Below are 72,089 nucleotides of genomic sequence, written 5' to 3' on the forward strand. Positions count from 1 at the left end.
GATTAAGTCTGCTTAATCCTTAAGCAAACGCGTTTTGTTTCTTAATTGGATATATCCGGAAGTTTCTGGATATGCTTTTGGATTGGGTCGGATCGTAACAAAATTTTTTGTTACGCGTAGCGCTTACGGATAATGATTAAATTAATTAATTAATTAATTTAACATTTTCAAGTGACAAAAAAATATATATTATTTTTTTTTTTAAGCGTTCACCCGTTCACAAAATTGGGTACCCCAAGGGCACACCCTTGGAGGTCACTTTTCCCATATATAAACACTTACTAGTTGGGGTGACCCTTCAATGTGGGACATTTTTAAGTCACACCCACACACTAGTTTTTTCATAGTGTTTTTCTTTCCAATTTTCTTCACTAGAATTAACTAGTGTTCCAACATGACCTATGGTCATCTGAGCGCTCTTATATGTGACAGATTGTAAAATGGGAATGTAATGGTGAATATTCAGCTCAAATGCAAAATTTAACGACCTACGTTTATTTAAAAGCGTTTAACTTTGTTGGAACACTAGTCATTCTAGTGAAGAAAATTGGAAAGAAAAACACTATGAAAGAACTAGTGTGTGGGTGTGACTTAAAAATGTCCCACATTGGAGGGTCACCCCAACTAGTAAGTGTTTATATATGGGCAAAGTGACCTCCAAGGGTGTGCCCTTGGGGTACCCAATTTTGTGAACGGGTGAACGCTTACAAAATATATATATCACACGCGCGACGACGACGCCGCCGTCCGTCCGACCGACCGGGTCGGGTAACGCGTATCCAGAAACTTCCGGATATATCCAATTAAGAAACAAAATGCGTTTGCTTAAGGATTAAGCAGACTTAATCCCCAAGTCACTCGTTTTTTGTTACAAACTCTCCCTATAAAAGGAGAGCTCGCCCCATTCATTCTGTACACCAAAATCTCACAGTTGATGCTTCCTGTGCGGTTTTCTCTCTTCTCCCTTTCGATTTTAACAAATCGTTCTTCTGCTTCTACTCCTTTCTGTCCCGTCGGTTTTGAATAGAGCGGTTACGTACCGTATCGAGTGGCTTCGATCGAACGATTGAACCATACGGTTTCGAATAGAGCGGTCACGTACCGTATCGAGTGGCTTCGATCAAACGATTGAACCATATTTTGAGGTGTAATTCTCGAGCGACTATATACTGTGCAGTATATACTCGTAACAGTGATCTGGGCTGTTTTATCCTGGAGACGGCGTGGTTGTTAGTCTACCTTGCACAAACTAGGGTAGTGCCGCGAAACGTCTTAAAGAAAGCGACCTGGTCGTGACTCACCCAGTAATTTCGTTCGGTATATTTTTAAAACGAAAAACAACAATTTTAAGACGTTTCTGAAAACATGAGTACCAACAACGAAATTACTGTATCTGGAACAGCTATCGATTTCAACAAACCGTTTAAGTTTCACGGTAGTAACTTCAAGCGTTGGCAAACAAAGATGATGTTTTTTCTAAATACTAAAAAGGTTGCCCACGTCTTGAAGAATAACGTACCTGTGATACCATCGATGTCGGTTCCTATGGAAACGACTAGTAACGGTAAGACAGCAGTGGCTACAGATGCTTCTGTATCTGCGACAAATGCTGAGTTGGAAAGGCTTACGGCCGAACATGCTGAAAAGGTGAAACAGACTGAAAATGATATACTCCTCTGGCAAGATGATGATTGCATGTGCAAGAATTATATTTTGAACTGTCTTGCGGATCATCTATATGATCTGCATCTTATTCATAAGACAGCTAAGGATGTTTGGGATTCTCTTCAGAATAAGTATAACACTGAAGAGGCTGGATCAAAGAAATTTGCTGTGAGCCGGTACCTAAACTATAAGATGAACGACGAGAAATCTGTCGAAATACAATCTCAGGAGCTTCAGAATATAGCTCATGAGATTTTTGTTGAAGGGATTCAATTACCTGAGCAGTTTCAGATTGCTGTGATAATTGATAAACTGCCCCCTGCTTGGAAGGACTTCAAGAATGCCCTTAGGCATAAGACTAAGGAGTTGTCTCTTGAAAGTCTGTTTACTCGACTTCGTATTGAAGAAAAGGCAAGAAAACAAAAACTGAATGAAGAGGTGTTTGCTGTCTCGAACAACAACACTAAAAAGAAATCTGTGGGTGCTGTTCTGAAGCCTACTGGCAAACAATTTAAGAATCAGAACCGCCCTGCAAATAAGAATTCCAATCGGAATAAGAATGGGAACCCACCAAAGGTCCCAAGAGCTCAACCATCAAAGAATGACCCTGCTCAACCGGTTAATTGCTACAATTGCGGACAACCAGGTCATATGGCACGAAAGTGTAGAAACCCATCCACTAGACCGGCTCAAGCTCAGACTCACTTTACAACAAATGAGGAGCAGCCGTATACTGCAATGACAACTGAAGTCAACATGGTGGGTGGATCTGATGATTGGTGGATCAACATGGTGTGTGAATCTGATGGTTGGTTCTTATTTGGCATGCACGACTCTGTCACGTTAATAAACGAATCATTTCTAATATGAGCAATATCGGTTTAATTCCTAAGTTATCTTTGAATGAATGTTAGTTTTTCTTTGAATGAATTTGAAAAATGTCAGTTTTGTAGTCAAGCAAAAATAACAAAAGGATTTCATAAATTTGTAATAAGAGAAACCGAACCATTTGAATTAGTACATTCTAATATATGTGAACTTGATGGTAATCTGACTAAAAACGGGCAAAGATACTTTATAACTTTTATTTATGATTGCTCTGATTACACTTTTGTGTATTTAATGAAAAACAAAAGTGATGCGCTTGATATGTTTAAATTTTTTGTAAAAGAAATTGAAAATCAATTCAATAATAGAATCAAGCGCTATCGTAGTGACAGAGGCACCAAATATTTATCACACACATCCAATGAGTATTATAAAGAGCACGGAATCATTCATGAAACAACTGCACCTTACTCTCCTGAGATGAACGGTAAAGCGGAAAAGGAAAAAATAGAACCTTTACCGAATTAGTAGTTGCTATCATGCTTAATTCTGGTGCAGCGCCTCATTGGTGGGAAGAAATTTTACTGACTGTTAGCTGCGTGCTAAATAGAGTACCTAAAACTAAGAACAAAATTTCTCCTTATGAAATTTTGTAGAAAAGACAACCAAATTTGTCTTACATTCGAACATGGGGCTGTCTAGCCTATGTAAGGATTCCTAATCCCAAGAGAGTAAAACTAGCCAGTAGAGCCTATGAATGTGTATTCATTGGGTATGCCTTAAACAGTAAAGCATATAGGTTTTATGACCTAAAGGCTAAAGTGATCATAGAATCAAATGACGCCGATTTCTATGAAACGAAATTTCCCTTTCTATCAAGAGATAGTGGGGGCAATAGTGGGGGCATAAATATGAACTCTACACCTGATCACAATCCAGTGATTAGGGATAGTGATAAGAGCATCATAACTGATGTAACAGAACTTCGAAGAAGTAAGAGAGCAAGAACTGCTAAAGAGTATGGACCCAAATATGTGGTCAATACATTAGAAGAGGATCCATCAAATCTCAAAGAAGCTTTGTCTTCCTTGGATGCAGACTTATGGCAAGAAGCCATAAATGATGAAATGGATTCTCTACTGTCTAATGAAACATGGCACTTGGCTGAACTGCCTCCAGGCTGCAAACCAATAGGTTGTAAATGGATTTTGAAAAAGAAACTGAAACCTGATGGAACTGTTGAAAAATACAAGGCACGCCTTGTAGCCAAAGGTTTCAGACAAAGAGAAAATATAGATTCTTTCGATTCCTACTCACCAGTTACTCGAATCACATCCATAAGGGTACTAATTTCCTTGGCTGTTGTTTATAAATTGATAGTACACCAAATGGATGTGAAAACTGCTTTTTTGAATGGTGAGTTGGAAGAAGAAATCTATATGGAACAACCTGAAGGTTTTGTAGTTCATGAACAGGAAAGCAAAGTCTGTAAGTTAGACAAATCTCTGTATGGTCTAAAACAAGCCCCTAAGCAATGGCATGAAAAGTTTGACGACTTAATGATTACGAATGAGTTCAAAATGAATGAAAGTGACAAATGTATCTACTACAAGTATGATAAAAACATTTGCACCATCATATGTCTATATGTAGACGACCTACTCATATTTGGGTCAAACATTCCTGCCATAAATTCTGTGAAATCACTGTTGAGTAACAACTTTGATATGAAGGACCTAGGAGAAGCTGATGTAATTCTTGGCATCAAGATTACTAGATCAGATAAAGGAATTTCCTTGGATCAGTCTCATTATGTTGAGAAGATATTAAGGAAATACAACTACATTGATTGTAAACCTGCAAGCACACCCTATGACCCAAGTGTAAAACTTTTTAAGAACACTGGAGATGGTGTTAGACAAACTGAATATGCGAGCATCATTGGCAGTCTCAGATATGCCACTGATTGTACTAGACTCGACATTGCCTATGTCGTGGGACTCTTATGCAGATTTACAAGTAGGCCAAGCAAGGAGCATTGGCATGCTATTGAGAGAGTCATGAGATACCTGAAAGGGACTATGACATTAGGACTGCATTATCAAAAATATCCTGCTGTACTTGAAGGGTACAGTGATGCAGATTGGAACACCTCGTCGGATGATTCCAAAGCAACCAGCGGCTATATATTTAGCATAGCTGGAGGAGCTGTTTTCTTGGAAGTCTAAGAAAGCAGACCATTCTGGCTCAGTCCACAATGGAATCTGAGATGATAGCACTAGCTACTGCTAGTGAAGAAGCAAGTTGGCTAAGATCCTTGCTAGCTGAAATCCCTTTATGGGATAAACCGTTGCCAGCTGTGTTAGTTCATTGCGATAGTACCGCGGCTATTGCAAAGATTAAGAATCGTTATTACAATGGTAAGAGACGACAGATAAGGCGAAAACACAGCACGATTAGAGAGTGTATCTCTAAATGGAGCGGTTAGAGTTGATTTTGTACGTACGAATGAAAACTTAGCTGATCCTTTGACGAAAGGACTTAATAGAGAGAAAGTCCAAGAAACATCCAGTAGGATGGGACTAATGCCTATAGCCCACGAATGATGGTAACCCGACATATATGACTGGAGATCCCAAGATTTAGGTTCAATGGGTAAAAACAAGTCATGAAGTGGTATAACATGCTATGAGAGAAAGAATATAGAAAGCATGATCCTGCAGCGAAAGAAGGATGAGGTAATAGTAACTCTTAATGAGATCTATACTCTATGTTGAGTGGGGTACACAGCTACAGGAGTACCCTTGATAGACTCACCTATACGAATGTGGAACTTAGGCCGGTCCTATGGAATTTTGAGGCAGAATTCCTAGAGCATTCGTTAAAACCGGGATACACGTGCAGGGCCTTAAAACGCACGGGCTTTTAGAATACACCTATGAAAAGGTTTGTGTGTGGATTCTATGTCTGAGATAGAGTTCAATGCTGTAAGCAACTCTTGTTAAATCAGAATACCTTCCACTATGCAAAGGTTCAAGTTGTTGGCGACACCTTTGTATATTAGCAGATCTTATGGAAACGTTTTACGTTATTTCTCGAAACCATTTTGAAGTCAAGTGGGGGATTGTTGGAACACTAGTCATTCTAGTGAAGAAAATTGGAAAGAAAAACACTATGAAAGAACTAGTGTGTGGGTGTGACTTAAAAATGTCCCACATTGGAGGGTCACCCCAACTAGTAAGTGTTTATATATGGGCAAAGTGACCTCCAAGGGTGTGCCCTTGGGGTACCCAATTTTGTGAACGGGTGAACGCTTACAAAATATATATATCACACGCGCGACGACGACGCCGCCGTCCGTCCGACCGGCCGGGTCGGGTCGGGCCGGACTTGGGTTTGGGTCGCGGGTTAAAAAATAATATATATATTTTTTGTTACTTGAAAATGTTAAATTAATTAATTAATTAATTTAATCATTATCCGTAAGCGCTACGCGTAACAAATAAATTTGTTACGATCCGACCCGATCCAAAACGCGTATCCAGAAACTTCCGGATATATCCAATTAAGAAACAAAATGCGTTTGCTTAAGGATTAAGCAGACTTAATCCCCAAGTCACTCGTTTTTTGTTACAAACTCTCCCTATAAAAGGAGAGCTCGCCCCATTCATTCTGTACACCAAAATCTCACAGTTGATGCTTCCTGTGCGGTTTTCTCTCTTCTCCCTTTCGATTTTAACAAATCGTTCTTCTGCTTCTACTCCTTTCTGTCCCGTCGGTTTTGAATAGAGCGGTTACGTACCGTATCGAGTGGCTTCGATCGAACGATTGAACCATACGGTTTCGAATAGAGCGGTCACGTACCGTATCGAGTGGCTTCGATCAAACGATTGAACCATATTTTGAGGTGTAATTCTCGAGCGACTATATACTGTGCAGTATATACTCGTAACAGTGATCTGGGCTGTTTTATCCTGGAGACGGCGTGGTTGTTAGTCTACCTTGCACAAACTAGGGTAGTGCCGCGAAACGTCTTAAAGAAAGCGACCTGGTCGTGACTCACCCAGTAATTTCGTTCGGTATATTTTTAAAACAAAAAACAACAATTTTAAGACGTTTCTGAAAACATGAGTACCAACAACGAAATTACTGTATCTGGAACAGCTATCGATTTCAACAAACCGTTTAAGTTTCACGGTAGTAACTTCAAGCGTTGGCAAACAAAGATGATGTTTTTTCTAAATACTAAAAAGGTTGCCCACGTCTTGAAGAATAACGTACCTGTGATACCATCGATGTCGGTTCCTATGGAAACGACTAGTAACGGTAAGACAGCAGTGGCTACAGATGCTTCTGTATCTGCGACAAATGCTGAGTTGGAAAGGCTTACGGCCGAACATGCTGAAAAGGTGAAACAGACTGAAAATGATATACTCCTCTGGCAAGATGATGATTGCATGTGCAAGAATTATATTTTGAACTGTCTTGCGGATCATCTATATGATCTGCATCTTATTCATAAGACAGCTAAGGATGTTTGGGATTCTCTTCAGAATAAGTATAACACTGAAGAGGCTGGATCAAAGAAATTTGCTGTGAGCCGGTACCTAAACTATAAGATGAACGACGAGAAATCTGTCGAAATACAATCTCAGGAGCTTCAGAATATAGCTCATGAGATTTTTGTTGAAGGGATTCAATTACCTGAGCAGTTTCAGATTGCTGTGATAATTGATAAACTGCCCCCTGCTTGGAAGGACTTCAAGAATGCCCTTAGGCATAAGACTAAGGAGTTGTCTCTTGAAAGTCTGTTTACTCGACTTCGTATTGAAGAAAAGGCAAGAAAACAAAAACTGAATGAAGAGGTGTTTGCTGTCTCGAACAACAACACTAAAAAGAAATCTGTGGGTGCTGTTCTGAAGCCTACTGGCAAACAATTTAAGAATCAGAACCGCCCTGCAAATAAGAATTCCAATCGGAATAAGAATGGGAACCCACCAAAGGTCCCAAGAGCTCAACCATCAAAGAATGACCCTGCTCAACCGGTTAATTGCTACAATTGCGGACAACCAGGTCATATGGCACGAAAGTGTAGAAACCCATCCACTAGACCGGCTCAAGCTCAGACTCACTTTACAACAAATGAGGAGCAGCCGTATACTGCAATGACAACTGAAGTCAACATGGTGGGTGGATCTGATGATTGGTGGATCAACATGGTGTGTGAATCTGATGGTTGGTTCTTATTTGGCATGCAAGACTCTGTCACGTTAATAAACGAATCATTTCTAATATGAGCAATATCGGTTTAATTCCTAAGTTATCTTTGAATGAATGTTAGTTTTTCTTTGAATGAATTTGAAAAATGTCAGTTTTGTAGTCAAGCAAAAATAACAAAAGGATTTCATAAATTTGTAATAAGAGAAACCGAACCATTTGAATTAGTACATTCTAATATATGTGAACTTGATGGTAATCTGACTAAAAACGGGCAAAGATACTTTATAACTTTTATTTATGATTGCTCTGATTACACTTTTGTGTATTTAATGAAAAACAAAAGTGATGCGCTTGATATGTTTAAATTTTTTGTAAAAGAAATTGAAAATCAATTCAATAATAGAATCAAGCGCTATCGTAGTGACAGAGGCACCAAATATTTATCACACACATCCAATGAGTATTATAAAGAGCACGGAATCATTCATGAAACAACTGCACCTTACTCTCCTGAGATGAACGGTAAAGCGGAAAAGGAAAAAATAGAACCTTTACCGAATTAGTAGTTGCTATCATGCTTAATTCTGGTGCAGCGCCTCATTGGTGGGAAGAAATTTTACTGACTGTTAGCTGCGTGCTAAATAGAGTACCTAAAACTAAGAACAAAATTTCTCCTTATGAAATTTTGTAGAAAAGACAACCAAATTTGTCTTACATTCGAACATGGGGCTGTCTAGCCTATGTAAGGATTCCTAATCCCAAGAGAGTAAAACTAGCCAGTAGAGCCTATGAATGTGTATTCATTGGGTATGCCTTAAACAGTAAAGCATATAGGTTTTATGACCTAAAGGCTAAAGTGATCATAGAATCAAATGACGCCGATTTCTATGAAACGAAATTTCCCTTTCTATCAAGAGATAGTGGGGGCAATAGTGGGGGCATAAATATGAACTCTACACCTGATCACAATCCAGTGATTAGGGATAGTGATAAGAGCATCATAACTGATGTAACAGAACTTCGAAGAAGTAAGAGAGCAAGAACTGCTAAAGAGTATGGACCCAAATATGTGGTCAATACATTAGAAGAGGATCCATCAAATCTCAAAGAAGCTTTGTCTTCCTTGGATGCAGACTTATGGCAAGAAGCCATAAATGATGAAATGGATTCTCTACTGTCTAATGAAACATGGCACTTGGCTGAACTGCCTCCAGGCTGCAAACCAATAGGTTGTAAATGGATTTTGAAAAAGAAACTGAAACCTGATGGAACTGTTGAAAAATACAAGGCACGCCTTGTAGCCAAAGGTTTCAGACAAAGAGAAAATATAGATTCTTTCGATTCCTACTCACCAGTTACTCGAATCACATCCATAAGGGTACTAATTTCCTTGGCTGTTGTTTATAAATTGATAGTACACCAAATGGATGTGAAAACTGCTTTTTTGAATGGTGAGTTGGAAGAAGAAATCTATATGGAACAACCTGAAGGTTTTGTAGTTCATGAACAGGAAAGCAAAGTCTGTAAGTTAGACAAATCTCTGTATGGTCTAAAACAAGCCCCTAAGCAATGGCATGAAAAGTTTGACGACTTAATGATTACGAATGAGTTCAAAATGAATGAAAGTGACAAATGTATCTACTACAAGTATGATAAAAACATTTGCACCATCATATGTCTATATGTAGACGACCTACTCATATTTGGGTCAAACATTCCTGCCATAAATTCTGTGAAATCACTGTTGAGTAACAACTTTGATATGAAGGACCTAGGAGAAGCTGATGTAATTCTTGGCATCAAGATTACTAGATCAGATAAAGGAATTTCCTTGGATCAGTCTCATTATGTTGAGAAGATATTAAGGAAATACAACTACATTGATTGTAAACCTGCAAGCACACCCTATGACCCAAGTGTAAAACTTTTTAAGAACACTGGAGATGGTGTTAGACAAACTGAATATGCGAGCATCATTGGCAGTCTCAGATATGCCACTGATTGTACTAGACTCGACATTGCCTATGTCGTGGGACTCTTATGCAGATTTACAAGTAGGCCAAGCAAGGAGCATTGGCATGCTATTGAGAGAGTCATGAGATACCTGAAAGGGACTATGACATTAGGACTGCATTATCAAAAATATCCTGCTGTACTTGAAGGGTACAGTGATGCAGATTGGAACACCTCGTCGGATGATTCCAAAGCAACCAGCGGCTATATATTTAGCATAGCTGGAGGAGCTGTTTTCTTGGAAGTCTAAGAAAGCAGACCATTCTGGCTCAGTCCACAATGGAATCTGAGATGATAGCACTAGCTACTGCTAGTGAAGAAGCAAGTTGGCTAAGATCCTTGCTAGCTGAAATCCCTTTATGGGATAAACCGTTGCCAGCTGTGTTAGTTCATTGCGATAGTACCGCGGCTATTGCAAAGATTAAGAATCGTTATTACAATGGTAAGAGACGACAGATAAGGCGAAAACACAGCACGATTAGAGAGTGTATCTCTAAATGGAGCGGTTAGAGTTGATTTTGTACGTACGAATGAAAACTTAGCTGATCCTTTGACGAAAGGACTTAATAGAGAGAAAGTCCAAGAAACATCCAGTAGGATGGGACTAATGCCTATAGCCCACGAATGATGGTAACCCGACCTATATGACTGGAGATCCCAAGATTTAGGTTCAATGGGTAAAAACAAGTCATGAAGTGGTAGAACATGCTATGAGAGAAAGAATATAGAAAGCATGATCCTGCAGCGAAAGAAGGATGAGGTAATAGTAACTCTTAATGAGATCTATACTCTATGTTGAGTGGGGTACACAGCTACAGGAGTACCCTTGATAGACTCACCTATACGAATGTGGAACTTAGGCCGGTCCTATGGAATTTTGAGGCAGAATTCCTAGAGCATTCGTTAAAACCGGGATACACGTGCAGGGCCTTAAAACGCACGGGCTTTTAGAATACACCTATGAAAAGGTTTGTGTGTGGATTCTATGTCTGAGATAGAGTTCAATGCTGTAAGCAACTCTTGTTAAATCAGAATACCTTCCACTATGCAAAGGTTCAAGTTGTTGGCGACACCTTTGTATATTAGCAGATCTTATGGAAACGTTTTACGTTATTTCTCGAAACCATTTTGAAGTCAAGTGGGGGATTGTTGGAACACTAGTCATTCTAGTGAAGAAAATTGGAAAGAAAAACACTATGAAAGAACTAGTGTGTGGGTGTGACTTAAAAATGTCCCACATTGGAGGGTCACCCCAACTAGTAAGTGTTTATATATGGGCAAAGTGACCTCCAAGGGTGTGCCCTTGGGGTACCCAATTTTGTGAACGGGTGAACGCTTACAAAATATATATATCACACGCGCGACGACGACGCCGCCGTCCGTCCGACCGGCCGGGTCGGGTCGGGCCGGACTTGGGTTTGGGTCGCGGGTTAAAAAATAATATATATATTTTTTGTTACTTGAAAATGTTAAATTAATTAATTAATTAATTAATTAATTTAATCATTATCCGTAAGCGCTACGCGTAACAAATAAATTTGTTACGATCCGACCCGATCCAAAACGCGTATCCAGAAACTTCCGGATATATCCAATTAAGAAACAAAATGCGTTTGCTTAAGGATTAAGCAGACTTAATCCCCAAGTCACTCGTTTTTTGTTACAAACTCTCCCTATAAAAGGAGAGCTCGCCCCATTCATTCTGTACACCAAAATCTCACAGTTGATGCTTCCTGTGCGGTTTTCTCTCTTCTCCCTTTCGATTTTAACAAATCGTTCTTCTGCTTCTACTCCTTTCTGTCCCGTCGGTTTTGAATAGAGCGGTTTTGTACCGTATCGAGTGGCTTCGATCGAACGATTGAACCATACGGTTTCGAATAGAGCGGTCACGTACCGTATCGAGTGGCTTCGATCAAACGATTGAACCATATTTTGAGGTGTAATTCTCGAGCGACTATATACTGTGCAGTATATACTCGTAACAGTGATCTGGGCTGTTTTATCCTGGAGACGGCGTGGTTGTTAGTCTACCTTGCACAAACTAGGGTAGTGCCGCGAAACGTCTTAAAGAAAGCGACCTGGTCGTGACTCACCCAGTAATTTCGTTCGGTATATTTTTAAAACGAAAAACAACAATTTTAAGACGTTTCTGAAAACATGAGTACCAACAACGAAATTACTGTATCTGGAACAGCTATCGATTTCAACAAACCGTTTAAGTTTCACGGTAGTAACTTCAAGCGTTGGCAAACAAAGATGATGTTTTTTCTAAATACTAAAAAGGTTGCCCACGTCTTGAAGAATAACGTACCTGTGATACCATCGATGTCGGTTCCTATGGAAACGACTAGTAACGGTAAGACAGCAGTGGCTACAGATGCTTCTGTATCTGCGACAAATGCTGAGTTGGAAAGGCTTACGGCCGAACATGCTGAAAAGGTGAAACAGACTGAAAATGATATACTCCTCTGGCAAGATGATGATTGCATGTGCAAGAATTATATTTTGAACTGTCTTGCGGATCATCTATATGATCTGCATCTTATTCATAAGACAGCTAAGGATGTTTGGGATTCTCTTCAGAATAAGTATAACACTGAAGAGGCTGGATCAAAGAAATTTGCTGTGAGCCGGTACCTAAACTATAAGATGAACGACGAGAAATCTGTCGAAATACAATCTCAGGAGCTTCAGAATATAGCTCATGAGATTTTTGTTGAAGGGATTCAATTACCTGAGCAGTTTCAGATTGCTGTGATAATTGATAAACTGCCCCCTGCTTGGAAGGACTTCAAGAATGCCCTTAGGCATAAGACTAAGGAGTTGTCTCTTGAAAGCCTGTTTACTCGACTTCGTATTGAAGAAAAGGCAAGAAAACAAAAACTGAATGAAGAGGTGTTTGCTGTCTCGAACAACAACACTAAAAAGAAATCTGTGGGTGCTGTTCTGAAGCCTACTGGCAAACAATTTAAGAATCAGAACCGCCCTGCAAATAAGAATTCCAATCGGAATAAGAATGGGAACCCACCAAAGGTCCCAAGAGCTCAACCATCAAAGAATGACCCTGCTCAACCGGTTAATTGCTACAATTGCGGACAACCAGGTCATATGGCACGAAAGTGTAGAAACCCATCCACTAGACCGGCTCAAGCTCAGACTCACTTTACAACAAATGAGGAGCAGCCGTATACTGCAATGACAACTGAAGTCAACATGGTGGGTGGATCTGATGATTGGTGGATCAACATGGTGTGTGAATCTGATGGTTGGTTCTTATTTGGCATGCACGACTCTGTCACGTTAATAAACGAATCATTTCTAATATGAGCAATATCGGTTTAATTCCTAAGTTATCTTTGAATGAATGTTAGTTTTTCTTTGAATGAATTTGAAAAATGTCAGTTTTGTAGTCAAGCAAAAATAACAAAAGGATTTCATAAATTTGTAATAAGAGAAACCGAACCATTTGAATTAGTACATTCTAATATATGTGAACTTGATGGTAATCTGACTAAAAACGGGCAAAGATACTTTATAACTTTTATTTATGATTGCTCTGATTACACTTTTGTGTATTTAATGAAAAACAAAAGTGATGCGCTTGATATGTTTAAATTTTTTGTAAAAGAAATTGAAAATCAATTCAATAATAGAATCAAGCGCTATCGTAGTGACAGAGGCACCAAATATTTATCACACACATCCAATGAGTATTATAAAGAGCACGGAATCATTCATGAAACAACTGCACCTTACTCTCCTGAGATGAACGGTAAAGCGGAAAAGGAAAAAATAGAACCTTTACCGAATTAGTAGTTGCTATCATGCTTAATTCTGGTGCAGCGCCTCATTGGTGGGAAGAAATTTTACTGACTGTTAGCTGCGTGCTAAATAGAGTACCTAAAACTAAGAACAAAATTTCTCCTTATGAAATTTTGTAGAAAAGACAACCAAATTTGTCTTACATTCGAACATGGGGCTGTCTAGCCTATGTAAGGATTCCTAATCCCAAGAGAGTAAAACTAGCCAGTAGAGCCTATGAATGTGTATTCATTGGGTATGCCTTAAACAGTAAAGCATATAGGTTTTATGACCTAAAGGCTAAAGTGATCATAGAATCAAATGACGCCGATTTCTATGAAACGAAATTTCCCTTTCTATCAAGAGATAGTGGGGGCAATAGTGGGGGCATAAATATGAACTCTACACCTGATCACAATCCAGTGATTAGGGATAGTGATAAGAGCATCATAACTGATGTAACAGAACTTCGAAGAAGTAAGAGAGCAAGAACTGCTAAAGAGTATGGACCCAAATATGTGGTCAATACATTAGAAGAGGATCCATCAAATCTCAAAGAAGCTTTGTCTTCCTTGGATGCAGACTTATGGCAAGAAGCCATAAATGATGAAATGGATTCTCTACTGTCTAATGAAACATGGCACTTGGCTGAACTGCCTCCAGGCTGCAAACCAATAGGTTGTAAATGGATTTTGAAAAAGAAACTGAAACCTGATGGAACTGTTGAAAAATACAAGGCACGCCTTGTAGCCAAAGGTTTCAGACAAAGAGAAAATATAGATTCTTTCGATTCCTACTCACCAGTTACTCGAATCACATCCATAAGGGTACTAATTTCCTTGGCTGTTGTTTATAAATTGATAGTACACCAAATGGATGTGAAAACTGCTTTTTTGAATGGTGAGTTGGAAGAAGAAATCTATATGGAACAACCTGAAGGTTTTGTAGTTCATGAACAGGAAAGCAAAGTCTGTAAGTTAGACAAATCTCTGTATGGTCTAAAACAAGCCCCTAAGCAATGGCATGAAAAGTTTGACGACTTAATGATTACGAATGAGTTCAAAATGAATGAAAGTGACAAATGTATCTACTACAAGTATGATAAAAACATTTGCACCATCATATGTCTATATGTAGACGACCTACTCATATTTGGGTCAAACATTCCTGCCATAAATTCTGTGAAATCACTGTTGAGTAACAACTTTGATATGAAGGACCTAGGAGAAGCTGATGTAATTCTTGGCATCAAGATTACTAGATCAGATAAAGGAATTTCCTTGGATCAGTCTCATTATGTTGAGAAGATATTAAGGAAATACAACTACATTGATTGTAAACCTGCAAGCACACCCTATGACCCAAGTGTAAAACTTTTTAAGAACACTGGAGATGGTGTTAGACAAACTGAATATGCGAGCATCATTGGCAGTCTCAGATATGCCACTGATTGTACTAGACTCGACATTGCCTATGTCGTGGGACTCTTATGCAGATTTACAAGTAGGCCAAGCAAGGAGCATTGGCATGCTATTGAGAGAGTCATGAGATACCTGAAAGGGACTATGACATTAGGACTGCATTATCAAAAATATCCTGCTGTACTTGAAGGGTACAGTGATGCAGATTGGAACACCTCGTCGGATGATTCCAAAGCAACCAGCGGCTATATATTTAGCATAGCTGGAGGAGCTGTTTTCTTGGAAGTCTAAGAAAGCAGACCATTCTGGCTCAGTCCACAATGGAATCTGAGATGATAGCACTAGCTACTGCTAGTGAAGAAGCAAGTTGGCTAAGATCCTTGCTAGCTGAAATCCCTTTATGGGATAAACCGTTGCCAGCTGTGTTAGTTCATTGCGATAGTACCGCGGCTATTGCAAAGATTAAGAATCGTTATTACAATGGTAAGAGACGACAGATAAGGCGAAAACACAGCACGATTAGAGAGTGTATCTCTAAATGGAGCGGTTAGAGTTGATTTTGTACGTACGAATGAAAACTTAGCTGATCCTTTGACGAAAGGACTTAATAGAGAGAAAGTCCAAGAAACATCCAGTAGGATGGGACTAATGCCTATAGCCCACGAATGATGGTAACCCGACATATATGACTGGAGATCCCAAGATTTAGGTTCAATGGGTAAAAACAAGTCATGAAGTGGTATAACATGCTATGAGAGAAAGAATATAGAAAGCATGATCCTGCAGCGAAAGAAGGATGAGGTAATAGTAACTCTTAATGAGATCTATACTCTATGTTGAGTGGGGTACACAGCTACAGGAGTACCCTTGATAGACTCACCTATACGAATGTGGAACTTAGGCCGGTCCTATGGAATTTTGAGGCAGAATTCCTAGAGCATTCGTTAAAACCGGGATACACGTGCAGGGCCTTAAAACGCACGGGCTTTTAGAATACACCTATGAAAAGGTTTGTGTGTGGATTCTATGTCTGAGATAGAGTTCAATGCTGTAAGCAACTCTTGTTAAATCAGAATACCTTCCACTATGCAAAGGTTCAAGTTGTTGGCGACACCTTTGTATATTAGCAGATCTTATGGAAACGTTTTACGTTATTTCTCGAAACCATTTTGAAGTCAAGTGGGGGATTGTTGGAACACTAGTCATTCTAGTGAAGAAAATTGGAAAGAAAAACACTATGAAAGAACTAGTGTGTGGGTGTGACTTAAAAATGTCCCACATTGGAGGGTCACCCCAACTAGTAAGTGTTTATATATGGGCAAAGTGACCTCCAAGGGTGTGCCCTTGGGGTACCCAATTTTGTGAACGGGTGAACGCTTACAAAATATATATATCACACGCGCGACGACGACGCCGCCGTCCGTCCGACCGGCCGGGTCGGGTCGGGCCGGACTTGGGTTTGGGTCGCGGGTTAAAAAATAATATATATATTTTTTGTTACTTGAAAATGTTAAATTAATTAATTAATTAATTTAATCATTATCCGTAAGCGCTACGCGTAACAAATAAATTTGTTACGATCCGACCCGATCCAAAACGCGTATCCAGAAACTTCCGGATATATCCAATTAAGAAACAAAATGCGTTTGCTTAAGGATTAAGCAGACTTAATCCCCAAGTCACTCGTTTTTTGTTACAAACTCTCCCTATAAAAGGAGAGCTCGCCCCATTCATTCTGTACACCAAAATCTCACAGTTGATGCTTCCTGTGCGGTTTTCTCTCTTCTCCCTTTCGATTTTAACAAATCGTTCTTCTGCTTCTACTCCTTTCTGTCCCGTCGGTTTTGAATAGAGCGGTTACGTACCGTATCGAGTGGCTTCGATCGAACGATTGAACCATACGGTTTCGAATAGAGCGGTCACGTACCGTATCGAGTGGCTTCGATCAAACGATTGAACCATATTTTGAGGTGTAATTCTCGAGCGACTATATACTGTGCAGTATATACTCGTAACAGTGATCTGGGCTGTTTTATCCTGGAGACGGCGTGGTTGTTAGTCTACCTTGCACAAACTAGGGTAGTGCCGCGAAACGTCTTAAAGAAAGCGACCTGGTCGTGACTCACCCAGTAATTTCGTTCGGTATATTTTTAAAACAAAAAACAACAATTTTAAGACGTTTCTGAAAACATGAGTACCAACAACGAAATTACTGTATCTGGAACAGCTATCGATTTCAACAAACCGTTTAAGTTTCACGGTAGTAACTTCAAGCGTTGGCAAACAAAGATGATGTTTTTTCTAAATACTAAAAAGGTTGCCCACGTCTTGAAGAATAACGTACCTGTGATACCATCGATGTCGGTTCCTATGGAAACGACTAGTAACGGTAAGACAGCAGTGGCTACAGATGCTTCTGTATCTGCGACAAATGCTGAGTTGGAAAGGCTTACGGCCGAACATGCTGAAAAGGTGAAACAGACTGAAAATGATATACTCCTCTGGCAAGATGATGATTGCATGTGCAAGAATTATATTTTGAACTGTCTTGCGGATCATCTATATGATCTGCATCTTATTCATAAGACAGCTAAGGATGTTTGGGATTCTCTTCAGAATAAGTATAACACTGAAGAGGCTGGATCAAAGAAATTTGCTGTGAGCCGGTACCTAAACTATAAGATGAACGACGAGAAATCTGTCGAAATACAATCTCAGGAGCTTCAGAATATAGCTCATGAGATTTTTGTTGAAGGGATTCAATTACCTGAGCAGTTTCAGATTGCTGTGATAATTGATAAACTGCCCCCTGCTTGGAAGGACTTCAAGAATGCCCTTAGGCATAAGACTAAGGAGTTGTCTCTTGAAAGTCTGTTTACTCGACTTCGTATTGAAGAAAAGGCAAGAAAACAAAAACTGAATGAAGAGGTGTTTGCTGTCTCGAACAACAACACTAAAAAGAAATCTGTGGGTGCTGTTCTGAAGCCTACTGGCAAACAATTTAAGAATCAGAACCGCCCTGCAAATAAGAATTCCAATCGGAATAAGAATGGGAACCCACCAAAGGTCCCAAGAGCTCAACCATCAAAGAATGACCCTGCTCAACCGGTTAATTGCTACAATTGCGGACAACCAGGTCATATGGCACGAAAGTGTAGAAACCCATCCACTAGACCGGCTCAAGCTCAGACTCACTTTACAACAAATGAGGAGCAGCCGTATACTGCAATGACAACTGAAGTCAACATGGTGGGTGGATCTGATGATTGGTGGATCAACATGGTGTGTGAATCTGATGGTTGGTTCTTATTTGGCATGCAAGACTCTGTCACGTTAATAAACGAATCATTTCTAATATGAGCAATATCGGTTTAATTCCTAAGTTATCTTTGAATGAATGTTAGTTTTTCTTTGAATGAATTTGAAAAATGTCAGTTTTGTAGTCAAGCAAAAATAACAAAAGGATTTCATAAATTTGTAATAAGAGAAACCGAACCATTTGAATTAGTACATTCTAATATATGTGAACTTGATGGTAATCTGACTAAAAACGGGCAAAGATACTTTATAACTTTTATTTATGATTGCTCTGATTACACTTTTGTGTATTTAATGAAAAACAAAAGTGATGCGCTTGATATGTTTAAATTTTTTGTAAAAGAAATTGAAAATCAATTCAATAATAGAATCAAGCGCTATCGTAGTGACAGAGGCACCAAATATTTATCACACACATCCAATGAGTATTATAAAGAGCACGGAATCATTCATGAAACAACTGCACCTTACTCTCCTGAGATGAACGGTAAAGCGGAAAAGGAAAAAATAGAACCTTTACCGAATTAGTAGTTGCTATCATGCTTAATTCTGGTGCAGCGCCTCATTGGTGGGAAGAAATTTTACTGACTGTTAGCTGCGTGCTAAATAGAGTACCTAAAACTAAGAACAAAATTTCTCCTTATGAAATTTTGTAGAAAAGACAACCAAATTTGTCTTACATTCGAACATGGGGCTGTCTAGCCTATGTAAGGATTCCTAATCCCAAGAGAGTAAAACTAGCCAGTAGAGCCTATGAATGTGTATTCATTGGGTATGCCTTAAACAGTAAAGCATATAGGTTTTATGACCTAAAGGCTAAAGTGATCATAGAATCAAATGACGCCGATTTCTATGAAACGAAATTTCCCTTTCTATCAAGAGATAGTGGGGGCAATAGTGGGGGCATAAATATGAACTCTACACCTGATCACAATCCAGTGATTAGGGATAGTGATAAGAGCATCATAACTGATGTAACAGAACTTCGAAGAAGTAAGAGAGCAAGAACTGCTAAAGAGTATGGACCCAAATATGTGGTCAATACATTAGAAGAGGATCCATCAAATCTCAAAGAAGCTTTGTCTTCCTTGGATGCAGACTTATGGCAAGAAGCCATAAATGATGAAATGGATTCTCTACTGTCTAATGAAACATGGCACTTGGCTGAACTGCCTCCAGGCTGCAAACCAATAGGTTGTAAATGGATTTTGAAAAAGAAACTGAAACCTGATGGAACTGTTGAAAAATACAAGGCACGCCTTGTAGCCAAAGGTTTCAGACAAAGAGAAAATATAGATTCTTTCGATTCCTACTCACCAGTTACTCGAATCACATCCATAAGGGTACTAATTTCCTTGGCTGTTGTTTATAAATTGATAGTACACCAAATGGATGTGAAAACTGCTTTTTTGAATGGTGAGTTGGAAGAAGAAATCTATATGGAACAACCTGAAGGTTTTGTAGTTCATGAACAGGAAAGCAAAGTCTGTAAGTTAGACAAATCTCTGTATGGTCTAAAACAAGCCCCTAAGCAATGGCATGAAAAGTTTGACGACTTAATGATTACGAATGAGTTCAAAATGAATGAAAGTGACAAATGTATCTACTACAAGTATGATAAAAACATTTGCACCATCATATGTCTATATGTAGACGACCTACTCATATTTGGGTCAAACATTCCTGCCATAAATTCTGTGAAATCACTGTTGAGTAACAACTTTGATATGAAGGACCTAGAAGAAGCTGATGTAATTCTTGGCATCAAGATTACTAGATCAGATAAAGGAATTTCCTTGGATCAGTCTCATTATGTTGAGAAGATATTAAGGAAATACAACTACATTGATTGTAAACCTGCAAGCACACCCTATGACCCAAGTGTAAAACTTTTTAAGAACACTGGAGATGGTGTTAGACAAACTGAATATGCGAGCATCATTGGCAGTCTCAGATATGCCACTGATTGTACTAGACTCGACATTGCCTATGTCGTGGGACTCTTATGCAGATTTACAAGTAGGCCAAGCAAGGAGCATTGGCATGCTATTGAGAGAGTCATGAGATACCTGAAAGGGACTATGACATTAGGACTGCATTATCAAAAATATCCTGCTGTACTTGAAGGGTACAGTGATGCAGATTGGAACACCTCGTCGGATGATTCCAAAGCAACCAGCGGCTATATATTTAGCATAGCTGGAGGAGCTGTTTTCTTGGAAGTCTAAGAAAGCAGACCATTCTGGCTCAGTCCACAATGGAATCTGAGATGATAGCACTAGCTACTGCTAGTGAAGAAGCAAGTTGGCTAAGATCCTTGCTAGCTGAAATCCCTTTATGGGATAAACCGTTGCCAGCTGTGTTAGTTCATTGCGATAGTACCGCGGCTATTGCAAAGATTAAGAATCGTTATTACAATGGTAAGAGACGACAGATAAGGCGAAAACACAGCACGATTAGAGAGTGTATCTCTAAATGGAGCGGTTAGAGTTGATTTTGTACGTACGAATGAAAACTTAGCTGATCCTTTGACGAAAGGACTTAATAGAGAGAAAGTCCAAGAAACATCCAGTAGGATGGGACTAATGCCTATAGCCCACGAATGATGGTAACCCGACCTATATGACTGGAGATCCCAAGATTTAGGTTCAATGGGTAAAAACAAGTCATGAAGTGGTAGAACATGCTATGAGAGAAAGAATATAGAAAGCATGATCCTGCAGCGAAAGAAGGATGAGGTAATAGTAACTCTTAATGAGATCTATACTCTATGTTGAGTGGGGTACACAGCTACAGGAGTACCCTTGATAGACTCACCTATACGAATGTGGAACTTAGGCCGGTCCTATGGAATTTTGAGGCAGAATTCCTAGAGCATTCGTTAAAACCGGGATACACGTGCAGGGCCTTAAAACGCACGGGCTTTTAGAATACACCTATGAAAAGGTTTGTGTGTGGATTCTATGTCTGAGATAGAGTTCAATGCTGTAAGCAACTCTTGTTAAATCAGAATACCTTCCACTATGCAAAGGTTCAAGTTGTTGGCGACACCTTTGTATATTAGCAGATCTTATGGAAACGTTTTACGTTATTTCTCGAAACCATTTTGAAGTCAAGTGGGGGATTGTTGGAACACTAGTCATTCTAGTGAGGAAAATTGGAAAGAAAAACACTATGAAAGAACTAGTGTGTGGGTGTGACTTAAAAATGTCCCACATTGGAGGGTCACCCCAACTAGTAAGTGTTTATATATGGGCAAAGTGACCTCCAAGGGTGTGCCCTTGGGGTACCCAATTTTGTGAACGGGTGAACGCTTACAAAATATATATATCACACGCGCGACGACGACGCCGCCGTCCGTCCGACCGGCCGGGTCGGGTCGGGCCGGACTTGGGTTTGGGTCGCGGGTTAAAAAATAATATATATATTTTTTGTTACTTGAAAATGTTAAATTAATTAATTAATTAATTAATTAATTTAATCATTATCCGTAAGCGCTACGCGTAACAAATAAATTTGTTACGATCCGACCCGATCCAAAACGCGTATCCAGAAACTTCCGGATATATCCAATTAAGAAACAAAATGCGTTTGCTTAAGGATTAAGCAGACTTAATCCCCAAGTCACTCGTTTTTTGTTACAAACTCTCCCTATAAAAGGAGAGCTCGCCCCATTCATTCTGTACACCAAAATCTCACAGTTGATGCTTCCTGTGCGGTTTTCTCTCTTCTCCCTTTCGATTTTAACAAATCGTTCTTCTGCTTCTACTCCTTTCTGTCCCGTCGGTTTTGAATAGAGCGGTTTTGTACCGTATCGAGTGGCTTCGATCGAACGATTGAACCATACGGTTTCGAATAGAGCGGTCACGTACCGTATCGAGTGGCTTCGATCAAACGATTGAACCATATTTTGAGGTGTAATTCTCGAGCGACTATATACTGTGCAGTATATACTCGTAACAGTGATCTGGGCTGTTTTATCCTGGAGACGGCGTGGTTGTTAGTCTACCTTGCACAAACTAGGGTAGTGCCGCGAAACGTCTTAAAGAAAGCGACCTGGTCGTGACTCACCCAGTAATTTCGTTCGGTATATTTTTAAAACGAAAAACAACAATTTTAAGACGTTTCTGAAAACATGAGTACCAACAACGAAATTACTGTATCTGGAACAGCTATCGATTTCAACAAACCGTTTAAGTTTCACGGTAGTAACTTCAAGCGTTGGCAAACAAAGATGATGTTTTTTCTAAATACTAAAAAGGTTGCCCACGTCTTGAAGAATAACGTACCTGTGATACCATCGATGTCGGTTCCTATGGAAACGACTAGTAACGGTAAGACAGCAGTGGCTACAGATGCTTCTGTATCTGCGACAAATGCTGAGTTGGAAAGGCTTACGGCCGAACATGCTGAAAAGGTGAAACAGACTGAAAATGATATACTCCTCTGGCAAGATGATGATTGCATGTGCAAGAATTATATTTTGAACTGTCTTGCGGATCATCTATATGATCTGCATCTTATTCATAAGACAGCTAAGGATGTTTGGGATTCTCTTCAGAATAAGTATAACACTGAAGAGGCTGGATCAAAGAAATTTGCTGTGAGCCGGTACCTAAACTATAAGATGAACGACGAGAAATCTGTCGAAATACAATCTCAGGAGCTTCAGAATATAGCTCATGAGATTTTTGTTGAAGGGATTCAATTACCTGAGCAGTTTCAGATTGCTGTGATAATTGATAAACTGCCCCCTGCTTGGAAGGACTTCAAGAATGCCCTTAGGCATAAGACTAAGGAGTTGTCTCTTGAAAGTCTGTTTACTCGACTTCGTATTGAAGAAAAGGCAAGAAAACAAAAACTGAATGAAGAGGTGTTTGCTGTCTCGAACAACAACACTAAAAAGAAATCTGTGGGTGCTGTTCTGAAGCCTACTGGCAAACAATTTAAGAATCAGAACCGCCCTGCAAATAAGAATTCCAATCGGAATAAGAATGGGAACCCACCAAAGGTCCCAAGAGCTCAACCATCAAAGAATGACCCTGCTCAACCGGTTAATTGCTACAATTGCGGACAACCAGGTCATATGGCACGAAAGTGTAGAAACCCATCCACTAGACCGGCTCAAGCTCAGACTCACTTTACAACAAATGAGGAGCAGCCGTATACTGCAATGACAACTGAAGTCAACATGGTGGGTGGATCTGATGATTGGTGGATCAACATGGTGTGTGAATCTGATGGTTGGTTCTTATTTGGCATGCACGACTCTGTCACGTTAATAAACGAATCATTTCTAATATGAGCAATATCGGTTTAATTCCTAAGTTATCTTTGAATGAATGTTAGTTTTTCTTTGAATGAATTTGAAAAATGTCAGTTTTGTAGTCAAGCAAAAATAACAAAAGGATTTCATAAATTTGTAATAAGAGAAACCGAACCATTTGAATTAGTACATTCTAATATATGTGAACTTGATGGTAATCTGACTAAAAACGGGCAAAGATACTTTATAACTTTTATTTATGATTGCTCTGATTACACTTTTGTGTATTTAATGAAAAACAAAAGTGATGCGCTTGATATGTTTAAATTTTTTGTAAAAGAAATTGAAAATCAATTCAATAATAGAATCAAGCGCTATCGTAGTGACAGAGGCACCAAATATTTATCACACACATCCAATGAGTATTATAAAGAGCACGGAATCATTCATGAAACAACTGCACCTTACTCTCCTGAGATGAACGGTAAAGCGGAAAAGGAAAAAATAGAACCTTTACCGAATTAGTAGTTGCTATCATGCTTAATTCTGGTGCAGCGCCTCATTGGTGGGAAGAAATTTTACTGACTGTTAGCTGCGTGCTAAATAGAGTACCTAAAACTAAGAACAAAATTTCTCCTTATGAAATTTTGTAGAAAAGACAACCAAATTTGTCTTACATTCGAACATGGGGCTGTCTAGCCTATGTAAGGATTCCTAATCCCAAGAGAGTAAAACTAGCCAGTAGAGCCTATGAATGTGTATTCATTGGGTATGCCTTAAACAGTAAAGCATATAGGTTTTATGACCTAAAGGCTAAAGTGATCATAGAATCAAATGACGCCGATTTCTATGAAACGAAATTTCCCTTTCTATCAAGAGATAGTGGGGGCAATAGTGGGGGCATAAATATGAACTCTACACCTGATCACAATCCAGTGATTAGGGATAGTGATAAGAGCATCATAACTGATGTAACAGAACTTCGAAGAAGTAAGAGAGCAAGAACTGCTAAAGAGTATGGACCCAAATATGTGGTCAATACATTAGAAGAGGATCCATCAAATCTCAAAGAAGCTTTGTCTTCCTTGGATGCAGACTTATGGCAAGAAGCCATAAATGATGAAATGGATTCTCTACTGTCTAATGAAACATGGCACTTGGCTGAACTGCCTCCAGGCTGCAAACCAATAGGTTGTAAATGGATTTTGAAAAAGAAACTGAAACCTGATGGAACTGTTGAAAAATACAAGGCACGCCTTGTAGCCAAAGGTTTCAGACAAAGAGAAAATATAGATTCTTTCGATTCCTACTCACCAGTTACTCGAATCACATCCATAAGGGTACTAATTTCCTTGGCTGTTGTTTATAAATTGATAGTACACCAAATGGATGTGAAAACTGCTTTTTTGAATGGTGAGTTGGAAGAAGAAATCTATATGGAACAACCTGAAGGTTTTGTAGTTCATGAACAGGAAAGCAAAGTCTGTAAGTTAGACAAATCTCTGTATGGTCTAAAACAAGCCCCTAAGCAATGGCATGAAAAGTTTGACGACTTAATGATTACGAATGAGTTCAAAATGAATGAAAGTGACAAATGTATCTACTACAAGTATGATAAAAACATTTGCACCATCATATGTCTATATGTAGACGACCTACTCATATTTGGGTCAAACATTCCTGCCATAAATTCTGTGAAATCACTGTTGAGTAACAACTTTGATATGAAGGACCTAGGAGAAGCTGATGTAATTCTTGGCATCAAGATTACTAGATCAGATAAAGGAATTTCCTTGGATCAGTCTCATTATGTTGAGAAGATATTAAGGAAATACAACTACATTGATTGTAAACCTGCAAGCACACCCTATGACCCAAGTGTAAAACTTTTTAAGAACACTGGAGATGGTGTTAGACAAACTGAATATGCGAGCATCATTGGCAGTCTCAGATATGCCACTGATTGTACTAGACTCGACATTGCCTATGTCGTGGGACTCTTATGCAGATTTACAAGTAGGCCAAGCAAGGAGCATTGGCATGCTATTGAGAGAGTCATGAGATACCTGAAAGGGACTATGACATTAGGACTGCATTATCAAAAATATCCTGCTGTACTTGAAGGGTACAGTGATGCAGATTGGAACACCTCGTCGGATGATTCCAAAGCAACCAGCGGCTATATATTTAGCATAGCTGGAGGAGCTGTTTTCTTGGAAGTCTAAGAAAGCAGACCATTCTGGCTCAGTCCACAATGGAATCTGAGATGATAGCACTAGCTACTGCTAGTGAAGAAGCAAGTTGGCTAAGATCCTTGCTAGCTGAAATCCCTTTATGGGATAAACCGTTGCCAGCTGTGTTAGTTCATTGCGATAGTACCGCGGCTATTGCAAAGATTAAGAATCGTTATTACAATGGTAAGAGACGACAGATAAGGCGAAAACACAGCACGATTAGAGAGTGTATCTCTAAATGGAGCGGTTAGAGTTGATTTTGTACGTACGAATAAAAACTTAGCTGATCCTTTGACGAAAGGACTTAATAGAGAGAAAGTCCAAGAAACATCCAGTAGGATGGGACTAATGCCTATAGCCCACGAATGATGGTAACCCGACCTATATGACTGGAGATCCCAAGATTTAGGTTCAATGGGTAAAAACAAGTCATGAAGTGGTAGAACATGCTATGAGAGAAAGAATATAGAAAGCATGATCCTGCAGCGAAAGAAGGATGAGGTAATAGTAACTCTTAATGAGATCTATACTCTATGTTGAGTGGGGTACACAGCTACAGGAGTACCCTTGATAGACTCACCTATACGAATGTGGAACTTAGGCCGGTCCTATGGAATTTTGAGGCAGAATTCCTAGAGCATTCGTTAAAACCGGGATACACGTGCAGGGCCTTAAAACGCACGGGCTTTTAGAATACACCTATGAAAAGGTTTGTGTGTGGATTCTATGTCTGAGATAGAGTTCAATGCTGTAAGCAACTCTTGTTAAATCAGAATACCTTCCACTATGCAAAGGTTCAAGTTGTTGGCGACACCTTTGTATATTAGCAGATCTTATGGAAACGTTTTACGTTATTTCTCGAAACCATTTTGAAGTCAAGTGGGGGATTGTTGGAACACTAGTCATTCTAGTGAAGAAAATTGGAAAGAAAAACACTATGAAAGAACTAGTGTGTGGGTGTGACTTAAAAATGTCCCACATTGGAGGGTCACCCCAACTAGTAAGTGTTTATATATGGGCAAAGTGACCTCCAAGGGTGTGCCCTTGGGGTACCCAATTTTGTGAACGGGTGAACGCTTACAAAATATATATATCACACGCGCGACGACGACGCCGCCGTCCGTCCGACCGGCCGGGTCGGGTCGGGCCGGACTTGGGTTTGGGTCGCGGGTTAAAAAATAATATATATATTTTTTGTTACTTGAAAATGTTAAATTAATTAATTAATTAATTAATTAATTTAATCATTATCCGTAAGCGCTACGCGTAACAAATAAATTTGTTACGATCCGACCCGATCCAAAACGCGTATCCAGAAACTTCCGGATATATCCAATTAAGAAACAAAATGCGTTTGCTTAAGGATTAAGCAGACTTAATCCCCAAGTCACTCGTTTTTTGTTACAAACTCTCCCTATAAAAGGAGAGCTCGCCCCATTCATTCTGTACACCAAAATCTCACAGTTGATGCTTCCTGTGCGGTTTTCTCTCTTCTCCCTTTCGATTTTAACAAATCGTTCTTCTGCTTCTACTCCTTTCTGTCCCGTCGGTTTTGAATAGAGCGGTTACGTACCGTATCGAGTGGCTTCGATCGAACGATTGAACCATACGGTTTCGAATAGAGCGGTCACGTACCGTATCGAGTGGCTTCGATCAAACGATTGAACCATATTTTGAGGTGTAATTCTCGAGCGACTATATACTGTGCAGTATATACTCGTAACAGTGATCTGGGCTGTTTTATCCTGGAGACGGCGTGGTTGTTAGTCTACCTTGCACAAACTAGGGTAGTGCCGCGAAACGTCTTAAAGAAAGCGACCTGGTCGTGACTCACCCAGTAATTTCGTTCGGTATATTTTTAAAACGAAAAACAACAAACTTCATATATGTCTCATTATTTGATAACTTGGTGTTGTCTTCAAGTTAAAATAAACATAGATACCACAAGTCTCATTACTACTAAAGAAATAAATATGTTCACACATTGACATGCAAATCGTTCAACAAATACAAATCATACCAAGTCTTGTGCATGACTTACGAGTAGCAATGTATAGAAATTAGATATCTAACTATCATCAAAGAGATATAACAATCAATAAATTTGTGTGAATATATCAAGTATTTGTGGTCTTCATTACCGTCGGCGTCGACGAAGCGTGTTCTATGTTCCGTTGGTGTTGGCGGTGGTCAGTGAGTGAATGGACGAGGATGGTTGATATCTACCAACCTCCAACTTGTGGGGGATATTACACCATGAAGATTAACAAGCTAGTTAGTTAGTTCTATAACGATATCTTGTGTGGCAAGTTATCTAGTTAGTATAGAATACAAAGTTTGTACAATAACTATCATACACCTATATGAACTATATATAAGGTGTATTGTACTCTGATCAAATAATGAGAATTCATTTCTTAGTTTATATTAACATTGTCACAACACCTTATTATTACTCTCTCATGCACGCTACCAGCAGCTCATTTCATCATCCTAGAGTTTATGCTCTTCCAAACAATGTACAAAGGCAAACTTGAAGACTTGATGCTAAAGAAGACACAAACTCTCTCCAAACCATCTTGCTAAGAATCCCCGCAAAATGCTTGATTAATAATGTTTGCTCTCTAAGATTATTCAAAAAATGGAAGAAATGTGATCATCTCCATCCATTATCACAAACTCAAAGCACAACCTCTTTTGCAACATAAGAAAATGTTCTTTTTTCAGGGGCAAGAAACATTGTTCTTGGAATATTAGAATTATTGTGTAGGATATTAGAATCACTGTTGGAATAATAACGATCACTGAAAAAGTAAAAGGGCACTTGAATGCCAATAATCCAATCAAATTTGTCCCTTGTGTGATGAGGTATTAGAAAGTTCCTCACATTTGTCCTTTAATTTTAAGAGATGCAAGGAGTGCTGGTAGCAAAACGACACGTTAGGAGCTATAGAAATTGGAATGGCTATACCAAAAAAAGCTGTGAACATGTTCTTGAATGTGGTCGCTAGAAACTTCTTTTGATTGTGTGCGAGTTCATCAATTTTTCATGACTCTAGAGTCATTGGCTTAATTCAAAAGTCCGAAATGCAAGAATTTGGGTGATGGAGGAACATATTTAATCCAAAACACAAACGATGAAATGCAAAAACGCGTAAATAAGAAACAAAGTGCCAATTAAATGTAGAAACACAATTGCATAAACCAGTGCGTGACTGTGATGGAGGAACTGAACAGAACTTGTTGAATCTGAATTTGGTGAATGATTGTTCGTCAAGACTATATTTGAAGAATGAAGATGGTGGTTTAAGAAAGTTTAGGAATTGCAGATGTTTTTGGGCCGCAGTGCATGGGGAATTTGATTCAGAGGACGATTCTGAAATCGATATGTGTAAGTAAGGATTCAAAGTTCCTTAGGATATATAATTCTGAAATTGGTTTGTGCTTCCATGAAAAAGATTCTGAAATTGAATCGTACCATTTATGGTTGTTCAAAATAAGGGAATTTCGATTTTGGGTAATGAGATTTGAATCTAATCTTGAGATGAGAGTTAGTAGTATGTCCATTTCATTCTTGTTTAGGTTTTGGTTTTGGAAAAAAGACTGAACTCTTAAAAATGTGCGTGGTTGGTTAGGTTTGGTTATTCTCGTTTTGATTATGGTTAGAGAATTTTGCTTCAAATATAGGTTTAGTTCCCGAAGTTATACATAGGTTCACTTAGTTTCAGTTCCATATATGATTCAATGGTTCAGTAAGGTTCATAGTTATTTTTGGACACTCCAAATCGCATAGCATGCATATAATGGCAACAACGCTAGAATTTGTCTATATATCATGTTTTTTGACGAGAATAAAGAGACTGATATGATCCCAATTGATGATCTTTTGAGAGTTTCTTTGTTACAGGAGTGCGACAACTGATAAACTCAAAATCTACGGTGAATATCTATTTGGTTAATGAGAAAACTCCGCATACGAATCAGGAAGATATTCCATCAGATTTTGGTCCTGGATGTTGGTCAAAAGACATAATAGACAAAAGCAATTGAGTTGTGCATCTCAAACCAGAATTTCAGGTGCAAGAAAATCATGAAGGTACAAAAAGAAAACTCATATGTGATGAATGCAAGTAAATTTATTAGTATTGATGAGGTCATTATTGATAAAGATTCTATGAGTGGTTGTTCACGCGTTGCATAAAAATTCCATCAAAGCATTGTGGGTTTAAAAGAAATGATAGTTTACAAGTTTTTGAAGTGGATCTTAACTCTCAAACTAGGGTACGTAATAAATTAGGAGGTAGAAATGCCAAATTTAAGCATGTAAAAAAGATGATAGGTTAGGAAGAAAGAAAAATTTCAATATAAGGATGATAGGCATGTAGATATGAAGCAATGGACAATTTGTTCAACGCTCAAGTATGCTTAACGATGGAAAGCCCAATTTGTTAAGGATTCAGGACGATGTCACGTTAAAAGATCTGAAAGATCAACTGAATGAAATCAACCAACGACTCAACCATGGAGACACAAGGAGGGTCGAATACGTTTGGTATGAACGTTCATCGTTCGACTCAGAGGAGAGATTGACGTTTATTTTTTAAATAATTTTTTAATTAAAAAAATAAAAAAATATTTTTTTATATATTTTTTTAATTAAAAAGTAAAAAAATTATATATATTTTTATTTTTTAATAATTAAAAAAATAAATAAATACATATGTGGCGTCCACGTTAGCTTTGACTTGGTCAAAATTGGCATGGGGCCAAAACTGCAAAAAAGTCAATACTTAGGGGGCGGTTTTGTAGTTTATTTAGTTAGGGGGCCAAAATCGCAACTTCATGAAATATAGGGATCCAAAACTGCAATTAAGCCTTTTTAAAAATTTGAAGGTTAGAAAAGCAATTTTCAACCCAAGAACCCACAAGAAGGAAAAAAAAAAAAAACCCTAAAAGAGGCTAAGAATAGAACGTATTCAATATTTGCTCTATCTCGACAAAGCTCCCTCTCGGTCAACTAGAATTGAATTGATATGTATGATAATGTATGTATTTGTCTCTGAATTGATATGTATATACTGTTTATCTGTTATACTTTCGATTTGAGCTATGTAAAGAAAAGAAATAATAATTCATGTTCATGTTGTTCTTGTGCTTTGTAGACGCCACAACAAGTGTTTAAGGAAATCTTGAAGAGGAAAAATCCTTGGTTACGAGAATGTATAAAAGAGGAATTCAATCCAGAAAATTACAGTAAGACCTTTCTTCTTTTAAACTATTCTCAAGTACCTAATCTATATTACAAACAAATAATACATTATTGCATGCAGAGCCGGATCCGGATTTTATACTTCACATAAAAAACTTATCTAAGCGACCAAAGTTCAATTCTAAAGATGATAATGTCTTTCTCGATATACAGACAAAGAAAGCTGCTCTTAAGGTTTCTTCCTCTGTTGTTGCTCTTTTATCTTATACTACTGGTATTGTATTCTATTCAACTCTCCAATTCCCTTTCTCTCTTTCTTTTAATCATCTTGCTACATTAGAATTTAGAATAATCATTACTTTTTTTTTTATTACAGGGGACGAAGAGTTGAATCAATGTTCCGGTGTGATCATTGAAAATGATGCCAATAATGCTCATATTGTTTTGACATCAGCCAATCTCATTCGGTGTCCTCGTGCAAAAGATCTCATTCAGCGTCCTCGTAAAAAAGATGTCATGGACGATACTTTGGCGGATAGTCTTAAGGTTGGTTCATGTTTATTTATAACTTGATGATTATGCAAGCATCACATCTGCATTATAATCAAGATGACAATGATGTTTTATTCTTCTTTGTAGGTTATCGTATACCTGTATGATGGTGGATCATATGTGGGAGAAGTATGTGCCTACGATTTCCACTTTAATATTGCTTGGATACGGTTTCAGTCCGATATATCCCTTCCTACTGCCATACTAAGACAAGTGGATGATTACATCAATGTTAATCCAGTTCATGACAACTCATTTCCTCTTCGTCCACATTCTAGCCATTTTAACCTTGTTCCTGGTCATCCAATAGTTGCCGTGGGCCGTTATTTTGCCAAACCATTTGATCTCATGGCTGCTCCCGGTCAATTCATGTAAATAAGATTAGATTAGATACATCTGTTCTAATTTGTACATATTAGTATATTTTGGCAGCTATGTTCCCTTTGTTCCTAACTCTTGTTTCTTCCTTTCCAGTCTTGACCGCTGCGATCTTGACTGTAAGGAGCTCTTCATGGGGTCTTGCAAGACCACAAGTGTAATTTCTCTCCCCTATTATCTGCTTAGTTTCATGTTGAGTTTGAACAAAGAATGATTGCTTAACTTTCTGCATTTTATTGATTGAACTATTTCATTTAACTGTACGGTTAAGAGTTTCTGGAGTTCTACAAAGAGTGAGCTACAAGCAAATGTTTAACCTACTTATTGTCGTGTTGTAATTGGTACATGGATGTAATTGGTCGACAAATATGAATTGTGCTATCTTTGGGTTCTGTCATACATTTAAAAAAAGTGAGTCCTATGCTCCTTGTGTTGGAACCGTGGGTTTTGTCCTCATTTTACCTTTTTTAGCTCATCTTTCGTCAAAAGATGATTCGAGCTTTTTTTCCCCTTCTTCTGAGATTTTTATTTTGATATGTTGCGTTGGATAAATGGTAAGACTAGACGGGATAGGATTAGGAATGACACCATTAGAAAGAGTGTGGGGGTAGCACCTATAGCAGAAAAGTTGGTAGAAAATAGGCTTAGGTGGTTTCGACATGTAGAGAGAAGACTTGTAGATGCTATCATGAGAAGAGTAGACCATATGGGGAGAGTCATGTCAAAAGAGGTAGATGAAGACCTTGGAAAACTAAGAGAAACTTTAGGAAAGATTTAATGGTTAATGAGTCGTATCCAAAATATGATTTATGATAGAACACTATGGCGAAATTTGATTCATGTAGCCGACCCCACTTAGTGGAATAAGGCTTGTTTGTTGTTGTATTTCATTTTCAGTTTTGTTCCGTTTTCTCGGAAGAAATTTTTTGCATTTTGAATTGTTGCGTGGCTCTTTTTGACATTGATAGCTCATCCCCTGCTGCTTTATTAACAGTTGCTTTTGTTGTAGTGTGGTGAGGGTGGCGCACTTGTAAATCTTTCAGGAGAAGTAATAGGTATTACATTTTATTACGATTACGGTTTTACTACCCCGTTTATGCCAATAAACATAGCTCGCAAATGCTGGGAGCATCACAAAAGATATGGGTATGTTAATGTTGTGTTTATCAATCTAATTCTATTCTTTATATTTATTAACAGTTCATTGTTTAGTTGTTCGCTGGTGTCTATTAGCACTCGGTAACAAGATAATGTCCTATATAGTAGGATGTTTTTGTTTATCGTGTACTTGGTTACTTGCATGTGTCGATGTTGGAGTTGGGATATTTTTAGTAAGAACTTCATAACTGTAATAAATGATAACTGTTTCCTTTTGATGATGATTACCTTATACCAGCTCTTATTTTGGTATTTCAATATGTTACTGGATTATGATCATGACATTGATGGAGTGTTTATGAGTCCTTATTTCACGTATCAGTTCTTTAATCCGTGCAATTTTATTTTCCAGTAACATTTATCTTGTCGTATAAGCTTTGAATCATGAATTTTTTGTTATAACAATGTAAAATGTTGGTGCTTATTTTGACAATTAAGGCTTGCACTTGATTATGGTGTACATGAAGTGCCATAATTCATTTTCTCCCTCCACCTTTGCTTTTTATTACTCCTTGCTCTATTTTAGTTAGGTTTGACCTTTTCGGACAAGTCCACCATAGACAGTGAGTCTTATTTGAAAAGAAGAAAGTAAACTTATTTAATTTAGTTTCTCGAATGTTGAAATTTTCGCTGCGATTAAATTTCAATCTTCATTATGTTCACTTTTTTATTTGAATCTTGCCCCTCTTTAGTTATTTGAATCTTTGTAAATGAATCAAGTCTTCACAACTTGTTACATATTGGTCAAATTCTGCCGGCATTCTGAAAAACCAAGTTATTCTCATCTCATAACTCATAAATTGCTTAAGGTATAACCAATCATCCGTGGTCTCAAGAATTGCTCTTCACTACAGGGGACTCCGGCGACCTTCCCTGGGAGTTGTGGCTACAAACTTTTACACGGCAGATGTATCTCTCATAGAGAAGGTTATTCAAAAGGTTCCAAGTATTTGCAATGGGGTTCTTGTTGAGAAGGTATACTATACTACCAACATCTCATGTTTCTTGCTTTTAATGCATATGTATTGTCAAAGATTTGAAATCCTACTACAAGGGTGTTTGATTTAGTCTAATATTGCTGCTACTATTGATGATACATAAGCTTCTTTGTCATAAGTTCTCTTATATTGCATAATTTCTTGTTAGTTATTTCCATTTACATGGAGGAAAATGATTTACATTGGTTTAGTATCATCTATCTTTTAGTTGCTTAAAATAGCATTTGTTTTTATGTTTGTTTGGATTTATCGATACTCTGGACAGTTTCACTTAATTGAATATTTGTCTCAATTTTGTACATCTCAATATGATCCAACTGTGTGTAGGTAATTCAAGGTTCTTGTGCTGATTCTGCTGGGCTACAATTGAAGGATGTAATAGTTGAGTGTGGCGGAAAAACAGTTCTTAGTTTCTTGGAGGTATATTCTATTTATGTTTATATGTTCACCGATGTCATTCTAAAGAGATTAGTTTTCTTTGTTTTATTATATCTTGAGTTTGTGGATTTTGATATATTTTAAGAATGTAATAAAGGCATTGATTCAAATTTGTTGGACTTTTTGTTTTTTCCTTAAATCTTTATGGGTCTTACTAATTTGTGACCTTAGAGCATATGTTAAGTAAACCAAAAATGGAAGTTTTACTTTGAAAAAAATCATTATTTCACCTTTTGGAAGTTAAATGATGACTTTTATGACGAATGTTCTATATTGAGTTCCTTTAGAGCAAGTATTTAGCATCTGACAATCGTTTTTATGTGACTATCTGCTGAAAACTACTGTGACTTATTGTTTCGGTCTGGATTTTGAAATATGGTTATTTTATTGGGTTGTGTTCGCCTTTAATCTTATTTTTGAAAGTTGAACCAAAACTCAATAATCAATGATCATTTTAGGCATCTGCTTTGTTAGTCTTGTTTGCTGTACATATATACTTGATTAGGATCAATGTTTTGTGCTTATATAACTATCTTATATACACAAGTCCTACTTGTCAGTGTGTTGTTGGCTTTAAAAGGTCAAGTCTATTGTTCATTGAAGTTGTGTACTGTTATGGCTTTTCTTTTAACACCATTGTGCTGGGTGGTACTTGTAACTCTCTTATGTTTTGTTCAATTTTGTATTATATCAACTCATTCGTTATTATAATTACCGACCAAAATGCACGCATAGTTTGCTTAAGCATCATAAATTTGCCTCAATTTTTGGAATCAGATTTATTTGTGTTGTTCTTTGGTTGAACCCCAATTGCTGTATTCTAAATACTGATCAACTGCAGTATATTATATTGTTTATCTGTCTACAATCAAGAGTTTTGTCCGTTTGTGCTTGAATATAAGTGTATGATTTATTAACTACTTTTTTCTCCCTTGTTTGTTTCAGTTTTTGGAGATGGTGTGGGATACAAAGGTTGGAGATGTGTTACAACTGTCTGTGGTCCGAGCATCTCAATGTGACCCCGTACATGTCAATATGGTGGTTGAAGAAGTTGCTGTCGAAAAATTTAATCAGTAAGTCTTGTGTCAATAGAATCTTGTATCTTGATTAGTTTTAAATAACATCTCCAATTGGTATTTATGATTTTTTTTTGTTTTGCTTTAATAGTTGGCCACGGAAGTAGCGAAGCTGATGAGGTTCGGGCTGCAGCAGTTTTGTGTATGATCACTTTTGGTTTAATAACTGGGCTTTCAAGCTGAAGAGTTTGAAGTGCATAGTGACTTTAGCATTACAATTTTGTTTTTGTTTTGCTTTAATTTTGGCTTTCAAGCTTAATCTGTACAAAATACATTCATATATTACCCGCTGCTCATTTTGGATGCTCTAAGAACTTTGGTCTGAAGGCGAGAAAATATGTGTTTATTGGTTTTCCTCTTGACCAAATGGCCTATAAGGTTTATGATGTTGATAGTCTCAAGATTATCATCACCAAAGAATTGCAGAGAGCATAATAGTTTAGTCGCTTACCTATAGAAGTCTCTCTGACATTCTAATAGAGTTGAATTTTTTCGGGAGTCCGACACTTGGCTCCTGTGACGGTGTCAATATGGCGTGATAACTGATGATGAATACTTGACTTGATATCACGGGGGATTGGTGAAACCGTTTGCCATATCTCAATCGTGATATATTCACGGGGATTGGTGAAACCGATTGCCATATTCACGCTTGACGCTTGATATACTCATGGGGGATTGGTTAAACCAATTGCCATAACTCACGCTTGACGCTTGAAACACTAAGCGTTGAGAAATGAGAATCATGGATGATGTTTTTAGTTTTTGTATCTCTTTCATATCAAGAAATAAGGACAACTATAGAAGTATCTTGTATGGCTTATGGTTGATTTCTTTAATCCACCCTTCAGTTTTATTTTTCGTGTGAGACGTGATTGTTATAGGATGTCGGGTTTATGTCATACTCGAGCAGTGTTTCTTCATAAATCATTTTAATCATACTTATATCTTATCTACTGATCATGTTGTACTTATGGTCTTATGGTACGGTACGACTAAGAGGTTTGAGTCAGAGTTGAGGTGGTGATGCAGAGGAAAAGAAGAAAGGATGAAGGAGTAGATCAAATCTGACACAATTAGAACGGGTAATATGAGGTAGAAAAATAGATGACAAATTTTATTTTTGTAGGAAATATATGAAATAAATAAGCATTTATTCGATTACTTTCAACCAAGATTGAGCTTACAAATAAGCAGTCACTGTAAACCATTAATGTAGATTTGTTGTTAAAATGGTTTTAAGTAAGATATAGCAGATTTTATTGAAGTTTGAGCTTGATTATTTATAGAGAGAAAGGAGATCAAAACCTCCTTCAACTGATTTTAGAGGTATGGTAATGGAAGTGATAATATTATTGATCTTTTGAGACAAATATCTGAAATTGCAACAAAGATATACACCAAAAGAAGTGTATATGTTGCTCTCTTAAAAATGATTAAAAAAGAGTTTGTTTACACAACCTGTTAGCACAACCCTATTGTATTTTTTTTCCCTTCAATTTTCTTGTTGTGAATCGGGTATCCATTGTGTATGACTGTGAAGATTTGATCTCATGACATATGGTTTAAAAAAAGGCAACCCGGTGCAATGAAGCTCTGGCATACGCAGGGTCCGGAAAGGGGTCCCACCATTTTGTGTATTGTACGCAGCCTTACTGTTTCTACACAAGAGGTTGTTTCTAGGACTTGAACCCGTGACCTTACAATCACATGACAACAACTTTATCAATTGCGCCAACATTACCCCTCATCTCATGACATATGATTAAACGGAAAAAATCTCTTACCACCGTATCCAATTGTTTTTTAGTTTCAGATTGGTCATGTAAGTAATGCAACTGTTACACTGTTATATCTTTAAATGAATCTCCATTAAATAATGCTAACAATGCTGACGTGGCCATTAAGTTGATGAGTTGGCCATTAAAAAATGTGAGGCTTCCTACGTTTCTGGCCTTGTGAGTCTTCATCAAGTGTCCCAATAATATCCAATTAGAAATCTGTGCGGCTTGACTTGCAGTTATGAATCTTTGACTATATTGTATAATTTTCCATTTAAAGCATCAAACATTTCAACATTTTTGCTATAAAAAATTAAGATCTTCAATTTACAAAAGCCTTACTTGGTTGCTCCCAAGTATTGTTGTCAATATCCGACTTAAATACTAAAATTTAGGATTTTGTGATTTTATTTACCTTACGACTCAAATTCATAGCAGAATCTAAAAATTTAGGATTTTGTGATTTTATTTACCTTACGACTCAAATTCATAGCAGAATCCAAAAATAGGCAAAATCCTAGGAAAATTGCATCAAAATCGTGAAATTTATACAAATTTGTGAGATTTTAAAGGGTTTTGAAGGATTTTGTCCATTTTTTAGTCATTTATGTTTAAGTATTTGGTGGACTTTAAACTGAGTCATTTATGACTATATACAATTTATAACATATATTTAACATTATTTTTGTTTTGGTAAATTAATCGATTTTGATTGCGATTTTACGATTTCTTATATAGATTATACAAAAGTAGTTGAGTAAAATCCTTCGATTTTGATTGCAATTTTACGATTTCATATATTGATTTTACAAAAGTGGTTGAGTAAAATCCTTCGATTTTGATTGCGATTTTACGATTTTAGATTTTGCTCCTCCCTTATGATATGAAGTAAAATCCCAATTTTGACAACCTTACAGCTTAGACTCTCAATTAGTATTTTTAAGCGCTACTACAAAAAATTTGAATTTTTTAACAAGATACAAATTAAATATGAATTTTTAAGCGCTAAAAACTTAAAAATTCATATATAATTCATCACTTGTTAAAAAAAAAAATAAACTTTTGCAAAAGAGAATTCTATAACATACTAAACACGACCACAAAAAATAATACTAAATTTCGACTGATACACATGATTTTACTTAAATGCAGAGACCAAAAGTTGAATTTTTAGGGACCAAAAGTTGAATTTATTATCAATTTTTAGTCCCTCAAAATATTTCCTTCACAACTTTTGGTATCAACTTTTTTCCATTATTATACCTTATTTATTGAATTTCATCGAATTTAACTTCTCTACTAACTACAACTAATATGGATAATTTTACGATTAAAATCAACACAATTAATCATGCACAATTTCAATACCAAAATAGCATTATATAGATAGTAGCCTAGCGTTTCCAACAAAACGCTGTGTTCGTGCACATATTTCACCAAAACCCCTCACTCACCTCACAAAAACAAAAACACCTTCAAACTTCACAACACTATCGATCTCCTTCAAATCCATCGAACTTAATGGTATTAGTTCTCTCTCTCTCTCTCTCTCGCTCCCTCCCCTTCTTTGTTTTTGTTGAATCGTGTTACATGTTTCATTGTTTGTTTACCTCTCTCTTGTTGCTGTTCCTTTACTTAACTATCTTAATTCTCTTTGTTTACGTCTCTCATTGGTCATCAACGTTTTGTGCGTGCATGAGGTCGTTTAATTTCTTTCTCACAGGGTTTTTCATCCCTAAAAATGTTATAACTTATAAGGATTAAGAAGTGTGATTTTTTTTTACTACTTATACTCTGATTTGATGTTAGTTTTAGCTATTTAAACTTCTCAAGTACCTAACTAATCTATGTTAGAAATAATCCATGTTCATGACATGTCATGCGTTTTTTGGTTTTTTGCTTTGTAGAATCTAGAACGCAAGTTTAAGGAATCCGTAAAAAGGAAAAACCCTTGGGTTCGAGAATGTCTCTGGGACCGTGGGGAATTCAATCCAGAATATTACAGTAAGATTTTATTTTTCCTTCTTTTAAACTATTCTCAAGTATGTACTTTATCTATGTTACAAACAAATAATCCATTATTGCATACAGCGCCGGATGTTATGCATTACGTAAAAAAACTTATCTCGAAACCGACCAAAGTTCAAAGCTGATGTTCATAATGCCTATCTGGATATAAATACAAAGAAAGCTGCTCTCAAGGCTTCTTTTTCTGTTGTTGCTCTTTTATCGTATACTACTGCTATTGTATTCTATTCAACTCTCCAATTTCCTTTCTCTCTTTCTTTTAATGATCTTACTACATTAGAATTTAGAATGATTATTCCTTTTTTTCATTAAAGGGGGCCAAGAGTTGAATCAATGTTCTGGTGTGATCATTGAAAATGATGGCAATAGAAGATAATTTGTCTGATGAGGAAGATGTCATGCAAGATAATTTGTCTGATGAAGAAGATTTCATGGAAGATAATTTGGCTGATAGTCTTAAGGTTGGTGTTTATAACTTGATGATTAGGCATCTGCGGTAAAGTGAAAATTACAATGGAATTTAATTCTTTTTTGTAGGTTATCATATCTTAATAATATACAAACATGAAGCAACAAATAGCAAAAACAAGCCCCCCAATCCAATGTGTCACAATTCTAAGCCTCCTTCAATAAATCTCAATTTTTTAATGTCTCATTTTATCATCCAAAATAGTAAGCATGACCAGAAAACCATGTAATCCTAATTTTCTCACAATTAAAAAATGAGCAAAATGCAATTTATGGTACTAAAATTTGAATAAGTAGTTTTCCCTCTAAGAAATGTTGCTATCGGACCTATTTCCAGGAAAGAGGCAAAAATCCAAGTTTGAATAGAGGCCCATACAAGTCCAGCCCAACTCTATTGTCCAACCGTTACCAGCTTTTTTCCTGAAGCATTAAATGGATTTAGAAGAAAAATGGTAAAAAGAGTCCCTATCTCACTCTGAACACAGAAAACGTACTCCCTCTTCTTCAAACACACTTCTGCAACTAGACAGAATCCCTACCCCCTTTTCATTCTTCTTCAATTTGAAATTTGAATCTTTCCAATATCCCTCCTTACTCTCTCATCTCTTTCTTTCCCATTATTCAAATTCAAACACATCCAATTTATCACTATCTCTTTCTTCATCTCTCTCTACGAATTCAATCCCTCATTCTCTCTTTTTCATCTTCTCATCTCCCCTTTCATCATTTTTCATTCTCAAGTCAGAAATCAATATCCCCATTGATTTCAACTGTTTCCAATCACAAGCCAAATGCCATTCTGAATTAAAAATCAATCGGAACCGGTACATATTCATATTCGATTTTTCGAAATAGTGAACGATGCAAGCGGAGGTAAGAATTTCAATTCCATTTTTGTTTTTAGATATCTGGTCCATGTTCATGTTCAAACTGTATAACCTTTCTCCTACTCTCTGGTTTGTTTTGCAGAACGATTCAAATGAAAAAAAAAATGAGGCAGTCCAAGTGAAGGTCTTCCACCACGTAAGCCCATTCTCTCTTACTCTTATGGTTTTGTATATTTTAGAATTTGTTCAAGCAAGTTTCATTTTGACGTTTTTCATTAGTTGTGGAATGGGTCTTGAATTTGACTTATTTTTTATGTTTAGATTAACAAAAATTGTTGTATTTGAAAGTATTGATTTTATTTTTGTGTTTACAACTTTACATCAACAAGAGTATTTAGATTTTATTGAATTTGTCTTATTTTGACTTGGTTTTGTATTTGATTTTTTTGCTGTGAAATTGAGCACTACAAAGTGTTTGATAAAATGTCTCAGATAGAAAGTGGATGATATTCTTAGTTTTGACTTTTGATATTGATACAGAACAATTTTTGTTTTGTTTTTTTTTTTTTTGCATGAAAAGGTGGGCAAATCATGAAGATCTCATGTTGATTAGTGAGTTTTGAGTTAATTTTGAATATCAATGTTTGAGTTTGAATTTGATTATCCATTCTTAAAAGTTGTTGTTTATGTTCAGGTGCTTAATAGCGGCAACTGTTTAAAGGTTTTGATGATCATTGAAACTGCTTTTGTTCAAATCAGGTAAGCTATGAGATGATTCATGCATTTGATATTACTTTTTATGTCTCTCTTTCATTATGAGTTTGAATTTGATTACCCATTCTTAAAAGTTGCACTTTTATAAGGTAGTTACATTGCTCATTAAGAGGGCCAATGAAGTTATGTTCATGATTTTGATCCAATAATCATGTGGTTAGCATTTCCATTTAATCATTATGTTATTTCTTTGTAGCAAGTATATATATTTCAATATGAACCATGTGATGAGATAGCTTTTTGGCCACAAAGGTTTGAACATGCAATTGTGGTCTTAGATTTCTTTCTTTACATTGATTGATTTTATTGGGACATGTACAATTCCTTTTGTTGTTACTAAGTGCAGGTGAAGAACAAAGATTTAAAAATGAAAGTTAAATTCAAAATATGGGGAGAAGTTTGATAATAGTTCAAAGTATGTTGATGAGTGGTGAAGAGGTAAATTCTAAATACAAAGAACAAATAGGATCACTTCTATATGTATTGAATATGAGTTGTGAATTGAAAAAGTAAATTCTAAACTCATGTTTTGTTAACATGAGTTGCAGTAGAGAGAATATTATTTGAAGGTTCTTTTAAATTGATTAATGTACATCGAAATGTAAAATTTATTAAAAGTATTTTTGGTTTAGGGTTCTGAAATGTGTAATTTCTTTTATGTTTAAGCAGTTATGAGTTCTAACGGGACATGGTTTGATAACTTATTAAACCTATTGTGAATTTAATTTTTCTGATTTTTTGGTTTGGTAAGTTAGGTTTTATGCTACTATGTTTTGTTACATGGTAGGTTTTATTACAAATTGTTTTAAAAGATTGATGAACAACTCATGATAGATATGGATAGGTAGGATAAATTCATGATATAATTTATATGATTATGTTAGTGGATTTGATTTAAATTTTGCATTTTCAAATTTAGCACCCACTAGGTGTTTGACAAAATGTCACTAACAATAAAAATTCCGATATCGTTAGTTTTAAATCCAATTAGCCTTATTATTATATTTTGTCGACCGAGTGATTTATGGTAGTTATTAATATTATAAGTTATTATCCTCTTGATTGGTTTTTATTTTAAATCCTTTTGTGATTGATAATTGATTCTCACACTAATCTATATTTTGATTTCTTGATTTGTTTTTATCATCCAGTGAATGTGGGGAATTTTATTTACTTGACTGATTGTTGGAGCAACTATTTGCAAAGAATCACAAGGTATATGCTTTATAGTGTTGTGTTTTTGCTTTTTGCTTCCATTTTTGCGGCTTAGCTATACTCATGTGCACTTGCCTTTGCTAACTGCTATCAAGTTCTGATCTTTAGTTAGTGGTCTTAATGTTCAATATAATCCATTGATATTTTATTGTAAGAAAGACTTGCCTTCTAGAGAAGAAGAAGAACTTTTAAAGATCACCTTTTTTTATTTTATCTTTTAGAATGAACATTTGTTTTATATGATATTGGATTACATGGCTTTTATAATTATTAGATTGAAATGTGTTGTTTTTATGGCTGTTGTGATTTTATAATTTAATATCAGAAATCCAAATCGAAACTTTGCATTTTAAAGGGAGATAGAAACTCAACTTTTGAACCAAATTCACATTCTTTTACAATATTCACAATTTTCTACCCCTCCCTGTTTTTATTTTATGGAAATCAATGTAGTATGGATCCTATAAAAATAAATATGATTGTGTCAAATAGACTGTCTGCATCTATTTCAATTTTTTTTTAAGCAATTATTCCTAGAAGTTAAGAATTAGTTGTCTCTGAGAGTATATTACCATCTCTAAGCTATTACCATCACTTTTTGAATTTTAATTTGTTTGTTTGAAGTTTGAGCAATCTATTTAACAAACAATTCAAATTTTACTTTTGAAGTTGTCCTGATTTGATTGTCTCATAAAAAGGTTCTGAAGTGATTACTTTTGTTCTAGAGGAAACTAATTCTTCGAACATATAGAAAACTAATTTGGTTGAAACTAAATTTTACTCTTAAATTTGTGCATATAGGAAACTAATTTTGATTATCTCATCAAATCAGCGAAGAAAGTTGAGAAATCTACTCTCTTTCTCAATTTTGTAATGATATCCAATCAAGTATATGGATCTTAAACAATGCTTTAACCAAGCTACTATATTCATCTGTAGAATAATGACTAGATCTTGATTGATTGCAATTATTCAAAAATTAATTTTGTCATGTGCTTTTATGATTTCAAACTCAATAAATATTAAAATCTTTTTTTCTTCAAATTACTTGACTTTTAGTTCATTTTAGGACTAAGCATCATGACATTCTATAAGACTTTGGAAAAAGGATACAAAAAATGCCCAAAAATGGTTCATCACTTTGTGTTTTAGTATATTGGTAAGGAGAGAAAATGAATACATTTTTTTAGTTCAACTTATATATATGGTTTGTGGGAAGTTAACGATCTCTATCCGTTTCTCCTTATTATTTTGTTTTACACTGTATTGTTTAAACTTTTATGATTAGAATTAGTTTCAAATTCAATTGAACATGTAATAGGTGATTAGAATTATATCAGTTATGTTGTTCGACTTTCTTCAAGTATTTCTGCAAATCACTGATTCAAATTGTTTTATTTTTTATTTCTTGAAGCTATTTTGATGCCTGGTTTGAAACAAGAGTAATTGTTTTTCAGATTTCTTCAACTATGTTGTAGTTTTAAAGATTTTTTTTCTCTTTTATGTTTCCACTTCTATTCTTATGATTATATTTTTAATCGTTTACCACTCACTCTTTTTGTGATTGTCAAAGTTGGAGTTATATGATAGAGTTTATACCTAATTGAGTTTTATTCAACTATACTTGAAGTAGTTAATCTATTTGCCAGAGTTTTTGGTGTCACTAAAGATGGTGAGTTGTGGTACTTATCATGTGTATTTTTTACTCTACCTGTTTTATGACTTTTTTGACTTTGATAGATTTTTTCTTCTTCTTTCAATTAAAGATGTCTGTACATTAGAGAATTGCATGAATTTGAATCAAAGAAGCTACGTTTATCTAATTAGGAAATGACTAACATATCAAGCTGTATTTTTTGGTTACTTTGTTTCAGAATTATATAGATACATTTGTTGCTTGACTAAGTTATTGACATTTTTTACTTTGATAATTTGTGGATATACACATGATATGTGGTGTACATTGGAACTTTACTTAGGTATTCACTTTTTCAACTTTATTTAGGCCAAGTTGTATGTGATTTTTCTTAATAGTATCTTAGGGGTTTACAAAGTCAAAGTTGGAGTTATATGATAGAGTTTATACCTAATTGAGTTTTATTCAACTATACTTGATATTGCAAATGATCGTTCGTATTGTTTTTCTTTAAGTATGTTATTTTCCTGAGAGTTAAAGATCTTTTGTTTTGAAGTGTTTAACAAGAATAAGATATTCTAGGAAGGCTTTGTATATTAATTAATTAATGTACCCGTGGAATTATGTGCATGGAGGGAGTTTATCTATGGAGGACCAAGTTCAAAGTGCACCATTGCTCGAGAATATGTTGTTATTTAAGTTTAGATTTACATATGCAATGTATTTATAGTCAACATGTAATCAATGTCTCTATGTATCAATAAGGACTATAAAATTTGGAAGATGTTACTTTCGTTCCTCTTCTTTTAGGTAAATTATCATTATTATGTACTTAATTATTTTAGACCATTTATGAATGTTATATGAACGAAAGTTAAAACAAAAGAAAATAAAAGGAAGAATTGAAAAGATGAGAAAAATCACTACAAAACTTTAAAAATGTTTCTACGTTTGTTGCATTATCAAGGTTCCTCTCTTGACTATTTCCAATTAGCCACGAGTCTTTAGTAGCATGAGAAATTCTATTTGTTTTTATCCATCATTACATACAACATAGGCTGAGTACTCCTTTAAAATCATGCAATTTGGTTTTAGATGACTGAGGGAGGAAACTGGAAGTTAGGGAAATTATATGGCTTTCTTTCATCAATGATAAATAATATATGAATAAGAGATGGTCTCTATTAGTTAATTAATTCTTTACTTCTACAATTTTCTAATTCCTCTACTAACATGAGTCTACCGTCATATCTTACGTTATTGTATACGGTTAACTAACTAAATATTTTGTCACTTTTTACTTATCAATTTATGCATCACGGGAGGCTATAAGATTTAAATTTTTATTAAATGTCCAAAGTTTCATATTCTTTTAAAACATCGAGTTACATGTGTTTCAATTAAGTTTCTATTTAATTAAGTCTACGGTTTCAAATTCCACAAAAAACATAGGAGGCTATAAGTATTTGATTTAAGCCACAATAAATCTCTTCTAGCCCGTGCGTTGCACGGGTGGAAAAACTAGTACCTGTACAATGGTGGATCATATGAGGGAGAAGTATGTGCATATGATTTCCACTATAACATTGCTTGGATACGATTTCAGTCCGATTCATCCATTCCTACTGCGAGGTTAAGACAAATTGACGATTACATCAATGTTAATCCGGCTGAGGATAAGTCAATTCATTCTCGTCCATTCTCTAGCCATTTTAACCTCGTTCCTGGTCAGGCCATAGTTGCCGTGGGGCGTTATTTTGCCAAACCATTTGATCTCATGGCTGCTCCTGGTCAATTCACGTTAGTAAGATAGATTAGATACATCTTTTCTAATTTGTACATATTAGTTTATTTTGGCAGCTAAGTTCCCTTGTTCCTAACTCTTGTTTCTTCCTTTCCAGTCTTGCTCGCTGCGATTTTGACTGTAAAGAGCTTTTCACGGGGACTTGCAAGACCACAAGAGTAATTTCTCTCCCCTTCTTTCTGCTAGGATTCATGTTGAGTGTGACCAAAGAATGATTGCTTAACTTTCCGGATATTATTGATTGATATGTATGATTATCATAAAACTATTTCATTTAACTGTACGGTTGAGAGTTTGTGGAGTTCTATAAATAGTGAGCTAAGCGAATGTGTTAAACTACTTAATGTAGAGCCGAAATTGGTTTGTGGATGTAATTGGTCAAAGAAATTTGAATATGAATTATGCTATCTTTGGGTTCGGTCATACTTTTGAAATAAGCAAGTCCTATGTTCCTTGTGTTGAAGACGTGGGATCTGTCCTCGTTTTATCTGTTTTAGGGGGATTTGTATTTTGATACGATTGTATTTTATTTTTTCGTTTTTGTTCTGTTTTCTTGGAAGAAGTTATTTGCATTTCGGATTGTTGTGTGGCTCTTTTTTCGTTGATAGCTCTTCAGTTGTAGCTTTATTAACAATTGTTTTTGTTGTAGTGTGGTGAGGGTGGTGCGCTTATAAATCTTTCTGGAGAAGTAATTGGTATTTTATTTACTTACGAATATGGTTTTACTACCCCGTTTTTGCCAATAAACATAGCTAACAAATGCTGGGAGCATTACAAAAGATATGGGTATGTTAATCTTGTGTTTATCAATCTAATTTTACTGTTTATATTTATTAATAGTTCATTGTTTAGTTGTTCACTTGTGTTGCGTTTATAGGCACTAGTAACAAAACAATGTCCTATACAGTAGCGGGGTTCGGTTACTGTGTACTTGGCTACTTGCATAGGATATTTTTTAGCAAAAACTTCATAATTGTAATAAATGGTGTACCTGAAGTGACATAAGTCATTTTTCCCTCCATCTTTGCATTTTTTTACTTGACCTTCTTCGAGAAGTCCACCATAGACAGTCAGTCTAATTTGAAAAGAAAGTAAGCTTATGCAAATTTGTTTCTCGAATGTTGAAATTTTCACGCTGATGAAGTTTCAATCTTCATAATGTTCACTTTTATTTGAATCTTGCCCATCTTTAGTCATTTGGTCTCTTCAGAGTTCAAGTACTGGACTGTGGTCATCTTCGTAAATGAATGAAGTCTTCACAACTTGTTACAAATTGGGCATTTTTGCTGGCATTCTGAAAAATCAACTTATTCTCATCTCATAAATTGCTTAAGGTATTATTAAGAAACTATGAAAAAGAGTATTGATTCATTAGATTGGAATGAGAGTACATCATAGTATATATACATCAAGGAGTTGTACTATCTTATTCTAGATTGTACTATACAAATGACAAAATGTACTACACTAGCTTTGTTGCTTGTACTTCAAGTTATTTGTGTTCTCATGCTCCTTAGGTGTGGATGCTGTATTGTGTAATAGCCCCCCACAAGTTGGAGGGTGGTAGATGTCTAGCATTCCCAACTTGGAAAGTAAGAGACCAAAAGGTTGTGGATACAAAGCCTTTGTAAAGAAATCAGCAATTTGATCATGAGTGGTGACTGGAAGGAGTTTGAAGATGCCAGCTTGCAACATTTCCCTCACAATGTGACAGTCAATCTCAAGATGTTTGGTTCTTTCATGGAAAACGGGATTGGCAGCAATGTGCATAGCACTTTGATTGTCACAATAAAGCACGGGAAGCTGAACACAATTGACTTGTAAATCTCTGAGTAAATACAATAACCACTGCAGTTCACAAGTGGCAGTTGCCATGGCTCTATACTCAGCCTCAGAAGATGATCTGGAAACTGTGGGCTGTTTCTTGGTTCTCCAGCATATCAGTGATTGTCCAAGAAAAAAGCAATGGCCTGAAATGGAGCGCCTAGTGTCCTTACATCCTGCCCAGTCTGCATCAGTATAACCTTGAAGATGCAAACCTGAAGCTCGAGGAAAAAAAATGCCTTTGCCTGGTGAACCTTTCAAGTATTTGAGCACTCTAAGAGCTGCATTATAGTGAGTTTGAGTTGGTTTGCTGAGAAACTGACTCAATTGTTGAGTAATAAAAGTGATGTCAGGTCTGGTTGTATTCAAATAGATCAATCTGCCAATGAGTCTCCTATAGCTTGAAATGTCAGTAAGAGGAGAGGAAGTGTCATTGCATAGTTTGGCAGAAGGATCAGAGGGAGTGGATACTGGCTTGGAACCAAGAAGACCTGAATCTTTCAGCAAATCCAAACAATACTTTCTCTGACATAGAGAAATCCCAGTATGAGAATGAGCAACTTCAAGGCCCAAGAAATACTTCAAAGTGCCAAGGTCCTTAATTTTGAATGCTTGGTGTAAGACGTTCTTGATGATATTAAATTCAGAAAGAGAATTGCCAGCTAGAATAATATCATCAACATAAACCAAAAGGACAGTGAAGGTCTCAGATGCTGACTTTATAAACAAGGAAGCATCAGAAGCAGCCTGTGTGTAACCATTAGAAATGAGTAGTGCAGTGAGCTTCTCATACCACATTCGACTGGCTTGTTTGAGACCATACAAGGATTTGGACAATTTGCAGACTTGATTAGGTTTGGAAGTTGATAAACCTGGGGGAAGCTTCATGTAAACATCTTCATGAAGATCACCATGAAGAAAAGCGTTGTTTACATCTAATTGGTGAAGAAACCAATGATTAATTGAAGCCAAAGCAATAACCAGTCTGACTGTAGTGACCTTTGCAACTGGTGAGAAAGTATCAAAATAGTCCAATCCTTCAATTTGGTTATACCCTTTAGCTACCAATTGAGCTTTATACCTCTCTATAGAACCATCAGCATTGTACTTGATTCTATAAACCCATTTGCACCCTATGGGTTTGGTTTGTGAAGGAAGATCCACTATTGTCCAGGTACCAGTTTGATCAAGAGCATTAAGTTCAACTTGCATTGCTTGTTTCCAACAGTCAAATTTGATGGCCTCAGCATAAGATTTTGGTTCAACATGAGAAACAATAGACAAAGCAAATGTATGGTGAGAATTAGATAAATGTGTATGTGAAATAAAATTTGATAATGGAAATGAAGAGCAAGCTTTATTAATGTGAGATGCAGAAATATTAGATGAAGGACATATGTAATCTTTCAGGTAAGATGGAGTTTTCTTATTTCTGGAAGAAACTCTAAGAAGGGGGGATGAAGTAGGCGTGGATGATGGGGAATTGTGGATGCTGTGGTCAGTAGATGAAATAGGTGGTGGAGGTGAAACTGGTTCATGGATAACAGGGGATGAGGAATGATACTGCCAATTGGAGGTAGGAGAAGAAGTTTGTGAGTTATAAGGCAAAACAAGTTCATGAAAAACAACATTTCTAGAGACAAAAATTTCTCTAGTGTCAAGATCATAAAGAACATAGCCCTTAGTGCCGGACTTGTAGCCCAAGAAAACAGACTTTCTTGCTCTAGGGTGAAGTTTTGATCTGTGAGCAAGAAGAGTGGATGCAAAACATAAACAGCCAAACACTTTAAAGGAATGTATATCAGGTAAAGAATCATATAAAAGTTGATAAGGGGATTTGTGCTTGAGGAGAGGAGTAGGGACTCTATTGATTAAAAAAACTGCATGAAGCACAGCATATGACCAGAAAATTTTGGGAAGTTTGGATTGGAAAAGTAAAGCTCGAGCAACATTGAGAATGTGCTGATGCTTTCTTTCCACTCTACCATTCTGTTGAGGAGTTTCAACACATGATTTTTGGTGTATGATACCTTTAGAGGCATAGAATTCAGTAAGAAGAAACTCTGGGCCATTATCTGTTCTGATGTATTTGGGAGTTATTTGATAGTGAGTATGAATTAATTGGACAAAATTTTTGACATGACTAGAGACTTCAGATTTATTTTTAAGTAAAATGACCCATAGGAATCTGGTAAAGTCATCAACAATGGTAAGAAAATACTTATGTCCATGAACAGCAGTAATGGAAAGGGGTCCCCAAATATCAAAATGCAAGAGCTCAAATTTAGAGGAAGCAATAGAAGTACTCAAATTATAAGGCAATTTTCTTTGTTTGGCAAAGTGACAAATGTCACAGATTGCTTTATTATCAATAGTAATAGAAGAGTACAAATGATGCATCATGGACAATCTTTGATTGGACAAGTGACCCAATCTAAAGTGCCAGATTGCATTGGAAGGAATACTAGAAACATGACTATTTGAAGAAACAGAATTACAAGATTGTAAAGACTCTTTATTTGATGGGAAATGAGCAGAAGTAATAGAATGCACTTGAGGTGAAGCAGGAGCAGAAGGATGCAGTCTATAGAGACCATCACAAAGATTACCCAAACCAATCATCTTCTAGGTTTTCACATCCTGTATAATACAAGTATTAAGCAAGAAATGCACATGATAAGGTAAGGTTTGAAAAATTTTAGAAACAGAAACAAGATTAACTTTGAAAGAAGGAGAATAAAGAACATGAGTGATGTGAAAATGAGGTGAAAAAACAACTGTACCAGCATATTGAACAAGTACAGATGAACCATTAGGTAAGTTAACTTGAATAGGTTTGATTTTGTAATATGAATGAAACAAATGCAATGATGAACAAATATGTTCATTGGCTCCAGAATCAATTAGCCAATGATCAGGAGGAACATGTAAAGAACAAGAGAAAACTGTGTTTATACCTGAGGTAAAGTCAATAGATGAGGGAAAAGAGGATGTTGTGACATGATTGGTACTAGCAGGATTGGAAGGAGTTGCTGAAGGCACCAAAGAAGATTGTTGTAACAAGGATACAAGGTGACCATATTCCTCTTGAGTCAAACCAGTCTGAGAGATAGATGAATTTACTTCACTAGAGGTATGAGATTCCATAGCATGCTCAGAATTCACAGCATTTGAAGAAGCAACAGGTTTATTCGTATTGGGATAACCATGTTTTTGATAGCAATACTCCACAGTATGGTTAGTTCGATGACAAAAAGTGCAATATCTGGAGTTGTTTTTGGATTGAGAGGCACCAGAAGGCTTACCACGTTGAAATGGTTTTCTGGCCTCTGAAGCATTAACCAAGATGCTAGAGTCTTCAATAGAAACTGATGGAGTAGGTGCAGTATTGTTACTTTCCTCTTGAACCACCATAGAATATACTTTGTTTATGGAAGGAAGAGGATCCATGAGAAGAACCTGAGTCTTCACAACAGAAAAGCTATCATTCAAACCAGTAAGGAATTGAATCACTTGATCTTCCATTCGAAAATTGCGAGCAGCACGCATAGATTCACAACGGCATGGAAAGGGACAAGTGCACATAGGCATGGGACGATGAGAGTTAAGCTCCTCCCAAAGAGATTTCATTTCTGTGAAGTAATCAAGCACAGATTTATCACCCTGCTTCAAGTTGTTGATAGCAGAACGAAGGGAAGCAACACGAATGCGATCAACCTTCGAAAATCGTTCTTGTAATTCAATCCAAACGTCAACAGCGTGTTCATGAAAGACAATAGTTTGAGCTATTTGCGGTGAAACCGAATTGATGATCCAAGAATGGATCAAATTATTGCAGCGTTCCCACGCATTTTTGTTCAAATCATCCATTGGAGGAATTGGAACAGATCCATCAACGAAAGCAAATTTGTTCTTCGTTCCAAGAGCGCGTTTCATAGAACGACTCCATGCGAGATAGTTGGAACCGGTGAGAAGTGGTGTAACCGTAACCGAATTCGGTCCATCACTAGGATGCACATAGTAGATGGAATCAGTGTTAGGTTGTTGGATAATGATCGGAGCTGCACGAGGAGGCATGATTGAAGAACAATTGAAGAAGATGAAGCGAAAAACAGAGTAAAGAAAAGAAGCTTGCAGAAAGCTCAATTCGCCAATGAAAGCGAAGAAAAGAACGAGAAGATGAAAAACGAGGAAGAAGAAGAAGAATCACGAAGGATTCTGAAAGAAAATCAAGCTAGAATGAAGGAAAGAGAAAAGCTTGCAGAGCAAGCAACAATGGCGGAAGCGAGAAAAGGATCGTAACTAACTTTCTCTTTCATGAAGAAGAGAGAGAAAGAAACTGATACCATATTAAGAAACTATGAAAAAGAGTATTGATTCATTAGATTGGAATGAGAGTACATCATAGTATATATACATCAAGGAGTTGTACTATCTTATTCGAGATTGTACTATACAAATGACAAAATGTACTACACTAGCTTTGTTGCTTGTACTTCAAGTTATTTGTGTTCTCATGCTCCTTAGGTGTGGATGCTGTATTGTGTAATAGGTATTACCAATAATTCATGATCTAATGAATAGCTCTTCACAACAGGGGACTCCGGCGACCTTCTCTGGGAATTGTGGCTACAAACTTTTATGCAGCGGATGTATTTCTCATGGAGAAGGTTATTCAAAAGATTCCGAGTATTTGCAGTGGGGTTCTTGTTGAGAATGTATACTATACTGTCTAGGAATAGAGTGATTTCATATTTCTTCACATACTACCTAACCTACGGCTACATCTCACATTTCTTGTTTTTAATGCATCTGTTATCAAAGATCTGAAATCCTACTACTGGGGTGTTTGAATTATTTTTTAATATGTCTGAGAAGGTATACTATACTGATTAGTTTGTTTAAAAAGTTTGAACAATCAATAGAGCAATTTAGAAACCAATTGTGGGTGGTTAAATTATGTCTAATTAGAATATTGTTGTTCTCTTATATGCCATTTGGTTTTGTGTTTGCATCATTTCTTTTTAGCTCATATTTCCTTTTGCATGGAGGAAAATGGTTTACATTACAATGGTTTAGAATGGAGGTATAACCTCTTTTAGCACATCTTAATATATGATCTAACTGTGTGTAGGTAATCCAAGGTTCTTCTGCTGATTCTGCTGGGTTACGCTTGAATGATGTAATATTTCAGTGTGGTGGAAAAACAGTTCACAGTTTCTTGGAGGTATATTCTATTTATTTTTATACGTTCACCGATGTCATTCTCAAGAGATAATTTTTCTTTGTCGTACTAAATTTATTGGACTTTCGGTGTTTTCCTTAAATACTCTTTATGTCACCCTAGGGATTGGACTCACTCATATAAAACCGAGTCATGAAGAGAACTCTTGTAAAAGAGCCTCTGATATCTTTCCTTCATGGTTTGCTTAAGCATCATAAATTTGACTCATCTTTCGGAATCACATTTAGGTGTTCACAAGTACACCAAACTTCTCACCACTGGTCCTTTTCGTTTGTATTTTTCTTTTGTTGAAACCTATTTGCTGTATTCTAAATACTGATCAACGGTGAGATTATGTCCTTCATATGTCTAAAATCAAGAATTGGTTGGTTATCAGCATTGTTTCTTTTTTTGTATTTGTCCATTTGCGCTTGAATATAAGTGTATGATTATGTTATCTACTTTTTTCTCCCTTGTTTCTTTCAGTTTTTGGAGATGGTGTGGGATAAGAAGGTTGGAGATGTGTTACAACTGTCTGTGGTCCGAGCATCTCAATATGACCCCATACATGTGATCAATATGGTGGTTGAAGAAGTTGCTGTCGAAAAATTTAATCAGTATGTCTTGTGTAAATAGAATCTTGTATCTTGATTAGTTTTAAGTAACATCTCCTATTGGTACTTATGATATTAATTTTTGTTTTGCTTTAATAGTTGGCCACTGCAGTATTGAAGCCGTTGAGGTTCGGGCAGCATCAATTTCGTGTATGCTCACTTTTACTTTAATAGCCGGGCTTTCAAGCTGAAGAGTTCGAAGTGAATACTAACTTTAACACTGCAATTTTGTTTTTGTTTGGGTTTAGTTTTTGCTTTCAAGCTGAAGTTGTATGAAATACGTTCATATATTACCAGCTGCTCATACTGGATGCACTCAGACTCTCCTTTTACAGAATGAGAGTCAATTGGGTAAACCATTGCCACCATCTTGACATTAGATGAAATTATTAACTCCTTTATATGAACTTAGAATTTTAGAATTCTAATGTTATTATTCACATAATCCTCAAAGTTCTAAGAGGAACTATGGTCTAAAGGAGAGAACATATGTTTTTTTTGGTTTTCCTCCTGATCAAAATGCAATAAGGTTGATGATCTTGATGGTCGCAAGATTATCATGACCAGAGAATTTCAGTGAGCAGAATAGTTTAGTCAATTACCTACAGAAGTCGCTCTCTGACATTCTAAGAGTTGAATTTTTTCGAGAGTCTGACACTTGGCTCCTGTTACAGTGTCAACAAGGCATGATAACTGACATTGAATACCTGACTTGAAATCATTGGGGATTGGTGAAACCGATTGCCGAATCTCACGATTGACGCTTGATATACTCAGCGTTAAGAAATGAGAATCATGCATGGATGATGTTTTTTATTTTCCTATCTCTTTCATATCATCATAGTGATGCATCAAGAAATAAGGACAAACTATATATAGAAGTATCTTGTATGGGTTGTGGTTGATTTCCCAAATCCACACTTCTAGTTTTATTTGTTGTGAGGCGTGATTGTTACAGGATTTTGGGTTTATGTGGGCAGTGTTTCTTCATAGACTATTGAGTTCATTGCTATTTTTCTCCCAGATTCATTTGTTTCAAAGATATCAATGGGTTGTCAGGGAGTTAAGTACCTTTGAAACAACCTCTCCAACCACCGCCATCTCTTCCCTCACAACCAAACCTTTCACGATGTAGCTCCGGCGTCGAGGTGGCGCGATCGAATCATCTGATTTCGCGACGTCACCCTCTTCCAACACAAGATTCTCCGGTGGGTTTGGTGGTGGTGGCCATTACAGCGCCGGTGCATTTTTGTGTGGTGGTCCGTCAATGCGTTTGTGATTTACACCACAAAACGCGTCGGTTCTGGTTTCTTGTGTGGTGGTCCTTTTTTGATCGGTTTGTTGGTTCCGCCATTGTGGCTCGTTCACGGTGGAGGATCTTCGTTTCGGATCTGTTTCAATGGGTTTATGAAAAATCCTGTTTCGATTTGGGTCATCTCAGTTTTGATCCGAGTCTGGTATATTACAATCAATGTTGGCTACGTCGCGGTGGTTAGGTTATGTTATGTTCAACGTTGTTGGTGTTGATGCCGTGTTGTTTCGGTGGTTTGGCGCCCTCAGCGTTGTACTGCTCCTCCAAGATCATAGATATGATTCGTAACAGGTCTTCTAGGCTAGAAATGGTCATGCACTTGTTGTCTGTTGTTGCTGCGAATGGTGGGTGCGGGTGTTACCGTGTTGGCGGTGCTCGTGGTGCTCAGACCCATTGATTGACCATCCCTCGATCTGGCTTCAATTGGTTTTGAGTTGCTTTCTTTTGGATTTGGCTAGAAATGGCCGTGAAGCTTTCCGTCGCAGCATAATGGATTGTAGGCGTGGGGTTCTGTATCCGTGTTGGCGGAAGAATCTCTCACCTTCACGAAGTTTGGCTCTATATAACTTGGATGTGGTTTCAAAATCCTCATCGGTCTGTCTGATGTTGGACTGTTTAGCTCGAAAGAGACGTTAGGCTTGTTGCTGTTGCAAGGAGTTGTTGGTTCTTGGATTCATTCCGTGTTGACGGTTTGTCCATACACACCACCTGTTAGACATCCACCGGTGTTGTTTTTATTTATTTGTATCACCCGTTTGGGTTGGCATACACTTTGTGTGGATTGACTGGGTTAGGTTTATGTCCCCCAGTTCTTTTTTGTATTTATTTTTCCTTTTTTTAATAATATATACATGAGCTCCTGACATAGACTGGAATCGGTAAGACACTCCAATTTTTGGACTGTTTTCTATTCCTTTTTTATGTTTGGACTCTTGCCTTATCAAAACAAAAAAGGTTGTCACAGCAAAGCCCCTTATATGCGAATTATAAGAAATGATTTAATATTATTTTTGGCATAATTTTGACTCATGTAACTGCCTGTACAATCTCTCATTTTTGTCTATGACATTAAACTGAGACGTTAAATCAGTACAATTTGCGCATGTGGCAGATACGAATACAACTAACTTGATTTGTTCTCAGAGACTAAACTGAAAGAAAAGAACAAAAAGGATTAGGAAAGAAATATATGGTTCCTCGCAATTTTGCTTTCGATCCCCCTGTAGATTGAAAATTCTCAATTTTTTACACATTCCTGTTCTTTCATTCTTTCATGGTTTGCCTTTCGAGAAGAAGGATGAAGATGATCCTGTTTACTGACATCACCCACTAAACAGTCTTGCAATTTGTTTTATATATTGGTCATATAACCTAAATGTTAACTCGCTCAAACTCGGCAAACTTTCCGATTTCACTAAAAGCCAAGTTTATGTTCGAGTTAACACGATTTTGAACGAGTTTACGAGTTAACACTCGATTTGTGGAACACTGCTTGCATCAATAAATATGACAAATGAGGAATCAACTCAACCAGTCATGTCCTCAACGATTTTGTAAGAGTTTACGAGTTAACACTCGATTTGTGGAACCTGGCTTTGGACTCTGTAAACTTTTTCAACAAGGATTATCAACAAGGATTTTGTGGCTCACTCTTTGGACCTTGATAAGGTTGTCCGTAATTTAGCATTATCCATGGTTTTTCTTCTTCTTTCTTTTCAGTTATAGACGACTTTTGGTTGTGGATATAATTTCTTGTAGTGTAACTGACTTAATATCGATAAAAAAGCATTTAAATTAATTGTTTAAGTTGGTTGGTTGACTAATTAATTACTTGCTTGGGACCAATGTATGTCATCTAAGTTAAAATTTCAAGGATAAATATGAGATAAACTATGATGAGGAAAAGACGTTATTGGATATAAATATATATATATATATATATATATATATATATGAGGGTAGAAAATAAAACTATACATTGCTAAAAACTAGTAGAAGAATAAGTTGATAATGGACAAATGTAATTTTTTTAAAATTAATTTTATAGTGATAATCAATCACAATTTACCAACCCATTATAGTGATAATCAATCATAATAGCTGGCATTAGTTTTCTAGTGAGAGAAACTTTCTTTCTCTTTCGTTCATCGAGGAGGGATGGTTTTAGGTCATTTTTTGACCTAGAATCACCCCTCGACATCTTTTTTCCCTTTTCTTTCAATCTAAATAAGTGATTTTTACATATATCAAGTTTTTTCTTGTGTTTTTTGTGATTTTGTCGTCTAAGTGCGGCGTTGTGTTGTTCGTCGTCTTGTGCGACGTTTGATTTCGCGTTTTGTAGTGGTGTTCGTTTATTTCCTATTGAAAGATCGACATCAGTCAATTACAAATTCTGGGCGTCAACGTTGAAGATCCGGAAGCATGTGAATTTCGGTGACTTAGGTTTTATCATATTATTTGTAGGCATTTTGTCATTTTATGCTATTAACTTGGGTGCTGTGAGTTTGTTCGAAGATTCACCCTTTACGTTTTTAGCGATGTATGTATCTGATGTAATCTATCGATTTAAATGAATGAATATCGTTTTATTTTTGTCAAAAAAAAATCACAATTTACCAACCCATTAAAAATTGCATTACCGTTTTTTTCCTTTTTCATATTCAAAGTGTCGACAATTTGTGATTGGTTCTTGTGTAAAGAAATTCTTCAATCTTGTTCTTTGTTTTCGAGCACGAAATTGGTTCCTGTGTAAAGAAAGTCTTCAATCTTGTTCTTTGTTTTCGAGCACGAAAAATCCGTACGTGGTGAGTGATAAGTGCTAGGAAGTGATATTTTCATGTTATATTTTAAGCACTTTTGTTACTTGTTTTGCAAGTAATTGAAGGAAAAGCCGAGAAATAAGCGTTAAATGCCTTATTACGCTTTACTTATCATTACTCTATCCTTTTGTGCAGGAATTAGTCCAAGACATTGATCAAAGAAGCAAAATCATGAAAAAGTACTGTTTGGGCAGAAGCTGATCCAGGAGGATGCAGCTCGCAACCAAACTCGCAACTGCGAGTGCCTGTTGCGAGTAGCTCGCAATTGCGAGCTCCCTTACTCGCAAGTGCGAGTAAGGACGGTTTGATCAAAGCCAAGTGGCCCACTTGCTATTCCTTGAAGATATTTTTAGATATTTTGGGCTTGCTTTGTTATATATATTAGTAGTTCATTAGGGAAGCATTATTGGATAGTAACTTAGTTAGTTTTCTCTTAGTTTTTCATTGTAATATCTTAGAGAGAAAATAGGGTAGATTATATAAGAGTGAGAGTGGTTTTGGAAGTTGGATGCTTATTCCTTTGTTGAGACATCACAAGTGTAATGAATCCTTCCTTTTCAATCCATCCTTGCAAGGCTTCCATGATGATGAGTAGCTAAATACTCTTTGTTGGGATGAGAGGTACTTGATCTTGCTAAACATGTAATCCTTTTGATCTTGCAATATATGGTTCTAGCAATTTATATTCAATATTGTTGTTATTCTTGTGTTAATGCTTTCAATAAGATTCAAGATGATTTGGACACAAACTCTTGAATCTAGAGTTAGAGTAGCAATATATCTTAGGTTAACTTCTTTGACAACTTTGTTAATCTTGTGATAATCACCATAATCAAGAGTTTAATGCTTTCGGATGCTTAATCAGGCTGGACACGGTCGATTAAGTTATCCGATCGACTTTGTTATCATTTAAGGGATTTGGACACGAATGTTTAAACGATAACTTAGAAATAATTATATCACTTTGGACACGAAGGGTAGTTTAGAATTGATTGTGATAATGTTGTTTACAAAGCTAGAATTCGTATGGATCATTAGGTTACGTGTGACGCTTGGTTAAGGAACGCTACTCCTAACAAGTTTCAATCCTTATTTATCTCAACTTTTACTTTTTGCAATTAGTTTAGTTAGTTACATTTCAATTCAAACAAACAAGTACTCTTAATACTTGGAATGATAATCGATGTTAAACTATCATTGATAACGCACTATTCCCTGTGGAGACGATACAAAAATACTTATCTTGTTTGATGCAAAACTACATTCATCAAAATGGCGCCGTTGCCGGGGAATGGTGTTTAGTTATCATAGATAGAACGATTGATTTATCGTTTTAAGCATTTGTATATAATCCGTAAATATTTTTTTATTTATTTGATAGTTGTTTGTACTAACCCCTTGTTGATAAACAAAGAAAAGTTTCTTGTTAGTTGTTTCCGTTTTAGGATCACCACCTAGCCAAAATCATGGCTGATCATGGTTACTTCAACTTCTATACTCCACCCGAGTATGAATCCTATCCTCAGTATCAGCAACATTCTTATGAAGATGAGAGATACAAGGTGATAGAAAATACTTTGAATATCTTCATGCAACAATCCATGATAAACATGCAAGATACCAACCAAAGATTGAAGACTTTATCACTTCAAATTGGGTTGATTCAAGCACAAATCATGGATAACCAAGCCAACAATCAATCCACTCTTGGAGAACAAGAAAATAATCCAAACATGTTTGAGAGAGTCGGAGAGATTGTTGAAGAAGTTGTTGTTCAAAATGAGGTAGTTACAATTGTTGATGTTGAAGAAGCAACGGTGGTTGAGAAAAAGGAACGGTTACTAATCAAGGAAGATTTAATGGTAACAAGAGGGAAGAAGATGAACAAGGTAGAGATCGATCGAGTCATTGATGAAATTCACGCCTTGTTCAAACCAAAGTTAAGGAGGACATGGACTCCACATCATCTGTACTTAAAGTTCATGGAATTCCTCCCAAAACGTAGGATTTCAAAGGATGATGTGCTATCCGTTTCATTTTGGCCACCCTAACGGAAAAGGCGTCGAGCTAACGACGTTAAACAAGCGCTTGTTGGGAGGCAACCCAATTTTGTGAGTCTATTTATTGTTTTAAATGCATAATTAGATACAAGAGTCACGTGCATGCATCCAAACATCCAAAAACAGAATCCAAACAGAGAGCAAAAGTTTGAACCAAAAGAACTCGCATCTGCGAGTAAAATAGCTCGCAACTGCGAGCAGGTGGACTTTGACCATGTTGACTGCCAATTCACTCGCATCTGCGAGTAAAGCTGCTCGCATCTGCGAGTAGCACCAGTTTTTGGGCAGTTACGAAAATCAATGCCACTAACTCTCCTCACCCACTCATTATCTCCTTCATTTTTCGGTTTTGTTTCTCTCACCACAAAAATTCCAAAACTCTCTTCTCTCAACACACACCTTTGGCAACACAAACCCTAAATCATTCAAAGTTTCATTCAAGTCAAAGCCAGTAACATTGTTCTTTTTATTCTTTCTGCACTTGCATCTCAATTAATTCAGGTTTGTAATCCATGTTATTCATTGTTCTTAAAGCTTTATGATATGATTTTTTAATGCATGTGAAACCCTAGGGTAGTTGATTGTTCTATTGATTTTAAATCAGTAAAATTGATACCCACATGAAGGAGAGGAACAAAAATCATGCACAGAATCATTATACTTTCAGTTGCATCCACAATTTTTGATTACCCATTTTGTAAAAATTTTCAAATAAAATTAGGGTTTGTGGACCAATTCGAAATCCAAGCTTAATGCATGATTTTTCTCATCTTTCTATCAATTCAAGGATCGTAAATGCTTTATGTAGGTTAGAGAACCATGCCACTGAGATAAGTTTTGAAAAAGTTGCGATGTGCCAATTTCTGGGCAACTCGCAACTGCGAGTGAATCAGCTCGCATCTGCGAGTTTCATCAATTGCTCGCAACTGCGAGTGCTTCTGCTCGCAACTGCGAGTTGCAGCAGAACTTGCTGCATGTTTCTGTGATTCAATCTGCAGTTGTGTTATTTTGTTCCATACTGATTTTAATTGTATATTCCATTGTGGTGTGGTATTTTTCTGGTTGTTTTGCAGGCATGGCACCTAAAAGAGTTAACACGGGTAAGAGAAAGCAAGGCGAGTCATCCGTATCTCAACCCCCACCCCAAAACCAGTCCTATGACCAGGAGAAATTTAGGTCTAGGTACCACCAGAATAGGTACAATGCCTTGCTCAAACAAACCATGTGGTTGGAGAGGGTCGATAAAATCAAACCCGAGGGACCATATGGCCACTTTCACAAACTTTTCCTTGACCAAGGGTGGACCAGACTTCTCAATCCCATAGCAAAAATCAATGCTGAATTGGTGAGAGAATTCTATGCCAATGCCCTTCCTCAAAACCCCCAAACTGATCCATTCACTTTTGAAACCTTTGTGAGGGGTAGGTAAATCAAGTTTGATCGTGATGCCATAAACACATTCCTAGGAAATCCTTTTGACCTAGATGTTGAGGCTGAGGATGGGATTGATGATTTTCACAAGAAGCAAAACCTAGGTCACTTTCTCCTTGAGGACACCTATGATGAGATTAAAAAGTTTGTAATGTTAGAGGGGAAAACTTATGACAAAAGTGATGCTGGTAGAGAGCACATTGCCCAATATAAATTGATGAAACCACCGGCCAAACTTATCTTTCGATTCATCCTCCACAATGTCAAGCCCAACAGCCATATGGCTGATTGCACCATAGATGTTTGTCCCTTGATTTACTACATTCTCAAGGGCATTAAGGTGGACATTGCCCGAACTATTGCTTGGGAGCTAAAAAAGGTTGTGCTTCAAGGCCATGGTGAGCCAAAAACTCGCCTATCTTTTCCTGGTTTGATCATGGGTTTGATTAAAGACACCCACATGCGGATGCCCTCTGATTATCATGAAATCATCAAAAAACCCATTGATGATGTCTTCATTACCCGGTACATCATGGGTGAATCAAAGAAAGATAAGGGTAAGGGTAAGCAAGCTTCATCCTCAAGGGCACCTCCCTCACAATACGAGCCTCAAGATGGATCTTTTCCATTTCCACCAGCAGCTGGTTTTGATTTTGCTAGCTATGTTCAATGGCAACATGAGAATAATGTGCTCAATTATAATATGATGTCGGCCATTCATCGGGAGAACTTGTACTTTCAGCAATCTCAATACATTATGCAGCAGCAATCTGGATACCCTCCGGAGATTATGGCACAATTCATGGCACCTCCAGCTTTTCAAGAATATGCAAATTGGCCTGAGGACACGCCAAAACCTTTTGGAGGGGGTGGAGACTTGAGAGGTCATGAGGATTTGAACATGGAGGAAGATTTAGGTGGTTTAGATGATGATGATGATCCGGCAAATGTGCCAAGTGCTACTTCAACCCCTCATGGGTCAGATGATGATGACATGCAGTCTTGAGGAAGAGGAAAAGAATTGAAAGCTAGTTCTTCAAAGAGTGATTTTATCAAGCTTTCAGTCATTTCTTGCTGTCTTCCTTAGCTGTTATTTCTTTTCTCTTTTGTTTCTTTGTGAACATTATTTTGTTGGTTTTTATTTTTTTTAGCACATGAACTCATATTTTATTTTATGTTATCAGCACTTTGTTTAAATATTTTGGATATTGATGTACGGTAACTTTTATTTCGTTTTAATTAGTATTATGATGTTCGTATTTATTTTAGTTTGGTTTAATTTTATTTTGTAGTATAATAATGTGTTAGCATTTTTCAAGTACTTTATTTGGTTTTAATTTAAAAATTATGGAAGTTTCTTGCGTATCACTCTTGCTTAATTTCAAATATCAGATGATTGATAACAATTCATAGTTGTGATTAAAGCGCAAAGCCAAGGTACAAGTTTCCAGTTTTTCTAGGTTTTTACTCGAATATGGAACGAGTACTTTGTGCAAATTTCATTTCATTTAGTTCTTTACAATAATTTATTTGTTTGTGAACCACGTAGTACTAGCCTAAAAGTGAGGAAACCTCAAATGTTTGTACATATGCAAGGAGACCGGCTTTCATTGTTTAACTCGATTTTGTTATTTTAAATCCAATAATTGTTTTTAATTGTGTGAAGGCATGGAAGTGATCAAGGCACATTTTTGTTAATGAGTGAAACATACTTGACCACAAATAGCCTACCTTGTGAGTAGAGCGAGTACTTGCTAACCCACTTAAGCCAAATGAATCGGAGTCCTCAATTATGAACTGTCAAGTCATAAGCACCATGCTTTATGAACTTGCCCTTAAATTTAAACCCAGTTCATTTTTGACGCACTTTAGGACTCTGAGTTGTTTTTAATTGTTGAACCCCAAACTTTCAATGTTATTTGTCCCTTTTGCCTTAGAGTAGAGGAACATTCAATTAGGGTATTTGTTGATTCAAGTTGGGGAGAGAAGGTAGATGTAAATCTTATGTCAAGTACTATGGTGTAATTTTATCTTTGATCAAGACAACATGTTGTTGTAAATACAAAAAGAAAAGAAAAACAATGTGTACATGAAAAGAAAAAGAAAAAGAGAAAAAGAAAGAAAAATCCAAAAAGAAAATAAGTTGTCAAGATCAAAGTGCTTCATGTTTAAGCACCAAGGGTTTGTAATGATCGGTAGGAAAGGTTGTGAAATTTAATGGTTGATACAAGGAATGTTCCTAATTGTTAGGCTTTTTGATTTCAATTGCCCCACATATGACATTTCTTTTGTAGCCAAGCCAAGTTATAACCCTCAAAGACCTTTTGATCCATGTTCTTTATGCCTTTTGAAATGATATTTGGATGGACACATAACTTGATTGGAATGTTAACTTGATTTCCGGATGTGTGTTCATAACCCTCATTTGTTTGTTTTCAATTGTTTATCTACTTTCAAAGAAGTGTGTTAGGTGTGGTTCGTGAATATATGTATTATTCTTTTGAACTATTTGGCATGAGCTTTGTACATAGGACTCATCTCATATTAGTAGTAGAATTCTAAATTAGTTGGAAACTTAGCCTTGCACGCGCATTCATTTTGAATCATTATCTGAGAAAGTTTTCAAAGCCTTTTGTACTTGTGTCTTGTTCTATTAACTTGTTTGATTTTCAATCTTTTGTTTGAGGACAAACAAAGAGTTAAGTTGGGGAGAGTTTGATAAGTGCTAGGAAGTGATATTTTCATGTTATATTTTAAGCACTTTTGTTACTTGTTTTGCAAGTAGTTGAAGGAAAAGTCGAGAAATAAGCGTTAAATGCCTTATTACGCTTTACTTATCATTACTCTATCCTTTTGTGCAGGAATTAGTCCAAGACATTGATCAAAGAAGCAAAATCATGAAAAAGTACTGTTTGGGCAGAAGCTGATCCAGGAGGATGCAGCTCCCAACCAAACTCGCAACTGCGAGTGCCTGTTGCGAGTAGCTCGCAATTGCGAGCTCCCTTACTCGCAAGTGCGAGTAAGGACGGTTTGATCAAAGCCAAGTGGCCCACTTGCTATTCCTTGAAGATATTTTTAGATATTTTGGGCTTGCTTTGTTATATATATTAGTAGTTCATTAGGGAAGCATTATTGGATAGTAACTTAGTTAGTTTTCTCTTAGTTTTTCATTGTAATATCTTAGAGAGAAAATAGGGTAGATTATATAAGAGTGAGAGTGGTTTTGGAAGTTGGATGCTTATTCCTTTGTTGAGACATCACAAGTGTAATGAATCCTTCCTTTTCAATCCATCCTTGCAAGGCTTCCATGATGATGAGTAGCTAAATACTCTTTGTTGGGATGAGAGGTACTTGATCTTGCTAAACATGTAATCCTTTTGATCTTGCAATATATGGTTCTAGCAATTTATATTCAATATTGTTGTTATTTTTGTGTTAATGCTTTCAATAAGATTCAAGATGATTTGGACACAAACTCTTGAATCTAGAGCTAGAGTAGCAATATATCTTAGGTTAACTTCTTTGACAACTTTGTTAATCTTGTGATAATCACCATAATCAAGAGTTTAATGCTTTCGGATGCTTAATCAGGCTGGACACGGTCGATTAAGTTATCCGATCGACTTTGTTATCATTTAAGGGATTTGGACACGAATGTTTAAACGATAACTTAGAAATAATTATATCACTTTGGACACGAAGGGTAGTTTAGAATTGATTGTGATAATGTTGTTTACAAAGCTAGAATTCGTATGGATCATTAGGTTACGTGTGACGCTTGGTTAAGGAACGCTACTCCTAACAAGTTTCAATCCTTATTTATCTCAACTTTTACTTTTTGCAATTAGTTTAGTTAGTTACATTTCAATTCAAACAAACAAGTACTCTTAATACTTGGAATGATAATCGATGTTAAACTATCATTGATAACGCACTATTCCCTGTGGAGACGATACAAAAATACTTATCTTGTTTGATGCAAAACTACATTCATCAGTGAGAGGAGTGCCATGAACCTTTTTTTTTTGTTTTACACTCGTTCTAATGCTCATTTTCTTATCGAGTGAAATCCATGTGAGTCTCAAATTTTAGAAATGAATCTCAAATAATAAAATGGTGAAACTCAAGTGGATGTCATACAATTAGAGAATTAGGGTTAGAATGAATGTTGGAAAAATAACGTTTATAACCTTTCTCAAATACGTGAATTTTAATAGTGATTCTTTAAGAAGATCAGAGATAAGGAAGTCAAGCCTTGAAACTCAACTTTCACTTAATACTAACAATTTGAAATAATTTTATTTTTTTTTCAATCACTTGAGTACCCAGGATAAAAAAAAGAAAAGAAAAAGAGCTTCCACTACAAGAAAATGTAATATTTGCTACCCAAAACTTGCTACCAAATTTGTCGGTAGTTAAAATCACGTCCATTGGCTTCCATTTGACTAACTATATTAGTATTATTTATTTTTGATAAATCACATTGCAATTTTTTTTCTTTCTTTTTCCCAAACATTTCTCTCAGTCTCATAACACGAGACACCATCGTTCTCTTCCATCGTTCGTTCTCTTATTGAGTCTGAGATGGAGACACTGTTAAGTGCTTATGATAATGATTCAAGCAGTGAAGTTAAGGAATAAACTCCATTGAGTGGGAGGATTTACTGAACCAAGAGTTGGTTGGTGGGAATCCAGAAGATGAAGTTGTGATTGGTGATTTTTCTCAAATTGATGTGTCGGTTGAGGATTTGGTAGAGAAGAGTGCTGATTGCACTGTGAATTTGCAGAACCTTGTTGATCAAATGGGTTTTGAACCTTAGTCAAATTGGTTGTAGAATTTTCATCATTGTCTTTATGTCACTTGGGTTGCACCTTGCTGGTATGAACTTTGTTATTATTATTGTTATTGATGATTGATAATAATTTCTGTGATGGTAGAATATGAATGGCTTTGTATGCAGCAGGGAAGATTGTACTGCAGAAGAGGCCATCACATGTGTATCCTTTATTTGTTACGACCATTTAACAAACCCCAGATAGTTAGAGCTGATCAATCGTAGTGCATCCGATCTCCGATCAATCTGGTTGTCTTTCCATTCCTCTTCCTCCGGTCTACTAGTTGAGTATCCATTTCTTGGATTTCGTTTTCGATTTATCCTCTTATATAATACAATTGCGTTTGATTTCATCTAAGCTCTTCAATTTTTTAGAAAAACTTAATTAAATTAGGGTTTATACGTGATTCTCCTCTTCCAATTGGAATCTCAATTTCTACATAGTTTCTATTCAATAATTTTCACTGAGTTCCATTTTTGTGGACAATTGATGACTTTGTGTTGTACTGATTACCCTTCTTCTATGAGCAAGCTTATACTTATCTTAATTTTGGCATATACTGATTATTGTAGGAACACATTGTCAACCACCAGAGACAAGTATAAGTGGTTTATTTTATTCAGTTGAAAGCATATAAAATAAACTCGGGATAAGCTTTATTTGGTTGATTACGAGAAAAACTTGCAGGTACTAATTCTGATTTTTGAAGCAGTAATGATCAATTTTTATACTTCTATTTCCATTTGTTCCTCTGTATGTTATTGCTTTTGCTTGTTGTCACTTTGATAGATTATTGTAATAGTAAGTAGTTTAAAGTTCTTGAAGTATGATTAGCTTGTGTTTACCATAGTCAGTAAAGTAAAATAGTACAAGTTTTATCACTGTTGGTAAAAATCATGGTTCAAATCTTTGGCCTTCTGTGGCAGTTGAGACATTGTATATAGGCTAGATCATAAGACAAAATGAAATGGGACCTTAAATGTGAAGTTGAACCATATAGTAGAGAGATAGGGTAATGATTCCAGTCAGGTTTATGTATTTTATGATATGGTTGTAATTTTAATTTTGATTGCTATCAGTATTACTATTAGTCAGGTTTGGATTGATGTTGTCTTAAGATTTTGCTTTCTCCCCAGGATTTCATAACTGATAAGTCGTTGATAAGAGAATCTTGCTTGTGCGTAATATATAGACTCTAAAGGGATATTCTGAGCAGCTGGGAGTTGATGCATTAAACTCTCTTAGCAATTTAAATCCCATGAAGGTCAGTGGTTGAGATCTCATGTACCACTCTCTCTCTCTCTCTCTCTTTGTCCAAATGGTTAGGTTCTGAGGTACCTTCAAATCCTTCTCAATTTCAAAATTGGCTGCAAGATTTGAGTATTCATATTTCTCGTGTGAGCTTTTACTTCCTATAATGTAAAGTTCCTACAATTGCTCTGCATTTTAATGTACATAATCTTTGATTAAGTTGATTTTTTTTCAATTTAGTAGATATATGTTGTTTGGATAGCTATTAAATTTTCGTACTTACTTTATATGAATAAGTTATGACTTAATTTTGGCATATCCTTATTTATTAATTTTGTTAGCTCTGCAGCAATTTAACCTAATATTTTCCCGCTCATTTGCTGTATTAAGTTAGCAGTAATTTAACCTATCAAATTCCATCTAAAAAAATGCATCGCACCAATTTCATTCATTTCCTGTTGGCTATATCCTTATTTATTAATTTTGTTAGGCCTGCAGCAATTTAATCTAATATTTTCCTGCCCATTTGCTGTATTAGGTTAGCAGTAATTTAACCTAACAAATTCCATCTAAAAAAATGCATGCACCAATTTCATTCCTATCCTCTTGCCTTTTTTTTTACACTTACTTAATACTAAAAAAATGCATCCCACCAATTTCATTCTTATCCTGTTGGCTATATCCTTATTCGTATGTCAATCCCTTTACAATAAACCTGTGCGGAGCACGGGTCAAATATCTAGTATCGATTACTGTAGGAACACATTGTCAACCACCAGAGACAAGTATGAATGGGTTTCTTTTTTTCTTTTTCGGTTGAAAGCATATAAAATAAACGATTGGATGTTAGAAAATAGGTGTTAATTGACCATTTGATTAATTGTGATGGTGTGCGCGCACACACGCCGCATATATATTATTGTTAATTGTTTAATAATTACTAATTATGAATCAATGTCTAATTTTCGACTAGTAATCAAATTTTAAATATATTTTTTTACCATCCAGCTTAATGTTTTGTTTAAATAGCTAAAATGATTTAAAAATATAAATATAATTAGCTAGAAGAAAACTACGAAGTTGCTAGGACCTTATGGCTTGAGATTTACTTTAAAAATATATAAAAATCATATCCATTTTTTATATATATAATCAACTACATATATTAGGAGGAAGACACATCAACTCCATAATCAGTACACCAAATATTCAAATAATATAAAGTTCTAACACCCATAAGAGGGTATTTTATAATAATAATCAACTACATATATTAGGAGGAAGACACATCAACTCCATAATCAGTACACTATAAGAAGAAAAAAAAAAACTTCATAATCAACTCTATGCTTTTATTCATTAATAATAATAATAACTCCGAGGAAGACACATCAACTCTATGCTTCACATACCGTCATCTTCTTATAAAAATATTCCTAAAAAAAACATAGAAAACATAATGTTAGATGATGTTGTTTATGAAATTATGTTAGACATCTTGAGGATTACGTACCAACCCAGCTTGAACTCCAATTCTAAACAGGATCTTCGCAATTTTACAGTGATTATATCAATTTGTCGGAATGAAATTGGTGCGATGCATTTTTTTAGATGAAATTTGTTAGGTTAAATTACTGCTAACCCAATACAGCAAATTAGAGGGAAAATATTAGGTTAAGTTGCTGCAAACCTAATAAAATTAATAAATAAGGATAATAGTAGTAGTAGTAGTAGTAGTAGTAATAATAATAATAATAATAATAATAATAATAATAATAATAATAATAATAATAATAATAATAATAACAATAAAATAAAACAACAACAACAAAATAAAATAGTTGCTTCATTAGGTGTGTGCTCTTAATGAATAGTTGATATCTCACTTTTAAGATAAAATCTAACAAAATATTTTTGGCTCAAAAAGATTAAAATATTTAGAACTAAAATACTCTAAAATATTTCTTGAGATACTCTCTACTAAAATTAAAAGCACGATCATCCGTAAATATAATAGGATATTGAATCCAATTAAAATAAAATAGATTTAGATATCAAAAGAGAAAAATATTTTCATGTCTTATACTACATTTAACGAATTTATCACAAAACTAACATTATAAATAAATCAATATAATAATAATAATAGTAGTAGTAGTAGTAGTAGCAGCAGCAGTAGCAGTAGTAGTAGTAGTAGTATTTTTAACTAAAATAATGATATTTGTAATATGATATATACATAATAATAATAATATAGATATTTTGATTAATATTATATATGGTCATGTAAACAAGTGTTTTAAAGGTGTTATTTAAAGATTTCATAAAAATAAATTTTGTTTTGAAAATACTTAGTAATAATTGCACGATTTTTTTTGCAAAAGTTACCACTTTTGATTACTTAAAAAATATCTTAAAGACGTCTGTTAGTATTTTCTTATTTTATATATACATAACAATCTTTCTATAACGTTGGTGGAGAAAAGAAAATATGTTGTGTACTCATTGATATATATATGTTTTTAGAGTTTTCTCTATATATATATATATGTGACATCTATAATTGTTGAAAGAGTTTTATCCATAATGAATATTATTAAGAATTGAACGTAATTGCAAGAAAACTATTATGGAGTATATTTTTTTAAAAAAAGAATTATGATGTATATTTATAATTTCAAAATTAAAGTAGTGTAAATGTATGTGCGCGCACGAGTGTGCGTGTATGTGAATGGATGGGTGAGTGCGTGCGTGTGTGTCTTGTGTAAATAGAATCTTGTATCTTGATTAGTTTTAAGTAACATCTCATATTGGTACTTATGATATTAATTTTTGTTTTGCTTTAATAGTTGGCCACTGCAGTATTGAAGCCGTTGAGGTTCGGGCAGCATCAATTTTGTGTATGCTCACTTTTGCTTTAATAGTCGGGCTTTCAAGCTGAAGAGTTCGAAGTGAATACTAACTTTAACACTGCAGTTTTGTTTTTGTTTGGGTTTAACAGTCACCCTCATGAGTCAGAATTTTATAGTTCTTATGCAAAGAAAATTAAAATCACCATAAAGTCTTGTGCAAATTCGAATGTGCAAAATTTGTTGCCCTGTAATTAAAATCTACTGATATGCAATTGTTTCTAAGTTTGGATTTCATGGTCCACATAATTTATGGTATTTCTTATCTAGGCTTAAAATAGAGAAAGTAGACATAAGGGAGAAAATTATGAGGTTGTAACAAAGGCCCTTTTCATTCAACTGTAATATTCTCCGGCCACCTATCACACAATTTCTTTCACTCCTCCACTTTTCCATGTTCTATTACATGCCAATTTATCTATTGTTGCTCCAGTCATTATTATAGTTCCATAATCTGAAAAAATCTAACATACATTGCAACTTATTTATTTTTAAAGAAAAATTCAAATAAAATAAAAGGAAGTACAAAGCTGGGGGACATGAACATGTCCCAGTAACCACAAGCTCAAACCCTAACGGGTGATACATAAAATCACTACACAAGTGTTAAATAAAACGCAACTATAAACAACACTTCCACGGGCAATCCAGCGAACCCACGTATGGATTCGAAACCGTATCATAAAAATAAAAAAAATACGATGAGTGAATGTTCAGAGTATCAAGTAGGCGTATGAATCGTCTACCAACACATAAACGATCCAAGTCCAGCAACTCCCTAAAAAAATAGCAAGCCAGCCTTAAACGGCCTTTCGTGCCAAAATCCAATCATTTATTGTTTTGCATTTAAAAATAAGATTGAATTGATATGGTGTAAATATTTTTTACACCGTCAATTAATCATAACCATTGGATCATTAAAAATATTAGACTTTAGTCATATGTACCTTAAAAAAATATATAAATGATTATTCTTTTTTTGGGTATAAACAGTGGCGGAGCCCTTCATGGGTTGAGGTGGGCCACGGCTGTAACACCCTATTCCTAATAAGCGGTAAAACGCGCGAATATACAAACATATTCTAGAAATAGATGCTACGTCTTCGAATTCAAACACACCTGCATAAAGATCATGTTACATAACATAGCAGCGGAACATACATATAATTCTTAAACATCTTCAAATCTCAACCTGATACAAATGTATTCTCCAATTCTCAAATAGCAAATAACATCACAACTCCAAAACACAAAGTCAAATAAACAATATGCAAAGACTGTCCTAGATCAGAGCCCTAATCTAGACACTTGCATGAAAAAGAGGAACTCCATTCCTCGGCATCAACAAGCAACAACTAAGCATCCTGCACTCCATCTACCCGTCCATACGGAAAGGTAGGTGGTAAACCACTGAGGGTTAGCATTACATCATCATAATCCATATAAGATTAACAAGGACTTTGCAGATGGAAGATATAATCAAGGATAAAGAATGACAATACATAATTCCACAATATTCACAACATATAAATATTCCACGATCATTCATTATCATTATACCAAGTTCATGTCCACAAGTGTATCATACACATATCACAACCTCACCTTGTCAATCAACAATTAACAATTCAATCCGCAAGTACAATTAACAATAATCAACCATAAAACACATCTTAATTGCAATTCAATCCACCAACAGTT

The 72,089-nt window shown here is 36.0% G+C and overlaps 2 protein-coding genes, 1 long non-coding RNA gene and 1 pseudogene across 6 annotated transcripts; 3 read left to right on the forward strand and 1 right to left on the reverse strand.

Moving 5' to 3' along the window:
- The first annotated feature begins 30,756 nt into the window (after window positions 1-30,756).
- LOC146922717 (putative protease Do-like 14) lies at window positions 30,757-35,901 on the forward strand. 2 transcript variants are annotated; one of them, XM_085715515.1, is made up of 11 exons: window positions 30,757-30,811; window positions 30,929-31,019; window positions 31,097-31,249; window positions 31,352-31,521; window positions 31,615-31,898; window positions 32,002-32,062; window positions 32,915-33,051; window positions 33,918-34,038; window positions 34,389-34,481; window positions 35,445-35,572; window positions 35,667-35,901. In XM_085715515.1, exons 1-11 carry the CDS (start codon window positions 30,800-30,802, stop codon window positions 35,680-35,682), a joined length of 1,266 nt encoding a protein of 421 aa, XP_085571641.1. In that variant the 5' UTR covers window positions 30,757-30,799; the 3' UTR covers window positions 35,683-35,901. The 2 variants fall into 2 exon arrangements, with proteins under 2 accessions (XP_085571641.1, XP_085571642.1); XM_085715516.1 differs by lacking the exon at window positions 35,667-35,901 and having other exon boundaries at window positions 35,445-35,576.
- A 40-nt stretch (window positions 35,902-35,941) lies between these two features.
- Window positions 35,942-54,177, forward strand: LOC146922718 (putative protease Do-like 14; annotated as a pseudogene). Its single transcript, XR_015011154.1, has 12 exons — window positions 35,942-35,953; window positions 39,264-39,360; window positions 39,448-39,596; window positions 39,697-39,849; window positions 44,112-44,116; window positions 45,830-46,104; window positions 46,206-46,266; window positions 46,758-46,894; window positions 52,530-52,650; window positions 53,067-53,159; window positions 53,643-53,773; window positions 53,870-54,177. The product of XR_015011154.1 is annotated as a putative protease Do-like 14 (transcript).
- On the forward strand, window positions 40,313-42,949 carry LOC146922719 (uncharacterized). 2 transcript variants are annotated; one of them, XR_015012565.1, is made up of 6 exons: window positions 40,334-40,725; window positions 40,822-40,875; window positions 41,260-41,291; window positions 41,374-41,438; window positions 41,650-41,705; window positions 41,800-41,924. It is a non-coding gene; the product is annotated as an uncharacterized LOC146922719 (long non-coding RNA). The 2 variants fall into 2 exon arrangements; XR_015012566.1 differs by lacking the exon at window positions 41,260-41,291 and having other exon boundaries at window positions 40,313-40,725; window positions 41,800-42,949.
- On the reverse strand, window positions 50,558-51,916 carry LOC146922720 (uncharacterized). Its single transcript, XM_085710517.1, has one exon. The coding sequence runs from the start codon at window positions 51,866-51,868 to the stop codon at window positions 50,558-50,560; it is 1,311 nt and encodes a 436-aa protein (XP_085566643.1). The 5' UTR covers window positions 51,869-51,916.
- Window positions 54,178-72,089: the final 17,912 nt, after the last annotated feature.

This window comes from Medicago sativa, chromosome 5, assembly GCF_051527215.1.
Source record: "Medicago sativa cultivar Bolivia chromosome 5, Bolivia_mono, whole genome shotgun sequence".
NCBI classification, from domain to species: domain Eukaryota; kingdom Viridiplantae; phylum Streptophyta; class Magnoliopsida; order Fabales; family Fabaceae; genus Medicago; species Medicago sativa.

Excerpts from the sequence above, each read along its gene's own strand:
- LOC146922717 (XM_085715515.1), top strand. Across the intron at positions 31,020-31,096 it reads ATTCAATCCAGAAAATTACA|AGCCGGATCCGGATTTTATA; the intron begins GTAAGACCTTTC and ends TATTGCATGCAG. Across the intron at positions 33,052-33,917 it reads GAGCATCACAAAAGATATGG|GGGACTCCGGCGACCTTCCC; the intron begins GTATGTTAATGT and ends TCTTCACTACAG.
- LOC146922720 (XM_085710517.1), bottom strand. The coding sequence starts at position 51,868 with ATGAAACGCGCTCTTGGAACGAAGAACAAATTTGCTTTCGTTGATGGA.